The sequence below is a fragment of the Crassostrea angulata genome, chromosome 2, assembly GCF_025612915.1.
Source record: "Crassostrea angulata isolate pt1a10 chromosome 2, ASM2561291v2, whole genome shotgun sequence".
Taxonomy (NCBI): Eukaryota; Metazoa; Mollusca; class Bivalvia; order Ostreida; family Ostreidae; genus Magallana; species Magallana angulata.
This window is the reverse complement of record NC_069112.1, coordinates 58,529,613-58,585,525: the sequence shown is the minus strand read 5'-3', so window position 1 is coordinate 58,585,525 and position 55,913 is coordinate 58,529,613. Positions and strand designations below refer to the sequence as shown.

The 55,913-nt window shown below is 34.5% G+C and overlaps 2 protein-coding genes and 3 pseudogenes across 2 annotated transcripts; all 5 read right to left on the bottom strand.

The window, feature by feature from the left end:
• Positions 1 to 26,725: 26,725 nt before the first annotated feature.
• Positions 26,726 to 27,416, bottom strand: LOC128173703 (uncharacterized; annotated as a pseudogene).
• A 9,091-nt stretch (positions 27,417 to 36,507) lies between these two features.
• On the bottom strand, positions 36,508 to 38,766 carry LOC128173686 (uncharacterized; annotated as a pseudogene).
• A 2,264-nt stretch (positions 38,767 to 41,030) lies between these two features.
• On the bottom strand, positions 41,031 to 42,993 carry LOC128173687 (uncharacterized; annotated as a pseudogene).
• Positions 42,994 to 48,090: 5,097 nt separating this feature from the next.
• On the bottom strand, positions 48,091 to 53,950 carry LOC128174573 (uncharacterized). The gene is made up of 2 exons (XM_052840093.1): positions 48,531 to 53,950; positions 48,091 to 48,179 (listed from the first exon to the last, which is right to left on the bottom strand). Exon 1 carries the CDS (start codon positions 53,948 to 53,950, stop codon positions 48,731 to 48,733), a length of 5,220 nt encoding a protein of 1,739 aa, XP_052696053.1. The 3' UTR covers positions 48,091 to 48,179; positions 48,531 to 48,730.
• A 207-nt stretch (positions 53,951 to 54,157) lies between these two features.
• Positions 54,158 to 55,452, bottom strand: LOC128173698 (uncharacterized; the record flags this gene model as incomplete). Its single annotated transcript, XM_052839369.1, has 2 exons — positions 55,322 to 55,452; positions 54,158 to 54,969 (listed from the first exon to the last, which is right to left on the bottom strand). A coding segment is annotated over exon 2 (708 nt), but the record flags the coding sequence as incomplete, so codon positions are not given.
• Positions 55,453 to 55,913: the final 461 nt, after the last annotated feature.

Below are 55,913 nucleotides of genomic sequence, written 5' to 3'. Positions count from 1 at the left end.
CTATGTTGAACTCAGTTTCGATTTTAACTCGTAATACTTTTTTCGTAATGGAAATATTGATGTTGCCAGCCGTGTACCCGAAGTGTACGTACGTCTCTTGGACAACCGCCATAAAGGTGGAATAAATCAGACGCTGAAAAAAATGTAAACATACTCTATAGTGTTATCGTTGCTAAATAAAATAAATAAAAATGACAGTGTGAAAGTACAAAACAATGAATATAAATTATTTGAAAGTTTTTATTGATTGTAATTATTCACAAGTAATAAAAAGGGATCATGAAATGTGTTGATGAAGAAAAGTATTTTAAATCATAAAGCCAAATGAGAAATTAAGAACAAAAATTATATAATCAGACAGTCTTAATTTTTATAAACCTTACTACACAAAAGTTTTTGTCGTTTGGCATTCTAGGTACATTTATAAGTAGATAAATGTATATTTAAACTCAGAATACAGCTTAAAATATATTTTTTGTTATTTATTCATTTTCTTGTTTTTGTTTTTCTTGTTATTTTCATTGAAAACGCCGAAGGATAGTACTTTGGTATTTTTGCTAATGTTTATTGTTTCTAGTTGTTCGTTTACTTCAGATACAATCCCTCATCGTTCAACCTCGAAAAGCATAACGATTGACAGTGAACGGACACGCGTGTTAATCCAACCCCTGGTTACTACCCTGTTACGCACTCGAGCATTCACCCCAAGCAAAACCACAAACATCAATCTATTCCCAGTCTCGTGAACATCGTTCCATTGTCCTTTCTACTTAGGTCAGCACACACACTATTACACCCTAATACTACATAGTCTAGTATACACACTACCACCTTAACTACTCAGGTTAGTACACATCAGGCTTGGGGCGAATTACATTGTAAAGTAATGCATTACATTACCATTACTTAATGAATTTTGGCATTAAATTACCATAACCATTACTTGATTTCTTGAAGAAATGAATTACATTACCATTACATGAGTAAAGTAATGCATTACCATTACTGTTACTTTGTTTTAAAAAAGTAAAGCTAAATAAAGAGTTTTTGCAAATGTTTCAAATTTAAAACACATTAACATATCTACAGGTTCATGTTCAGTATCAGGTTCAAATGTTACGACTCATACAAGATTCATTCTTTATTTGCTCAATATATAATCATCTTATGGCATTATGAACAACATACCACATAATTAGTTAATTGATATTTATAGACATTTGACATGGTACAATGTCAGGTATGAAATAGAGACACAGAAGTACGTGTATAACAGAAAACATATTATGATATAACGTTGCTGTTATTAAAAGCTAAATAGAGGTATTTCCCTAGATTACCCAAATCTTTATAATTTTGGACACTTAATTGTATTAATTTATAAATAGAGGGTTTTTCCCAGTAATATTTCTTAATATATCTTAATCGGATTTCTTTATATTGAGGACAATTTAATATATAAGACAAAAGAATGCTGTTGCACTTTATAATCATTAAAGTTTCAAAGGGTTCAGCTTTTAACTGCATCCTGTTAGGTTTGAAAATCTTCCCAGCTATACTAAATAATCGTTCTACATGAGCAGTGGAAGCTGTGATAAACTTTTTGGCAATCTTTATTTTAGGATATATATGAAGTGCAATAATAGAAAATTACATGAATCTTGTATTTTATATCAGTGCAAACTAAAAAAAATGGAATTTTCAAGGGTATCTCTGACTCGTCCCCTCCTTCTCCTTTTCTAGATCCGTGCACAACACGGAAAAATGTTGTGCAGTGATCCGTCCGCAAGTCGTAAAATTATAGAGGTTTAACCCTCCTAGTAAAGTTCACCAATCTTCTCGTAATGGAATCATTGATATATGATAAAGGGAAAAACACATTTTTAAAAGATCACATTGACAATTTATTAACATTAAATTGTACAACAGTTGTTTCTTTTCTTCGTCCACGCAGTCCTGTGATCTGAAATATAAATTATTGTAAAAAGTCGTTACGAATACTACAAAACAATTATGAAATGAGAGACAATAAATAAAATTTAAGTGAATGAACTTACACAGGGATCTTGTTAGACTCTGAGAGGTCTCTATCGTTGCAATGAAATAAAAAAAACAAAGGGAAAGTGTTATATTAGAAACAAGAGCGAGTATTAAAAATAATATGGATTTTTCTTTCTCGATAATTTAGGTAGTGTATAAAAAAACTTAAAAAGGGAATTGCTAGAATTGCTAGAACTTCCGAACTGAGAAAAAAATAAAAATAAAATCTTAGTGAAAAACAACCCCAATTTTTTCCCTTAGTTGAATTCTTTTAGAATATGAAAATTGATAGTCTATACGAAACAAAGAAGATTAAAACCTACGACGAATTGATGATGGCGGAGTCTGCACTGTAAAACAGTATATTAATATTTAAAAGTTTTATGAAATAATTGGAATTAGTTTTTTGTTTTATTTATAATTTAAATAAAAAAGATTGTGAGCGGTAAAAAAATAAATACAAATAAAATCTAACGCAATGGGCGACAGTTCCTACTGAAGGGAACCGTCCTCTCCCCGGTTAAGTCTTCTTGGTTTACTGAGAAAAGAGAGATAACTTATAAATAGTGAAAATATTAGATATATTTACTATGAGATCAAATTACTCCTTTCCCCTTCTGAAATTATTATATTAATTAATATTACACTTACCAATTCCTTTTTGGGGCCCTAGGTGTGGTATTGGGTCTTTTAAAAAAATCTTTATTTAGTGATTTTGAAGAAAGTTTATTTTAATTATCAATGTTTTTCATATAACTGATATAAAGAATGTATGAACTTTAGGATTACCGACCCACTATTACTGCCGTTAATTGGTGTCATTAGGGCCCCGCAAGGATTTGCGGGTGCCCTATAGTAATCACTCAGTCCGTCCGTCCTTCTGTCACTCTTCCGTCCACAAATTTTCTGTTTTTTTCTAATAACTTTTTTCATGGTTGCCCAATCAAGTTCAAATTTGGTATGGTAATGGTAGTTCAGTAGGCAGAAATGCATATTTTGATGCTAAGTTTGGTTCTCTATGTCTTCTGGTTTGGAGCTGGGGTGGTGGGGTAGATTCCTTAACTATGCATAATAATGAATGGGCAAAGAGAGATAACTGCTGAGAATGTTACCATTGTATACTTGGAAGGCTGTGCAATATTTGTCCTTTGGGATTAATTAACCTTCCACAGGAAGAAAATCCTAAGCTTTATCTTTGAACTTTGTTTTGAAGTTAAAGCTGAACACCGCTCGTAAATAGGCACTGTCCGCCATATTTCTCTTTAATCACTGCTGTCCCTACAACCCTTTTATAAGGGACAGACCTCTAAACAGTTCAAAGTACTTCGCTGTAGAGGTCTCACCTGTGTGGACGTACATTTTGCCTCGCCGTGTTACCCGGTCGCGATGAAATTATCCTATTTTACGCACTTTTTGAAGCCAGGAGAATACTAACATCAAATAAATTGGTCAATGCATTATTTACGAACAGAAAATGAACATAAGATAAGAAAAAAATGCTTAAAATCTAAAGACCACGAAAGGAATACTACATGTCGGCCACGAGGTTCAGGTGTGCAATCGGGTGTGACGAAATCGAAGGGTTTATATACCAGGTATCTGTGTGACGGTGCCTATTTACGAGCGGTGTTCAGCTTTAAGGTCAATTTTGAATGATGTGTAGTATTGTGTACATTCTTTGAAATATGGATTTAAAATATATAATTTTCATACTTTATTTTGGTTAAAATACCGTACACAATGATTTATGATAATTTTATTGATTCTAAAATCAAGATATATATTAAGATATCCTTTTTCACTATTTTTTTTTTCAGTTATTAATTTATTTTTTTCTGCCTTTATGTTGTTAGTTTTAACAGGTAATCAGATAATAACCCAATTCTGTCATTTCTGAAAAAAAAGTCTTATTGTAAATTTAGAAGAAAAGGATGAGAGAGCAGAACAATTAATCCCTGGGATTAATTATCTTGACTGCTGCAGAATATTTAGAGGCTTATCTCTATCTGTCATATGAAGATTAATGAACACCTTTGTCTGCAACTGATGTTTGTTTTGAAGCTGAGGTTAACCCTGGGTGATACAATGTATTTGCATTCACTGAAGGCTTGCATTTTATAAAACACCTGTTTAAATCTTTTTTAAATACACATTTAATTTAGTTTTTTTTTTTATAAGACATGAGGTTATCCCTGTTTTATGCAGATACAAGGTTACTATTTAGAGTTTTTGGACATTCAGGAATTATCTTGAAATTTTAAAAATGCAGTTGTTACTTATAATTTTCATATATTTTTTTACCACCTTATATATATTGCAGTTCTTTACATTTTATGTCGGGCATTTATTTTTCATCATTGTTAATATAAAGAGGATGGAATTCAAAGTTTTTTTCACTTCTCTATATTAATTGTCATAGCGGGACCCTTCCTGACTGGTCAGTTTTCTAGTTCTAAATGAAACAAAAAAGGATTATTTCAATTAAATTAAACCAAAACCTAGTCATGATCGAACTGCAAAATTTAAGAAACTGTGAAATAACGATATGAAAAGATATTGAAACCGCTTCAGTCCCCCCTCGTCTACTGTGTCTTAAAAAAGGTCAACAGAAATTAAAATAAATGAACAAACTTTTTTTTTTAGAAGTACGGGAGCACTTGTAAAAAAAAATATCGATAGTTTGTTAGCGAAAAATAATTTCTATTTTTATCAAAAAATTTACTTACGGGCATGGACACTCGTCCACCAGGTGTAGAGCTCTACCAGCTCAATTTTTTTTTTGCAAATGCAGGAACTAAAACATTTTAATTAAAATTATCTTTAATCTACAGTAAACAGGAATAATATTATAGTCATAAGTAAAACGAATAAAAAATTACTGACCTTGCCATTGGGATAACTATTCCGATCAGGAAATAAGGTGAAGTTTTCCAAATCTTTCATTTTTTATATCCGGGTTTTTTTTAACGACTGAATTATGCTGTAAAATTGATTGGTTAAAAAGTATAATGAACGAAACGAACATGAATGCTGGGGAAGGGGGGAAACGATAATCAACAAAGAGAGGGATTCGGAAGATCCACCCTACACAAAAAATTAATATAGTCGTTTTATTGATTTTTATTTTGGTTGACGACACCAAAGGGTACCCCCCCCCCCCCCTCTCATCTCACGCGTTTTTTTTCTCTAAATCATAAAAGAAGTTTGTAATAGAATTATGTCTAACTTATAAAATATTGAAGTGGTATTTATTTAACGAAACAATAGTAGATTATCTAATGGTGTATTGAACCTCTGAATTTCTCTCTCTCTCTCAACTGCTAGTCAAACTGTCGGGTTGTGTTTTTTTAAGCAAAAGTCAGAGTGTCATTGATGTAAGGGTTAATAAGCTTTCTTTTTCTCTAACAATATTTAGGTCATCAAGGTACAGAAACCAATGGGGTATTGTTATCTAATTGAGTGATAGGGGCATGCGAGTAAATGTCATAAATTGAGTTTATAATATAGACATTGTGGAAAGTCAAATATCAAAGTCGAATGACACCGGTATAAAATTTGGTGGCAGACTATTCTAGCTCTACCTTTGGTTTCAATAGATCTCTACTGCGTGTAATTGCCATTAATGATGATTTTTACAATCACTGTTTTATTTCTTAGGATGAGTCTGTCTCAACACACTCCCCCGTGAGTATGTAATAACATGATGGGCATAGCGACCAGTCCTTACGTACGTGCATGTCCAGTAAAAGCACAGGTCGTCCAGATAGAGTGTCAAACCAATCAACTTGTTTTAGATTTTACGGTGAAACAATTTATGATTCATAGTGAATGTAATGACATAGAAAACTTCAAGAGACTCTGCACCGATCAAGTTGAGGAAATAATAATGCAAAGAAACGGGAAAACTTTTGATTTTTCAGGTGTTATTTTTACAAATAAATAATGGTTAAAATAGATTATCGTTTTTTTTTCGACATTAAAAAAAAAAACAAAGACACAAAAAAACACCTCAAAACACTACAATTAATAATAACATTTTCTAATTTAGTACGTGTTTTTTTTTTTTGTTTTTTTTTTTTTTGGGGGGGGGGGGTTGTTAACAATCAACCAATTACACAATGATCACATAATTTATTTGGTCACGTATACACGGCTCTGGGTTATTTGATCTGAATATCACCTGCCTGACACACAATAATGGTAATGTCTTCTGTACTTTTTGTGCAAGATTTTCTCAGAATCAAGAACGCTACGAAATATACTAAATGAGCAGGTGGTTTGCAGAGCTACTGATGTTTTTTGGTGAATATCATTACTCCGTCGTATTAATTTTTTTATTTTAATTACAAATGATTTGACTTTTTTTTTTAAAGGGGCATGGTCACGATTTTTGTCAAATAATTTTTTTTGGATTTTAATGTTTACAATGCTTCAGTAAGGCATTTTTAATAGGCAACTAAAATTTGAGTGTCATTTGATGAGTTATAAGCGAGTTACAGAGCTTACAATTCTTTGCAATGTAAACAAAGCTTTTGTTTACATTAGGAATGTTGAAATGAAAATTCCAGTTTTAGACCTAAAATGGATGTATTAATCGTGAGGAACTGTTTAATTATGCTTTAAATGAATAATAATATAGACAAACCAGCTTGAAAAAGATTTTACTGGTATATTGAACCTATGTAAACAAAAACAGGGCACGAGCCTTGTTTACATGACGAAGAATTGTGAGCCCTGTATCTTGCTTAAAACTAAACGACTGGCACCCAAATTTCATTTTATCATTAGAAATGCATTCCAAAAGTATTGCGAATAATAAAACTAGAAATATAAAATTTGACCAAAATCGTGACCATGCCCCTAAAAATTACACAATACGTATCACATTCTAAGTCAACCTTTCCTTTGTTAGAGATTTCAACTATGACTCCTTTACTTTCGACCTTGTCGCTATCTGTTATATTTCTTCTCATGAAGCGATGACAAGGCCTGAGATGAAATAATATCAGTCCAGTCATTCTCATAGAGGGAAACAAAAGTATCTGCAGTTTTAATTTTGTCATTATTTTCTTTCAATCGGTTGTACGACATGCGATTTATGTACCTTTTACAAGATGGTTAAAATCGCCGAATTGATAAAAAAAAAAACGGGGCACATCCCGCTTTGGCGATCTAGTTCCTCCAGTTAATATTCCAGCTATGTGAATCTACATATGTTCTGATCAATACTGATGATTCGTTTTTAATAATGATAATCCATCATCAATTATTACTTATATTGTACCTTAAAAAACGATATGTAACAACTTGTTGCGATGACCCCCCCCCCCCACCCACACTTTCTTTCAACAGTTGAAATATGGCAAATCTATTTTTAAATCAGGGTTACACACGTGCATGGGGAATCTCCCTTTCACCGAAAACACTTGCTCACTATTGCTTATTTTAACGCATGTTACATTTCAATCAATTGTAAATGTACAGTACCGATCAGACCCAACCGAACACCAGAGTAAACCCCAGGTTTACTTTTTTGGCTTACTTTGCGTTTACTTTTAGAAAATTTCGGGTTTACTTGGATATTGCTTTTGAGGTCAACAGTATGCACTGAAGTGTGAAGCAGACCCGTCTTTTATTTTACCATCCTACTGCCTGTAATTTCTGCCCCTTGTGTATTCCGAATACACAGTTCACATCTGTTTTAAGGGGTATAATTCTAACTAGGTTTACTCTCTGTGTCCACTCTGAGTTTATTTTGGGTTTACTCTGGGTCCACTGTAGTAAACCCGAGGTAAACCCAGAAAGTAAACCCAGGGTTTAGGTTGTGTTTACTTTCTCTTAAGTTGGGTCTGATCGGTACTGTAAATAATGACACATTAAACTTGCATCGATTTATCTTTTTTATGAAAAAATCTTGATATTGCTTGCTCTTGTTGTCGGCACTGTTTGGGAGATGGTAACTTTTAAACTTTAGATATGCCTGACGTCATGACATCAGGCAATAAAACAAGTCATTTTACTCCGAATCCTCTATTTTGTTGACAAACAGCTTATTTACTAAGTTTCCAATTTAATTGTCACGGCATCGGAAGTTTTTCTTCTTAACAATGTTGTTGAAGAAATCTTCATGTTTATCCGAGCCGCCAATTTTGTTTACTTCTACGTCATGTCCGCCCATGTCTTATTTTGGCCTTTTTGCCGCGTTATTAGAAACGTTGTCGGCCTTTCTTGTTGTATTTTGTTTTCCAACCAATTTAGAATCACTGTCATCTGCCGATTCTGCTTGCACCTAAATCAAGTTATTTATTGCGTCAAAGGATATCTTCATGGCCATCATAGCCGAATTTTGATCAACCATGAATGTTTTGAACATGGATTCGGTAACAAATTCAGTGTTTTGCACACTATTTTGTTCCCTGCACACATCGTCTTGCGTTGTTAGGTAAATAGTCGTGCCAATAATTCTTGCAAACTAATAATCTTGATTCCTTTTTTTTACCTTAAGAAGCGGTAAGTAGGGGAGGCAGTGGACCCACTTCTTTTGTAATCTAGGAAATGATTGTGTAGTTTCACTTTTCTTACTCTTTAATTCCTCTAAAGAAACGAAACCAAAGAAAAGTGTGCCAACTATATTACTACATGTACACCTGCAACAAACAGAACTGAACGTAAACACTGAATTTAAACTAACAGACTTCTATGCATACATTCTAATATTTATGTTTATATTAAATTGGTCAAATAAGTGCATTTCAATATGTTGATGCAGCTAAAAACAATAAAGAGTATTGACTACATGTAAATTACAGAAACAAAACAGAAATTTCTCACTGACCAAACAAATATTACACGTATAATCTAACGAATCGTCAAAGGGAAGGATGCATTATCTTGTCTTAACCTGTACACAAGAATACCTCAAGGCAAATTCAGGTATGGTCATTCTACCTTTCCCACAGCTGCTTATTTTGTTCAAGAGTTTAATCGGCCAAAACCCAGGATTTCAGTTTTTAACTGGATGTATGTAGAGGCAGACACAATACAATTACCACAGGAGGGCTGAAAAGGCGTAATTCTTGATGAAATGTCAATTCAACAAAGCATTGACATTGTGAGATCACGGGACAATCTCTTACCAGTAGGATTCACGGATATGGGAGATTAAACAAATTCAATTAAGACGATTAAACAAAAGAAACACCAACAAACCAACACCAACAAGCAGTCACATTTTTCAGCTTTTGTATTTGCCCTTTTTGTGAGTCAACAAGCCAGTATCAGTGATTTATACAGTGGGACGCCCTATAACATGACTACACGTGGACAAATACCCGCTGTCCAACAAGATTTACGCATGAATATGTGTCAACAATATTGTACAGATCGATATAAGGCGGTTCCATATCAGTTTTTCAAAATTCTCACAGACAGACATTTTTTGAAAGTCTACTGTTCCACTTTAAATTGTTGCGTGACTTTTACAAAGATATATATACTGTGCAACCAAACATCTGATTTCAACTTGTCAAGTTGCAGGAGATATGAAAAATACATTTTGTTAGACTGGTCAATAAAAGATGCGCCATTAGCTGCTGGTCTGTAGTTCTTCGGAGAAATCCGGGTTGACTTTTTAAATCTTGTTAGCCAACAAATTTTGTAAAAACTCTTTTAAGAAGATAATTGACCTCGGAAAGAGAATTAAGTACATAAAGTTCACGCGCTGAGTGTAAGTCCCTATATTACATGTAAGCATACATGTACGACGCTATGCAAGGAAATGAGGATAATGTAGTAAATGGTGTGATGATTGTTCTCCCTTTTATTTGCACGGTATGTATTAGGAAATAAGGTTAATATGACCAAAACTATTGCATTTGTGTGTGCCTGGATAAAAGGAGCATATTAGGAAGTAATGTATATCAAAGGTTATGGTAGTCAACTTAATTTGCGAATGTTTTTAGCCATTTCTATGAAATACCTCGTGTTTCATCCTATTAAACACAATAAACAAAATACAGATTTCATTTCATATCTTGCCTAATTTTTATGTCATTTAGAGTATTCATTTAATAGCTTTAAACAAACTTAGGTTAATTGATACATCAAACTTTGATTTGGGCACGTGGAGGGACCTCTAATTGTTCGAGAACAATTAGTCTACTAGTTATTATAGATCTCAATGCAATCTTCATTAATTACTTACTGTTTGTTAATAATATTTTTTGAAAATTTCTCTCGATAAATCTTAATTTTATCTTACTTCAGATTTAGAGATAATTATTGATTAATACAAACTACATGGTATTTAAAGTTCATTAGATGAACGTAATAGGGATTTATCTTTTCTCAGTCAGATCTTCATTTAATAAATTAGATGCTTTGTTGATGTTTAATGAGAAAGAGATTATGTACTGGCCATATTTAAAATCGGTATATAGAGACTATCAGTTAAGATTAACAGTAGTCATGGATTTAAAATCACAGACACACACACACACACACACATATAGACAAACACATAGATATAGATAGATAGATATATATATATATATATATATATATATATATATATATATATATATATATATATATAAGCAGCTTAATAAATTAATAACTTGTAGCATATAGAGTTAAGGAAAATTCATAATATATGTATAAACAATTTATTTAATTTTTGTCTTTAAAATTATTTTGGTAGCTATAAGCCATGGAGGACGTTTTAGATCTTAAAGTCACAGGGAAAGATAAGGAATTTCCTGATGAGGAGGAGGGTGATGAGATCCTTGAAAATCTGAAATATTAGACATTTCAAACGAAACCACCCTACACATGAAACACCTTCATTAATCGGAAAGTTGACGGAAAACAACAAATTCATAGATCGAGGAACCTTTAAGAAATGCAGGAAGAGGATCCACTTCGAAGAGCGTGAATGAGCTCAGCTACTTAGGAGACAAAGTTTTCCATCACAGCCTTTATTTGAATTATCAGACAACTATAACCCAAGGGACAAAAAATACCCAAAAGGTGGATTCTCTCCAAAATGAACTGCGGAATTTATTCTGTGAAATTATGTCTCAAAATATCTTTTTGTTATATTTTGATGTACAAAAATTATAATTTATGTTTTTAAGGAGAGAGGAATGTAAAAATTTTGATTTTCCCGACAATATTTTTGCTTTAATTCATCCCTAACTGCATATATATTACATATCGTTTAGTCTGTATTACCGTTTAAGTCCTATTAGCTTTATATTTCGATGTCTTGACATGATCCTGTAATGTTCCCTATTTATTTCGATTTCATCGCCATGTTGTCATTCTTCCCGAACGTATTATATTACCTGCAATTTCATTTGTTATAGAATTATTTATAGAGTTTGATTGGTCCGCTATGTATATATATATAGGGCCACCGGGCAGATTTGAGTTCACTCTGCTAGGGTCAAGAACTTAGGTTCGTTTCTTTTCTCTCTCTTCACAAGAACTTCGTGTTCGTTTCCTATATTATAGGGCATTCCTTACCAATGTAATTATTTGATAATGTAGCCTTAGTAGAGACACTTGATTGATTCAGGGTCGAATTAGATATCCCTCACATATAGATAATATGATCCAATGTTGTCTTTTGTAAAGGTCAATACGTGTTACTATTTTTATACTTGGTAATCCTTGTGCTCATTATTGACCTTTGTCCGTCTCTAAACAGTATGGCCACCCACTAGTGCAATAAATACATATTTTCATTCCTCCTTCATAACTTATTTCTATTATTAAAATTTTTTCAATATAATTTATTTTAATATTTCTAGTTATTTATTTTCATATTTATTTATTTTCATATTTCTACTAATTTATTTTGATATTACTAGTAGTTTATTTTGAGAATATTTACACTCCTCCTGTTATATTTGTGGAAAATATACTTGTTATTCGTTATCAATTATTTAAAGTCACATTTACTTTTGTTATATCAAATTATTGAAACTTTTCAAATTTTATAATTTATATAACAAGGTGTTAAACATAATCTGAAAATTAATAAAGAACCTGGGAAAATCTTTAAACAGTAGACATTTGGGCGTTATTATTATTTTTTATATAAGAATTATTGAAAACTGAATCAGTTCGTAATATTTGAACTAAAGAGAATATAAAGTTCTTTTACAGTCCCATAATCCTCTGTTTCCGGTTACAAAACAAAAAGCCAATTAGTCCAACTAAAATCACTGATGTAAAGGTAAAATGATTTTAGTATAAATGCCAGATGGTGATTTGTGAACGGACGTTACATATTCAAAAACTGGAACAGGAGAAGGGAGTAACTCATGATGGCTTTTAAAGCTGTTTTTTTTTCGTTCGTTTAAATGCCCACAGGGAGAGTTTCTGTCTGCTTTTCTATGAAAACATATACACTTAGAACCTATCCTAAAATATAATAAATATGGGGAAATTATTTTCTTTCGGAGTCTTGCACATTTTCAATATCAGGTCATGCATCTTTAATGAGCTTTTAATTTTTTGGCTAAAATTATAGGTTTAAAAGTTCTTTCTTGAAAGATTTCAGGCAGGGAGGTGGTCGTCATTACAAATTAAATTTTTTCTATACCAGAAGAAAATATGCTTCTCAGGTAACTGTTAATGCCAGAAGACAGTTCATAGCAGTTTATACCTTTAATGGACATATTGTGCGGTGGGTTCTTTTTCACAATGGTAGTTGGATTAAGTTTAAATTATGTGGCTTAATCAGACAGTCGAATATGTCTAATCCATTCACAGAGGAGATAGAGTTTGGAATTTATTCAAATGTTGAGCAGTGTCCTGTTTTAATGGACGGAAATTTGGAATTTGCAAAAATATTATGAGTATCTTAAAGAAAACATATAGTAATATGCAATTAATTCGGTCATGAAACAGGATATGTTGAACAATATCATTTTCATGTATAGTTTTACATTTAGTTTTTCTTCATGTTTAAACATGACTGTAAATTACATATTTCAGAGTTAAGAAAATATTTTTGTAGGGATATTTGACGGTGACAGTGAGTTGAAGAATCAAACATTGAATGGTAAGGTTCTGAAACATTTCTGATAAAATTGCTACTCCTTTGTCAAGTCTTTGTTATCCATGACCAATATCACTCCCATTTGGGATTTTGCAAGGTGTTACTTAGCAGTTTAATTGTGATATTGAAGATGAGATTTGTTATACCCCCGCTCCAAAGGAGAGGGGGTATACTGTTTTACCCTTGTGTGTCTGTCTGTCCGTCCGTCTGTCTGTCTGTCTGTCTGTCTGTCTGTCTGTCTGTCCGTCCGTAACAAAAATTTCTGTCGCATTTATCTCAGCAACTATTTATCGCAGATGCTTGAAATTTTAACACAGTGTTTGTTAAGGCATGCCATATCGTGGGATATATTTTTGTACCAATCGGACGTCAACTTCCTGTTAAATGATGACTTTGCTTATTTTTTAACCAAAATTTTCAAACAAATTTTCGTCAAAGATTTCTCAGCAACTGTTTATCGCAGATGCTTGAAATTTTTACACAGTATTTGTATAGGCATGCCATATCGTGGGATATATTTTTGTACCAATCAGACGTCAACTTCCTGTTAAATGACGACTTTGTTTATTTTTAGCAAAACTTTTCAAACAAATTTCCGTCAAAGAATTCTCAGCAACTGTTTACCGCAGATGCTTGAAATTTTTACACAGTATTTGTATAGGCATGCTATATCGTGGGATATATTTTTGTACCAATCAGATGTCAACTTCCTGTTTAATGACAACTTTGATTATTTTTAGCAAAACTTTTCAAACAAATTTCTGTCAAAGAATTCTCAGCAACTGTTTATCGCAGATGCTTGAAATTTTTACACAGTATTTGTATAGGCATGCTATATCATGGGATGTATTTTTGTACCAATCGGACGTCAACTTCCTGTTAAATGACGACTTTGTTTATTTTTAGCCAAAATTTTCAAACAAATTTTCATCAAAGATTTCTCAGCAGCTATTTTTGGAGATGCTTGAAATTTGTACACAGTGTTTGTTTAGGCATGCCATATTGTGGGATATATTTTTGTATCAATCAGATGTCAACTTCCTGTTGAATAATGACTTTGTTTATTTTTAGCCAAAATATTCAAACAAATTTTCGTCAAAGATTTCTCAGCAGCTATTTATCGGAGATGCTTGAAATTTTTACACAGTGTTTGTTAAGGCATGCCATATTGTGGGATATATTTTCTTACCAATCGGACGTCATCTTCCTGTTAAATGAGTACTTTGTTTATTTTAGCCAAAATTTTCAAACAAATTTTCCTCAAAGATTTCTCAGCAGCTATTTATCGCAGATGCTTGAAATTTTAACACACTATTTGTTTAGGCATGCCATATTGTGGGATATATTTCTGTACCAATCGGATGCCAGCTTTCTGTTAAATGTCAACTTTGCTTATTTTGCATATTCACATCAGAGCGGGGGTATCACTAGTGAGCATTGGCTCACAGATATCTTGTTTAAATCTGTTTAAATTCAACAGATATCAGAAGTCCTTGAAACCCCCAACTCTAAACGGAGAATCTTGACCATAGGCGACAAGTCTGGTGAGGTAGACATCAAAATATGGGGCGACAGCAAAGCGAACCTTGTGACAAGGCCTGGTACCAACATTTTGTTAGGCTGCCTGAAGGTCGACCACTATAATGGGAGTTTGCCACTGTCATTGAGTTCATGTGTGTCCACCACAGTGGAGGTATATTTTAACTTAATTTAAATAATAGTGAGACAATTAAGCGCCCATGGCAAAATAAACTGCCTATTTGAGCTGTGTATAAGCAGTTATTAAGCAGTTTTCAAATAATAGGGCAGTTTTTAGCCAGTTCATAGCAGTAATGATTTTAGTGGCAGGTCAAAACTGCCTACGTATAAGGGTAAGCAGTTATTTTAAGCAGTTTTCTTAGCAGTCTTTGCAGTAAAAGCAATTATAGGTTTATACACACCTCACAAGGGATTTCATTATTCTAGAATTTATTTTCAAAAATGTTACAAATCTGGGTCACTTGCCGCTGCCAGATAAACTGACCACTCAGAATCAAGATCAGATAAAACAGAAATGTTACAGGGTTAATTATTCATTTATTCAATATTTATTCTTATATATTGATTTATATTGTACTCATATTCATATATCATTTTCATCATCGTCTAAAAAAATAGTGAATTACAGATCACTGGAATTTACTGCGTTTCCACATTTCATTCATATTCATGGTGTTTTACCTTCATTGGTTGAGTTTGGAGTGTGAAAAGTCAAAGGTATTTGGGTTATATTAGAGTTGTATGATTGGTTGATATTTAAGAAATGTCTCTATGCTCGAGGGCCAACTTATCTGTGAGGGGGATATTTTCGATTTTATTTGTAACTTAATTTTAAAAACCAATATCGGAACACAGTTCATTTATTGCATTTCAGAGTTGAATTTTATTTTTTTTATTTAAGTGCAAAAAAATAAATTCTAAAGAGTTTTAAACATCTGAAAAATCAAGAAATAGGATTTCAATAGTTTTGCAACTAATCGATGGGGAGATAACATTATTGTCACAAGACCTCGCCGATCTCTGAATTCTTTTTGTTGTGCAATATCCTGTATGACACGTGACACCGTTATCGGTTATTCATCATGGCGTGTTCTCTTGTAAACGGACGTGTTGTTTGCCAAGGTATCGAAATTTTGCTTAATCTTGCCGATTCTTGTAGATTTTCTCTGTTATTTCATAGTTTTAAATGCATTTCGTAAATATCAAAGCAGATGAAGTGGAAAATTCAATTTTATTTTTAGATAAGACCACGGCGAGGTTTGTATGGGGGAGTACCAGTGAGAAGCGTGAGTAATCTCTTGTTCAGTCAATGTGTCTTCTTTTTAGATTGGTATCGTTTATTGATCGAATTTCTTTTAGATTTCTGTTAAATTTAGTGGGAAAAACTAACACTGTATTAAAGTTTTTATTTTTCTGCGCGTTCGAACGTTACGATTGAGCGCGCGCGCAAACTGGCGTAATCTGGGTTTTTTTCCTCAAAAGATTGAATAAGTAATAAAAACTTATGATTAACTTTTTTATGGGTGTGCTTTTTGTGCACTCCTCTGTTAATATGGAGAAGACTGCAATTGGTTAATGTCGGAATGCTTTCATCTTTATTTTTAAACAAAATGATTTTCCCCTTAAATTACAAATGTCACACTACCATCTGTAGTCACTTCCTCATTGCATGATTTTTTACATTTTACCTCAAATTTGCCGGACTCAACGACTGCTGACATACAAACTGGAATCAACACCATCGGATCGGCAAATAACGAGTCTCTCGGTACAAAACACGACAAACTGCTTTACATATTATTTTTGTACCCATTTTATTTTTAGCATGTTTTATTATATACTTGAATAAAAGAAATTTCAATCGTAGACAAAAACACATACACGTAATTCGGCACATTAGGGAATTTGAAAATGATGATGTAACGATGTTTGAAATGGCGAAGAAATAAATAATTATTTTTTAAAGTATGACTGTATGTTGTTTTGCAGTTGTTTTTCTTTTAGTTGTTCTTTTTTGTTTTATTGTTGTGTTTGTTGTTGTTGTAGTTGTTTTTTGGCATGAACTGAGCATAGGAACAAGACAAGTAAGTAATTTTATTTTTTAAAAGCTTTTCAACGTTAATTTTTTTATAATGAACTATAACGTTTGATGATGCTTTTAAAAACAGACATGAATAAAAATACATTTTTTTTATTTGTTTATTCTATTTGTGATTGAGGTCTTTGATATAGCTTTAAAAATCATACATTCTCATCACAGTGAAGTAATATATTTTATACTATTTTTATTGAACGAAGCGTTTGATATGGCGCTTTCCGCCATTATGATAGCGGCGATTGTCGCGATGGGGATTGTGCTGCGGTATCTCCTCAGGAGTTACCGCGACTTCATTTTGAAGAGAGAGAGGAGGTCTGCCCCCCAACTCGACCTCGCGGACAGTTGGAGAGACCTGCCAATCCGACAGAGACAACGCCCCTTCAGGAGCTCACTTTCAAGAAAAGTAGTTGTATATATGGTGCTCTACAACACACTTTATAGGTATATCTTAAGATCCGCCCAATTTACTATATATTCTTACCAATTATTTTTATGAGATGATAGGCTTTCTCTATATATTTATACCAAAGGCTCACAATAGTCTCCACTCACTCAGAAGGCTTTCTCTTTATATATAAATATAGGCTTATAGGAGACTCCACCCTCTCGGAAGGCTTATTCTAGACTTCCTCTATACCAAAGGCTCTTGGTAGTCTCCACCCACTTTGTAGATTTACTCTATATACATATTCCAAAGGCTCACAGTAGACCCAAACCCCTCAGGAGGTTACTACATATATTTATACCAAAGGCTCACAGTAGTATCCACCCACTTAGTATTTATTATCTATACAGCTATACAAAGGCTTGCAATAGTTTCAACTTATTATAAAAACCTATTCTGTATATTTTAGTATGAATAGAGACTAACATTTTATATATATTTGATTTACTCACAAAGGACTTCATTATTACTTACAAAGAATGATAATTCTTAACAAATTTCCAAGATTAGTTAACTCCGTCTTTCTTGATGATTTCATGGATGTGAAAAGAGAGCAACAAAATTGCAAAATAAATGAAAGATATTTTGCATATGGCTACACATTTCACAAAAATAATAATAATCTGATTAGATGCACATTATTTTTTAACTCTGGAAGTGGTCCGCATACTTTCTGAGTCTCTCACTACGAAATAAATATCAAAGTCAACAATTTAAGTCTGATTAAAGAAAGATAACTCTATACACAAATATATACAGTAGTTGATCACCAGAGGGAGAAAAAATATTCAATTACATACACAATTACATACTCCTCATCCCCATGAAATATGGATTTCATTATAATTAGGGAGAGAAGTGGCCCCCTTTTTTCGTACAAATTTTGTCACATTTTTTTTTAATCTGGAACTAGTCCATGGAAGTGTTCATCGCAAAAGGGCCCCAACTCCTCATCCCAATTCTCCTCTGAGGGTATACGAAATTCCTTATAATCAGGGAGAGAAGTGTCCCCTTTCTTTGTACAGATGTTATCCCGTTCCAACCATTCATCATACCGTCGCTTTCCTTCGCAATGTTCGTAATGCTTGCTACCGTCACCCCGGTCAAATGTTCTTAAACAAAGATTCTAATGCTTATTTTTAGAAATTTTGGAAAAATATAATTAAAATGTTTTTTTTTACTTTCAAGGACAGAATGCATCATGTTAAGAACCACGCCGGTTGTTGTCCAAGATATCCCAATACCTTTATAAGCCTTTATTTCTTTATCTGATAGTCAATACCCAGTCAAAATTCTTAAATAAAGACCTCTTTAAAATAATATTTTCACCAAGTATTACTTTCCACAATAACAACTTCTTTATTCCCCGAGTTCAGGGTACATCAAAACAGGATTGTCTCTACCAAAAGGTCTATGACCCTTATGACTTTGTGCGAATTGGCACATTTCTTTGTAAAGACTAACTAAAAATAAGTAAATCACAGAATATAAAAGTTAAATTGTTTGAAAAACAAAAAAATTGTAATGCCCAACACAATCACATAAAATATTATCATAGTACTAATCATTACTATGACAAAAGAAAATATAACATAAAGGAAAGAAAAATCAATAATATCAAAACAATTTTCATTCCTGCACTGTAATTTGTTAATTAAAAAATAATTACATATAGACTGAAATTAGAAAAAAAATGATGTAGAATTAAAGTCTGTTCAGTTTTAGACAACTTGGAAGAATTCAACTTGTAGCAGATCTAAATACTGACAAAGATTATATTTATTAATTAAAAGAAAAAATATAAAATCCACAATAGGTCAATTCAATTTAACACAAGTTCTAAAAGTTTTTATATTTTAAAAGAAAATAATTAACCATTACTTGAAAAAAGGCATAAGGCTGAAGCATTATTTATGCATACATGATTAAGAAAATTACAATGGAAAAAAAATCAAAAATTGTATCTGTTAATTAAAAGAAATCTTGATCTAAAACATGTCATGCAAATATTAATTCACTCATTCCTAAAGACAAACATAAGTCCATATATAAACTTATAAAGCCTTATTTAGGAAAACAAATTGTACAAATATGCATGATCAAAATACCGCACAATTTAACAATAGCTTCTCAAAAATTGAATCAGTTAATTAAAAAAGAAAATAACACACGATATGTCATATATATTGGCATATGTTCCAATTCTTAACATTTCAAAAAAGAACACTCATCAAAAAGCATTATCAAGCTTAAAGCATTAAGCAGGAAATATCATAAGCTTAAATAAAGCAAACCTGAGCATAGCAGACAGATTATGAGCTTATGATTGATGAACTAATCTCTAATCAAAACAATATTTTAACCATGGTTGGTATGTTATGTTATTTCACTCTTCTGGTATATGTCACAAGTATTGATTTTCTCACCAAATCCTAAATAATGTCTTTCTCTATAATGTTGTAGTTCTATTGGATCCTCAATATAGTAATTTAAATAATTAAATCTCAGATTCATTTGTTGGCGCTTAAATTTTTGTTGATAGCAATACATGAGAATGATGAAAATGACAAACACTAAAGTGGTAGCTGGAAAAAAACAACTGTGCATGATAAACTTCTTTAAGCACCCCAAATCAAAAGTTTGGTCATGGACATTATGCATTATAAAGCTTGACCACAAATCTTTTAAGTTTGAATAATATCAACCAACAGGAAATACCATATGAGGAGTCATCTACTCCTTGACACCATAAAAATAGTTTGTTTTCTATATCTAACAGGATATATTAGAGATGTAATTAAATTTTCATCCCCTTGAAATAGCTGACATTTTTTTCTCTTTTCGCTTTAACAAGTTTAATACATCAGCACCCTTGGTGTAAATATTTTGCAATGTACAAGATATATCTATTTCCTTCTAATGATTTTAACTGACCAAATTTTAACCGTCCAATATTCTCACAGGGCGAAAAACAATCTTTAGGCAAGTCCTTAAAGGTGGCGTAAAGGTGGCTTAAAGGATATACCATCTTTAAGCCACCTTAAAGTCACCTTTCAGCTGAACTTATAGGTCCTTAATGTCCAAACTTCTTTAAGTCACCTTTAAGCCATCTTTAAGCCGCCTTTAAGCATCTTTAAGGGGCATTTACGCTCCCTTTAAGTTGTCTTTAAACCATCTTTAAGTTCCCTTTAAGTCAAGTTTGATCAAGCTGAACAATAAAAACATATATTAAATGAAAAATCTCTTTTATAGTGATGGGAGGGGGTCATCCTTATGATAATATAATTTCCAAGGAAGGGGGTGGTGTTCCAGGCGGTTTTAATTGTCGCTCCATTAAACACAGATCGCTATCATCAACACCGCTCCGATGGACACAGATTGCCGTTATAAAATTCTTTATAATTTTTAGGGGGGTTTCAAAATTATTGTAGGTGTGAGCACAGTGCCGCAGTCTCTGTATCTTAATCTGTGCATGAAACTAATTAAAGTATGTTTGTTTCCTATTATAAATTAATCGGTGAAATTTCTCTCTCTCTCTCTCTCTCTCTCTCTCTCAGTTCATCTGGTTATTAAACAAAATAAAGATAATGAACCAAAAATGCAGGATTTAATTTGATAATCGGTTTAAGGTTTGTATTTTTTTTTTTAATTTTCAATATTTCTAGGTCTAACTCTAGATCTGCTAGATACAAGACTCTCAACTGCCTTTGTTATATCGGGCAGGATATTACTGCTTTGTTTGTCTAGACATAGTTTTGTTCGTTTGTGTATATCTAATTAAAGTCTATTGATTGTCCAACTTAAGAAAACCCCTGGAACTAACACAGAATATACAAGATATACACAACAGTTGTGTCGTGTGCCCAGGTGCAGGTTTGTGTATATCTAAATAAAGTATATTGTTTGTCCAACTTAAGAAAACCCCTGGAACTAACACAGAATATACAAGATATACACAACAGGTGTGTTGTGTGCCCAGGTGCACGTCAGGGTTTCTAAAGGCGTTGAATCTTAGTATGTACGAGTATACGATAAGTCTAGTGAATAAAAGTTAATTTACATTTGTAATTCATTTTCAAAGTATTATTTCCTAGCTCTGGGTTTCAAAAATGTTACGTCTACAAATTAACGATACATGTATGTAAGAGTAAAATCTTGAGGCTAATTAATTAATAACCGGTGATCATCAATAGGGGTTAATTATTTAAATATATGTATAAGGGAAAATATAATATCACATACCCGGCCTGGTACATCATACAATTGTACGTACAAGTACATCATTTGCAATTGCCACATGCAGTAAATACGTCACCAGTAATTGGTAATATTGTTTGTTATAGAATTGATAGTTTAAAAATCATGTATACAATTAAATATTTAAACATACTACATACTGGAACAGCGCCGCGATCATGAAAACCGGGAAATGGCGGGAAATTGAGCAAATACCCTAATAGTTTCAATGCATTTAATTATAAAAATGATTTCATTTTCTTTTTTACATTTTCATAGCTATAAATTAGATGAACGTATATCTACTCGGTTTAAATTTATTAACTAAGAAAGCCTACTAGTGAGCCTAACGGTTTCCATTTAGGTATAACATATTTTTGTTCACTGAAGACCAAGTTCCGTATTTCATTCTAAATACATGCATGCATGTAATTTATAAATTAGATATAATTGATTGTTACAAATTGAATGGTTTGTCAAAATCTTTTCTAGTAAATACCGGTACATTCAAAACATTAATTCAATATCGACTGAAATATAGGATATAAAAACACCCGTAAATATGTAAGTTACCGTGGCGCAGAAAAGTGATGTGATACTAGTAAACCAAGGGTCCCGTGTTCAATTCTCACCAAGGGCGTAATTTTTTTTTTAATTTATTTATATAGAACAAAAACTGTTTTAATACCTTTTCTTTCATAAAGTTAATACATTTTGTTGGTAAATAAAACACAATATTGAATTAATTTTTTATTAATGGCTTAAAGGTGGCTTAAAGGTGGCTTAAAGGTAGCTTAAAGGTGGCTTAAAGAAGTTTGGACATTAAGAACCTATAAGTTGTCCTAAAAGGTGGCTTAAAGATGGCTTAAAGATAGTCTTTAAGCTGCCTTTAAGCCATCGTTACGCTTTCTTTAAGCCACCTTTAAGCAACACATATAGCTTAAAGGTAGCTTAAAGATCGTCTTTAAGCTACCTCTAAACACCTTTAAGCTATCTTAAAGGAGAACTTAAAGATGGTCATTCATCCTGTGTCAGTAACACATGGAAGATTTCTAATATTTTTCTTTTAATGATTCTAATTTGCTGCCCGATATAGGTAAGGAAACCAAACCTAAGAAAAAAAATGATAAATTCAGTAACCTCAAAGATGTCCACTTTCTTCATCACCGATAGAATACATAGAAATATCATATAGCAGTAGAACATGCAGAAAGGACTGAAAGGATGCTATATATTAATTATAGTTTTTTGCTTTAATAAAGTTTGTGTCTAAGCATAATTTATGTTGCATGCTTAAGTAGTAACCACATTTTTGTAATTCAAAAATCTCTTGACTGTAACTCAAACTGCTCATAATACTTAGGATAAAGCACATTAGACTGTCTCTTTTTTACACTATGAAATTATGATTTTTAATGCAAGAATAAAAGCGGCAGCCAAAACTGTTGTGATAACTAGAAAAAAGAATTTACACGACTTTCTGTATGAGGTCTTAAATAACCTTCAGAGTCAAAAGAATCAAGTGAAATGTTTGATCTTGATCTAGTATATATTGGATTTCTTAAAGATTGGTTTTGATTTTTTTTTTAACCACAATCTTAAAAGAATCAATGTTAAAACTGTTGTAAATAGAGATAAACAAAATGAAGAAATGGAAAAGTATTTACTTATGAGGATGGTTAGCATTGGAACACTATTTCCGTCATCATGTGAGGAACTTTAAGTGGATCCAGTGGTACTCGTCTCGTGGTCAGTGCTCACTTCATCCGACTGTGTAAGATTGTTACAAGTGTATTATTGTACATGTATGCTATTTCATCACTTATTGAGGTTAGCGAGCACCGCTTGGAACCTATATTCACAAGTTGACTGCTCATGTGCACCATGCCGTCACCAGGGCTGCTTGCGATGTACCCCATAGCGTGATCTGGATTACTTTTGACATGCCCCATGGTCTGATTTGGACTCATTACGTGTCCCATGGCCTGATCAGGACCGCTCGTGACATGTCCCATGGTCTGACCTGGACTGCTCATGACATGTCCCATGGTCTGACCTGGACTGCTTGTGACGTGTCCCATGGCCTGATCGGGGACGGTCTCCTTGGTCAGCACGTGAGATGATGGTGAAATAATCTACATTCACATGAAATTTACATTAAATTCTAACATTCCTATATTAACAATATAAAGAGTAAAATGAGTTCAAATTTTATTACATCCCCCGAATTTTTGACATCCTGGACAAAAAATCTAACTGCTATATAACTTGTCTCATTATGTAACTTTTGATTAGCATTCTTACTTTTCAAAGTTGATACATAATCATTCAGTTATTTAAAAAGAAAAAAATCATTTAAATAAACTCTAGAATTTCTTAAATGAAACTGATTGCAAAGCACATACATTTGTTGACCATGTTTTTAAATTTGCACAAACAGTTCATAAAGATCATGGAGAGGTTGTGAACTTGTAATACAATATGAGAGCCATGATTCATAATGAAAGGTTCAACTTACACATTGAGTCTCATCATCTCCTACAAACACAATTGGTACAATTTTGGCATTTTCAATAATGGATGGTACATCATTACAGTCAAATTCCCTTTGGATGAAAATCTGTCGCACGGATGCACATGTCAGGTCAACGCTGGAGGTGGTGTCGAAATACGAGAAACGTAACACGTTTGTTTTTGTTTTGTTTTGAAAATATTTTATTGACTAAACAAAAATTTGTCAATACATCCAACAAATCTGTTGTTTTTATACCAATTGCAGCTTTCGTTATCACATTCCTCATATAAAAACACATCTTTTTTTACAACAAATTAACGTTAAAATATTAAATAACGCAAACAGGAAAAGCATGATGACGATTACCAGGTAAGCGCGCGAATAAATAATCAGATGTCGAACCCGATGTTAACCTGATATAAAATATTAAGTTGACCTTAATATTTTCGATTAAAAAAAAATAGTATCAGGCTTTGAAAATTGATGATAATTTTATTTACATGAAAACTGTCTGTATTTCATTGCTTATAAAAAAGGGTATACTGAAAATTTAACGTTGAAAATGTGTCTTTTATTGTCATGATGCCAAAATTTTAATATTGATAATAAAGAAAAGGGTTCGATAAAATATTAGCAGAGTTGTTTACAGCAATATGCTGTACTAATACCCTAGAGCAATAAAATTCTGTAAAACTTATCTGAATGAAGTTTTCAACATATGACAGAAGACTTCATATATAGAATTCATATCTTTTAAAAAAAGGGGGATGGGGGGGGGGGGTATGCAAAACAGTTATTTTTATCGATCTCAATGTTTTACACTAGATTATGTTAAAAAAAAATCACATAATGTTATTAAATCTGTTCCCACGAATTCAAGCAGAGGTTAACCTAATCTACTCTGGGTGTGTTGATATGAGTGTTCGGTGATGTTTTTTGTCCCATTGTCGATGTAAGAAAAGCAGCATTGTAGGTGTAGGTTCAAGTCATGATCGAACTAAAAATATATTGTTTACTTCAAAGTTGTTTACCTCACAAAAATGACCGAGTAAGCATTTTGTAGAGGGTGGTGAATAAAGTTTGCTGGTGGGGTGATAGTTCATGCAAAGATTTCTCTACTGTTATCCCCATTATTTTGTAAACAAATTTAAAATAATTTGTTTATATAATATAGTTCAGGGACAGTTCATGTATGTAAACTGTATAATCTCTCAATCTTTCTTTTACGATTGCATGCGTATAATTCTCACATCATCCTGGCTCAGATGTTTGAAAGGGAGAACAAGAGCAATGGAAGTGTTCAGTTTATGTTAAAGGAAAGTAGCAAATACCAAAAAGGACAGTATGCTATTCAACTTAGATATTACAAAGGCAAAGTTTATCTACATCTTCAAGGTAAGCAAATTCAGTAAATTGACAATTCAGTGGATTTTCATTAGAGAGTTAGTACATTTTGTCTGAAGTTTTCTACAAGTTATCTCTCTTTCATCACTTGTACACAACAACAATGGGCGACAAATAAGTCTCCCCGGTGAGATCTTCGACTGTCTTTATGAGCAGTATTACACAATACATAAAGCTGTTGAAGACGTGAAAAAAGAAAACCAAGGTCCCCCAAGTCCATAATTGGTACGTTGCTTATCAATACCCTATTATCTCTAACTCACAACTCACGCTTTTTTACACTTTTTATAAGTATTTTAGATTTATTTAAGATATTTTCCCTTTTTATTGTTAAAACCAATAGCTTGTGATGACTCCAGGAAAACGATCGAAACATGTTGTGGATCTAGATGGGGATGATGAATTCTAAAGATAAAGAATAAAAACGGGGACACTGATCATTATTTACAACAGTATGAATGTATGATTGTGTATTCTGTAAAATAAAACTGTTTCTATTAGAATGCTTTTATTAACAAATTGCATGTTAATAGTTTTGTTACTCCTTTTATTGTATAAAGAGAACAAAAGAAATTAAATAGTAGGAAATTACAGATATTGATTTTTCTAAATTCATAATACTCTATAGAAAAGTTTCATTATTAGCACATAAAACAATTTATGTATTCTCTATATAATATTGAGCTGTAATAGTTGGGAAAAAATAAGAATATGGTCGAGTGTAAAGAAATGTTTAGTCGAAAAATTTTCTTCACACATAGACATTAATGGGTTTAATGAGTTTTTATATCGTTGTCAAATTTGTTAAATTGTAGAACTGTAACAGTTGTGGGAAAGTAAAAATGTCATTGAGAGAATCACAAGACTTCGAAAATATTCATTTTCACGCCACCGACCTTTTCAACAAATCAGACTATTATTTTAACGAGTAGTTTATGAAATTAAAGAGCAATGTGAAAGCATGCACAACTATATAAAAAGTATAACGACAACACGTTATAGGCATTTAAGGTATACTTCAAAGTTTTTTATGTCAATGTCAATTCTGTTACATTACTTGATTTTTTTAATAAGAAAAAACCGCCAGCGTTAAGCCCCTTTGTGAAAATCAAAAAGATCCTCGTTTAATATTTTAATAAGTAAGCAACGTAATGTTTATGGTTTTAAAAGAATAAATTACTTAGCAAATTTGATTACTTTATTAGAAAAATTTAAAAATGCATATGATTATTAAGTTTCTGTAACTAAAAGTCCTTCATTTTTTTTGGAATAGGCATATATAAATTCATGTTTATACATATTATTCTGATATAATTAAATAACTACACAATGTCCTTTGTTTACAATAAAAGTATTTTGATTAGACCTTGTGTTTGTTCATCATTTGTCAATTTTATAATGTCCGTAGGAATGGCTGTCAACTCCAAATGGAGCTATCCACCATCGCTCATCATCGAAAGGTAACAATGATATTTTATTAATGGATTTGAAATATAAGATATGATTGTCACTACGGATGTTCTGCATCTTATGTCGACATCGTTGTTGTTCAAAAAGGCAGCTCTTGTAATGGAAATGGGTTAATTCCTTGGCGACGATAGCTTTGGTAATCCCCTTTGCCTTTTTTACCTGCGTTTTCTTCTCGTCGTAAATCAAAAAGGAATACATTTTAGCTCTCAACCCCACAAATTCTTTAACCGGATACCCTGCAAATATGATTACAACAGCATTAGTTCAATTGTTTAAAGTACGCAAGAACAATCAAATTTCCGCATGAATTAAATTTAATACATATACCTCCTGTTTCGTCGTTCATCTTCCCAACTACTGTCTTGTTTGTCTTGTTTGTCTTGTTTGTCTCGCTATAAAGGAAATGGTTCTTCGGTTAGTTGGTTGTACCAAAAAACTTTTTATTTCGAACCATGTCTTGATACAAATCTTCCGTTTGAAACTTGTAAGACAAGGTATCGGTGTCAGTCATCAGCAAAATTGCCCTGTCACCATACTATTTCTTGACATATCCATAATAACATTGATACATGAATAGTTTGGGGAGGTCTAAAACAGTCATTCCCGTGTAGATTGGTTTGTTAAGTAGCAATTTAACCTTGTTTTTACAATAACCAAATGTTTGTTAAAAATTGTAAAATTTTCAAAACTTGGTTTTGCTACCAATTTTTAAGCCCGTTTGGGTATTCACCAACATTTCGTATATTCTCCATTGTTTTCCTAAAAAGAAATGACAAATTAAAAATAATTTAAAATATGATTAATTACTTATTACTTTGAACGAAATTGTTTTTGTATTCAAAATTTATTTACCCGAACACTATGTTGTTGTAGTCTTTGTTCAATTTCACTTTGAAATCACTCTTGGCTTGTCGTCTTTAGTTGGTGTTGTATTCAATGTAGGGTTTAAGCCATGCCTTTTGTTTGAAGCAAATGACTCGATGAAATTGATCTAGCAAAAGTCCTCCATGAAGGTAAAGTTGTAGACTGCGATAGTGTAGCACATACTACTCTTTTTAGCAAAGAGTTGGAATTAATTTTTTGGTTGTGGGTAACCTATCATGAGATGTCAGGGGGGTAGTTGTGGGTGTTCTAAGCTCAGTGATTAGGATGTGATTACGTGTGTCCTAGCCTTAGTTGTGAGGGGGTAGTGAGGGGATGTGTTCTAGCCTGAGTTCTGAGAGGGGTGGGTGTGTGTACAGTAGACCTTGTAGTAACGGGAGTGGGAGAATGTTCACGAGACTAGGAAAAGATTGGTGACTGTGTGTTGCTAGGGATGGATGCTTGAGTATGTAACGGAGTGGTAGTTATCTTGGTGGATGTAAATTGTCGTGTCTGTTTAATGACGAACGTTGCGCCTATCGAGGTTGAATGGTGCGGAATCGTATCTACAGTAAATGAATAACTATAAAACATAACCAGGAACAAATTCCCAAAGTAACAATAAAAATAACAAGGAAACAAACATAACGAAAAAAAAGGAATCAGGACAACACAACACTAACTGAACAATCAATGACTTACAAACATTCGTTTCCCCATGCATCATAACAAATGGTGTTACGTCTGAAAAAAAATCATAAATATTTCAATAAAAATAACGTTATTATATCATTGTATTGAACACTTTCAAATAATGCAACCATTATGTACCTGATGGACAGATTGGTTCGCCGTTGATGATTTTACAAGACATTGCGGTCGCGAAATGAAATGTGAGATCACGAGTCACGCACACATTCCTTTGTAGCCAGCAGTATTTTACAAGGTAGCGGTTGGTTGAAATAATGTAAAACTGACAGGAGGGGGAGTTTTCCCACAAGACGGTACTTCTTATGTTTAGAGAAAGATAGAAAAGATAGATAGAAAGGATTAATTTATATGAGACAATCCCCACCCCATAAAAAGAAATGGAAATTGAAAAATTATTAAAATCACATTGTAAAATTATCGCAAATATGCCTCCCCCCCCCCCCCACCCCGAAAAAAAAATTCTGGATCCGCGCATGTGACAGACAGAATGATTTGTTAACAAAAGATTACCTGAACAGTGTAGGACGGGTGAATCTGTATCCAGCATCACAATTGCCCGTATGTTATTCTCCAAAAAAAAATGTACATAATTTTCAATGGAAGCACATGGACCTTGAATTAAAAGTTGTCCGATGGGTTCACTGGAAATAATTTTTTTCACATTACACTGTACAGTAACAACTTGAGTCTGTGTCGGACAAACAATTTCACCACTGCAAAGCGAACCTAAGGCACTAGGCTGACAAAAATCACACATCGCCGATATGTTTCCGATTAGAAAAGCACAAATTATAAAACAAATCATTTTGAAAGAAAAATAAAAAAAATTAGCGGTTATCTGAATGGATTGAATGTAAATGATTTGTATGTGTATGATTTTTCTAAAATATTACACATTATCTTTGTTTAACTGATTAGAGTTGACACCAATAATGCGAAAACTGCAACATTTCATTGTGTGACCCGCGTAGCTATGTAATGTGATGTTAGGTTACCCTGATCACCTTTTAAAGTGATGATGTATCGCTAAAGGTCGTTACTCATTTGATGGAAAAAATTATAATTAATTTGAATTATCTCTTTTTGACGAAAAAGTAAATGCTTCATTTCATTTTGCGTTTAAAGATATATATACTATAAGGGAATCAAATAGGGTACACGTAATGGAGGATGGGGAATGTCCTTAATTTACCAATGATATACATCCAAAAAACCACATGTTTTCGGTGTATAAAAACGATAAAAACACCCTAAAGTTGTGTATTTTACCTCCTAATATGGACAAGTATGTTTTACTTTAAGTGTTGATGTATTTTTATGTCAATACAGTCCAGTCAAATGTATTTTTATTTTTTTTTTCTTTAAAGAAGGTGCATCTGCGGTGAAATCAGACATATCATCCGGGATTTGTCCCGGCTTATATCCGTACAAGGGGATATTCTGTGTCCCAAAGTGTTTGAATTGTTTATTGAATTTGGAAATTACCTAAAACAGGTCCGATAAATATGATTTTTATTTATTCATTTTTTTTTCTTAAAGAATGGAGGAGCTTTGTGAAAAGCAGAAAGCAAGGTATGTTTGTTTTTTGTTGTTTTTTTTTTAATTTGTCCCCACTTAAAATAAGAATTTTATTTTACATTTATTACAGCACCCCTCTGACGTATTCATAAATATATATGTTTAATTTTCAGTACACCAGATAAACGCTCCCGGGGTCTAGGGTTAGTAAATAGTTATGAAACTTACAAATACATTGAATTAAAAACGAATATGTAATGTTTATTTAAAATATTATACTTTAAATGTTTTTTTTACATTTCTTTTAGACTTCCACCAAATGCGCCAAAAAGGCTAATGTTAGTATCATAATATTTACATATAACATGTTTTTTTTTTTGTTTTTTACTCAATTTTTTTCAATGAGTTAAATTTATATGATTTATTTATTCACTTTCAAGTACCCACGAAGAGGTCATCACTATAAGTGATGAGTAAGTAAAGATCTTTGACATTTCTGTTCACAATTTACTTTAACCCCCCCCCCCCCCACCCCTCCGATATCCCTTATATTAATGCATTGTATTAATTTTTCAAGTTCTACAACGTTGGATGTGGATGAGTTCGATTCAAATAAAATGTTCGTATTTTTATTTTTAACACGAATTACAATTTTTTTTCTATAAATTTTATGTACATTTTACTGTCATATAAATGAAATCCTTTGCTTTAAGAACACGAATTATATATTGGTATAAATACTGACATTATACATATATATTGCTGTAAACCTTTTTTTGTAGCCTGACCTCCACATGTTTAATGTACGTGTTTTCTTTGTTTTCGTATAAAAATTTTATTTAAATTAAATATTTAACTAGACAAGTTTGTGATAATAACTATAGGAATCCAGACAATGGGATAAAAACCTGTGTTTCATAATTGTTTTTAATGATAAAAAAACAACTAAATTTCTGGTTTTTATATTTTTAAGTATACTTGCGTGTACGCTGAGAAATATATATGAATAAAAAAATTACATTAAAAAAATGAGGTGATGTAGCATGCGCACTTGAACATTAAAAAAAGCGGGTATATTAAAAACAAGTTGGGGTAAATTTTAAAAGATAAGCGACAATTTTTTTTATCATTTTCAAAAATGTCTTCTACAACAAACGGATTGACTCCTTTATCTGCAGTAAATGGATGGGTTACTGCTTTTCCAGTTCCTGAGTATGAAGACTGGGATGGGGAAACAGCAATGGATCCCTATCCTTTTGGGAGGTTGAGGAACATTGATGGTAGACTTGTATACATGTTTGATTATCAGTACGAACAGTACTTGAAAAATCTAGAGAGGGAAGAAGTAAAAATAGAAAAAGAAAAAGGAAGAAAAGTAGCTTCTTTGAAGCTGAATATTTTCACCAACGGCCGTTATAATGCCACCAAATTTTCAAAAAGATGTCTGTAACACTTGCAGTGTGCATTGGGGATAAATTCAAATACAGTAGGTGAGAAGTTTATTTTCACCTACTATATTTGAAATGAAAAGATGTTTATTTTTTTGACAACCTTTAGCATCTTAATATTGAAAAGGAATATGAAAAAAAGGTTGTGGAGTATTTAAAAGAACAACTTTATGGGTTTTTTTATCATCGTCATAAATGTTTTTAACAACAAACGATTTAACTCATTCAGCTGCTGTAAATGGGTGGGATACTGCTTTACCAGGCACTTCGTATGAAGACTGGGATTTTGAAATGGCGATGGATCCCTCTGTCTGGGAGGTTGTGGGATATAGATGGACAATTAATATATATGTTCGATTGTTAGTAAAAATTGTTAAAAGACTGGTTAAAACAGAAAAAAAAATTAATTAAGATCTTTGAAATTTCTTCGATTTCGGTAACCATAATGCGTTATTGTATAAAACCGCTTCACTACCAATGTTATAAGGAAAGATACTGATTTTTGTATTTTAAAACAACACAAAACAACATCAATTTACTTTCTTATTCTACTATTATTTGAGATACGACTATCAGTACAGAAATTCAAATTATTGATAACATTTTATATTTAAAAGAATATATATGGAAGAAAATGTCAGCTCGACGCCTTTGTTGCCTTTACGGCTTTTGATTGATAACTTTTAGTAACTTTGAAAAAAAAATAAGTATTTAAATAATACAATTTTGGTTACATGTGGAACAAACGTTATTTATATTTTATATTAATAAAGTACTGAAGAACTGACGGGAGTAGATTTTGTCCATGTTTATTTAATTTAAAATCAATGATATGTTATTTTGCATGACAAGTACCTGTAGTTTTTAATATTTGAATTACGCACATTTTTATAATGTAAATGTTTGGACCTTTTGACAAGAAATCGAGAAATTCTCAAATGAATCATGATAAATAATATTTAAAGATAAAATAAATTCAATCAAACTATGTATCAGTAATAGAAATATTTCTCGAAAATTGTATTTGAACACTAGTCTCGTTTAACCAAACGCTCAGCTGACTCCGTAAATATCCGAACAGGATTTACGGGGACACCCAAGTGTCGAGTTGAACGATACTATATTGTCCTCTGGCGTAGGATTACATACGACTTCAAAAAATATTTAAATTGTTCGTACCATTTAAAACCTGACTATTTTCAATGTATTAATAAATAAGTTTCCTTGAAAAACAATGATTAAGAATACACTACATTACATTTATCTATTATTTTCAAGAACTATATAAGTGTTGTCCGCGGTATTGATTTGTGCTTAGATCCATACACTGTTTCACTTTCGGTTTGTCTGAGTAACTGCATAGGACAGTTGATTAAAATCAACTCTCAAAAATACACTTTTCTGACGCTAAAATATGCTTTAGTTTATCCGACATCTCAAAAAGTGTGATGACATGTATGTTTTTTTCAAACAGTTGATGAAATTTAAGTCTATTAAGTTGAAATCAGTTCGATTTTTTCAACTTTCATCATATAATTTTACGAGTATAGAGTTACAGTAAGTTTTGCAAGAATTCCAAAAGATGCCATAATCAAATGGATTTTTTGCAATGTTTAATTTGCAATCCAAACGAGTAAAATATTAAATTGTCAAAAAAACGTACATTCAGTGTGCTCAAAGCTCGTTTGTGTTCAGTTGACATTTTTATGATAATATATGAAACAAAAAATCTTTCAAATTATATGTTTTTAAACAAGGTTTTAAAAAATTCTATAAAAAAAACTTGTTTTGTCATTATTGCTGGGTTTTCAGATCAATTAACATTAATTAGGCCAGGAAAACGCCAATATGGGCGCCATTACAAAAACTGGAAATTCGTCGCCTCCAACTGGAGGCAACGTTCTCTGATCGATTTTAAATATTTACGAGATGAATAAAATGTTTCACTCACACACCCCTGCGAATGTGTTCGGAATGCTTTCATAATCGTTACTAAGTATGTAATAAATCCAGAGGTGCTCGAATGAAAGTTCACGAGACATCACCGAGAATTGTTCAGTTCCTGTAAAATTTCGAGCGGAAGTATAAGTGTTCGGATAATATACTCAAAATACGTAAGTAGTGGTCGATTTTCATATCATATTCTACTTTGATATATGTAAAAAACATCAACATCTTATAAGATGTATGTCTTATTTCACCATCTATCGGTTTTTTAAATTAAACGATGATATTCAGAACAGAGTTATCGTTCGTGTTCAACCACGTGCAGAGTTGTTGATAATATAAACATTGGGTTGCTTAATAAAATCATAGCCATGTTTGATGCTTATGGTGTGCAATATCATGGGTTTTTTTTTTAAATTAATGGGTGAATGTTTTGCATAAAAGCTTAGTGTATCGAGCCATTTTCAAGGAACATTCTGCATAAAATAGTACAGTCTGTTTCACTTTTGATGTTATTATTAAGTCTGGCGCGGATCGAAAATTAATTCTTAGAGGGGATCACTACTACGCATGTTAAATTGTCCAACAGCAGAAAAAAAACTATTTTTGTATTGTCTTGTTTATTTCTAGAACACATTTTATCCACCAATTAATGAAGATAAAGTTTAAAATCAATAAACCTCTAGAATTTATATTTGACAACAAGTACCTAGATTCTCTAAAATAGACTATAAACACGAGGCACGATTTTTTACTGCGAAACAGAAAGGGTCAAATAAAACCACGTGGTCTAAAATTTAAATGACAATAACATTCGCAGGGGTGTCACAGCTAATTAATAAAAGGATGATTTAACTGCTCACTAATATCGCTTTAACGGGTTCCATCATTCCATAAACAGACTATTGAAAACATTGTACGGATCTGTTGACATTTGTTATGAGTTTGTGCATTTTTTAAATCTCGCGAGAAAAAAGGCCAACAACACTTTTTTGATTATCAGTGTGTTTATCAAAATCTGCAGTGAAATTATATTTTAAGCTGTATTTTGAGTTTAAATATACATTTATCTATTTATAAATGTACCTTTATAAAGGTTTCCTATGAATGACCGGTTTTATTTATAAAAATTCAGACTGTCTGATTATATAATTTTTGTTTTGAATTTCTCATTTGGCTTTATGATTTAAAATACTGTTCTTTATCATCACATTTCATTATCCCTTTTTCTTACTTGTGAATAATTACAATAAAAAAAAACTTTCAAATAATTGTTTTGTACTTTCACACTGTCTTTATTATTTATTTTATTTAGCAAAGATAACACTATAGAGTATGTTTAAATTTTTTTTCAGCGTCTGATTTATCCCAGCTCTATGGCGGTTGTCCAAGAGACATACATACACTTCGGGTGCACGGCTGGTAACAGGAATAATATCCATTACGAAAAAAGTATTATGAGTTATAATCAAAACTGAGTTTAACATAGAAAAAAACCCATGGCATCGTCTGTTTCTTCAGCTTAATTGTGCATAGGAGCAAACATTTACTTCAGAACTAATGACGAATTTTAAGTTCATAGATTTCAGCTCAACACTTCTTTACAAGTAAATCGTACAACTAACCGTTTGTAATTATGCTTTTAGCATACTTTCTTTTCCATGTACAAAAAAAACTTTCCCGGAAGACAGTTATCCCAGAGTATGTAGTTAAAAGGTTCAATCTTTACTATAGTTTTACGATTTTTTTTCTACAAAATGGGTTTTCTTAACTTATAAAGAACCATGAACCCTTTTCTCTTTCGAATTGTGAAAGCCCTTATAGATATACACCCTGGTATTTGCTGTTATACAAACATGCCCAGCAAGTGATTTCGAGACTTTAAAAACTGTTTCTTAATAACAAATTTAAATACCTTATTAGATAAATATCACAATACAGTTGTCAAGATTTATTCACCTGTGAAAGAGGCGCTAGAAGGATTACTCCACCTTAAATGAATCCTTCAAACATATTATAAGCATTTAGGGGTACTAATTTTAAACTTATTGATCAATATACATCATAAGCAATGAAGAAGAAAAAACATACACAATGAATTGATGACACCTAAAAATAATTCGGAAATAAAAACGTTGACAGAAGGTTCGAAGAGTAGTTAATCATACACTGATTATTAATTCTATCCTAATTAGGTCGCTTGTTTATCTTTCACTAATAATGAAAACTCGTCAATTTTTATCTTCATTGATTTAAGACAGTGTTTAAAATGTCAAATTACTTATATGAGTATCGGTCGTATGTGTTTGATTCATTTTGTAAACGTGAACAATGTTCTAGGTATCATTTAACATTTGGCGAAGCTCTGCAAATTTGTTAACCCGTACATAATATCATTTCTCTCTGTTTTGAATAAAAGATCTCACACCAATACATTTCCAAGTTTCACTTCAAATCATGGTATAGACAAAATATTCTTAAAAATGCTTACATCTGTGTTTGTAATCTGATTTCTTAGAGTAATGTTAGCTCTATAAAAATCTGGAACATTTATTTTTATTGTAATAGAAAATCACAATTTCAACATCAAGAAAAAAAATGTCGACATCAAAAACTAGTGTATCCTAAGTAAGACACTCTCAAAGTGACTCGGGTAATAAGTATTGGGTAAATAGGAAAACTCGAGCACTTCAAGAGCATCACCTGTCAATATTATCATATGATGATTTGTTTTTTTTTTTTTTTTTTTTTTTTTTTTTTGCTCCCTCTGTATTCAATCATATTCAATATCTGCACGAGCTATGTGCATTCCGCAATATACTTCACTTCCCTTTACCAGCCAAACCACGAATGTAACAAGTTCTACTAATCTCGTCACTTCTCGCGAGATCTCATTTAAGATACTAGTGTATCCTAAGTAAGACACTCTCAAAGTGACTCGGGTAATAAGTATTGGGTAAATAGGAAAACTCTTACTTCAAGTACCCAACCTCTCATTTACGTTTGTAACTCCAAACAGTTGCATGCATGGCATCATCCACTAAGTCTCTCCCAATACTTAACTCATTACTAAATAAACAACAATAAAACATTAATACATCATTTATTGAAATAACAAATATTAATCCATACAAACAATGCATAATACAATATAAGACACAGGGATCCCAATAACCATAACTAGTTCAAATGACTCCCCCCAACCCTCTAATTAGACTCAAATGCTTGTGGAAGTCTAGAATAATCCCCAAATTTGTCAAAAATAACATCAGCGTCCCTATCTTTCAAAACTGACACCTTTGCTAACAAATCACCCACCCCAGATGTACCAACTATCCTATTGATCCTAGAATATCTCATAATCTGTTGAATGATTGCCGACTTCGCCAACCAATATGCTCCAAAATTTCTTCTGAAGAAGTTGTATTATTTGCCATCAGGGTAATACCACAACCTGCCCTAAAACTGTGTGCTGTTTCCCCTTCATAAATATTCAAAGTAAAAAGATATTTTTTTAACCTATCCGACATTGCTTAAGTTGTAACATGATTGTCTAACACTAAAGTCCTTGATGAGTCCAAAGACCGAAACAAATAACCTATCCTCAAATCAACACCCAAGTCCCTCGAGCCTTCTACATATTTCTTCAAACCTTCAACTGGACAAATAACTTGATTTTGAACCTTAGGTAGTACAAATTCATTTACATGCCCATTACCTAGGGTTTTCCCAACAGTATGGCTCAACAAATAACCCTTCTCATCTGACAGCTTCTTCACCTCCTGAGATAAACACAATGCCAAATCATTAGCACGATCACCAGAATAAAATAAAACTTTTAAGAAAGCTTGATCTCGCAAATAAACATATCTATTTCCAACAGTAAGATCCTTTTTTGACAATTGATCATTAAAATACAAACTCAACTTTTCCAATTTGTTCAGAAAAATCGGTTTGGCTTGTTTCGAAGACACATGCGACATTGCTTGTTCTAATTTTACTGCATCAACATACCTCCTTAAGGGTGTTGTTTACTCAGGGTTTGAGTTCTCGAAATAGGATTGTTATAAAGTTCAATGTCATGAGTAAAATTTTTTCTAAACACAAAAAGTATCTGTGATATGAATTATTATTGACATAACATTCGATATTTCTACTATATTATGGAATTATGCCAAAACAAAAATAGACTTTTAGCCAAACAGAGGAAATTCGGACTAAATTTTGCAGATTTTGTATTCTGCTAAAACATTTTTGGTAGTACTCTAATATTAAAAGTTAAGATTTTATATTTTAGTCTATATAATTTTGCATATTTTCTGGTAGTTTTTCCTCATTTATTCATTATAATACCCGTATGGCATGAATTTAAAAAAATATTGAAATATGCTTAAAAACGAGAAAGGACACCATATCTCAAAATTTTGATCTTTGACCTCATATAAATTATATGCCAACAGAATAAGATCAATATAAGTAGTTTAATACTATAAATATTTTTGTATTATCATCATTCAATTTTTTGTAAAATTGGATCAAAAATTGGTAGGAATTTGAAAAGTGATAGAGGAAATTCGGACTGGAATAATTATAAAAATTGTGAAGGAAAACTTAATGCTTTGTATGTATTAAGTGTCACTGCCATTCATAAATTGTATTTCATTTTCAAAAGTGTTGAGCAATTTGTATTATTTTCACAATTAAGAAAATCTCAATCATAGTGTAAAATTTTAAGTGATTTTCCTTTAATTTTCCAAAAATATACAATGGCCATTAACTCAAAAAGTAGGTCATTGACCTACTTTTTTGAAAATGAAAGATAACACTACAATAAAAGGTCTATAACACACAATAGTTGGTTTTTGATTATCATCAGTGGATTTTTTTTTCATTCTGAGTAAACGTCATCCTTAAGAGAATACTATCTGCTGGATTACATCTTTCCAAATGTCTTGCATTATCCCAAGGTTCAACTCTACCTATCTCAATAAACATTGCTTTAAATTGCGCAATGTAAGAAGAGACTGTTCCAGCTGCTAGACGCACTGGACAAGAACATGAACTAGCACTTGCAACACCAAGAAAAGGACAAGATGAATCATGAACTTGAGTCTTACCCACTCTGTCCTTTCCCAGAAGAAATAATCTTAAATCTTCTGGAGTGGCTTTGAAAAATTTTTTTCCTGTAACATTTTCAAAATCCAACTTTAACGCTAATTTTTTCTTACAGTATGCCTTAGAATCTAGTAAATTGTTCAGGTAAGCAATGCGCCTTTCTGCAGAATATTGCATCAAACATTTCTTCTTCACAACACCACTACACAAGGATTGAGAATCAACTTCACTGACCAGAACTACCTGAAAATACAATGAAATTTTTATTTACTTTGAAAGAACTAACCTGACAACAATTAAATCATACAATAACCCATGTTTTGCTTCAGAAAACCCGGATTTTGAAGGGAATAAAAGCACTCCCCTTTCTTACCAAGTACAAACCTATCCATTGCATACTGACTGACCAAAGCCCACCAAACTGGGATTGGCAATAATTTTGGAATAACCATTGTACAAGCCTCAACACCCTGGTTTTTAAGATAGATAATAAGCGGAAGAATAAGCCTAAATGGAGGAAATACATATGGATTCTTCTCCAATGTTATATCCTGAGAAAATACATTCACACCAGCAGACAATGGGGTCGGGTATGGTGTGAAATGCCTTAAAGGTTTCCCATTTACTTGGCTAATCATACAATTTGAATCAAGGGACATTAGATCAACTGAATGTGGACCAAACCTCTTTTCAATAGTCTCAAACTTCTCCCTAGTTAACATACAATCCAATGCTGACAATCTTCTAGAATGACAATCTGCTGGGTTATCTTCAGATTTCACATACAACAAATGCAAATCCATATTATTATCCACACTGAAATTCCACAAACTCTTCATAATTCTGTTCAAAGCAGGGTCTTTCCCACTCATGCTCTCCCAACCATAGACACAAACCAAATTGTCTACATAAGCGTCTACCCTGTGGTTTTTTTTTACCACATCTTTGACTGAACATAGAGCATTGAACAAAGCTTGAGCCTCTTTAACATGAATTGGCCTATCATCCTCATTCCTCCAGTAATCTGCACACACTATCTGTTGACCCTTAACATCTACTAGGGCCCCCCACTTAAACTTGGATGCATCTGAGGCTACTGTAATTTGTAAATGCTTTTCATTCCTCCAAGAAAAACAACCACTCCAATGATCTATAAATCTCCAATACAAAATTTCTTATCTCAAATCATCTGTGATATCCACAAAATCACTTCTTTTAGCTGCTAAACCTATTGCTCTGTTTACTTCCTTTGTATACAACTTAGCCCCAGGAAACGCTAACATAAAAGATACACATTTGCCAGCAAACTTTTGTAAAGTAAGTACACTTGTCTTATCACAATCTAAGATACTTTCTCTTAAGCCGATAAACTTCTGAATTTTCTCATCTGGAATAATAAATGCTAATCTCTCAGAGTCAACTAACATCCCTAAAAACTTTATACATTTCACTGGAACTAAGACTGACTTTTTAATATTGAGAAAATATCCAACTCTTATCATCACTTGACAGACAATATATAATGCCTTTTCTGCTACCTGACTGTCATCCAGGTGACTGTCATTTGGAGAAACTTCAAGGTCTTGGAAAAGAGACTGCAAAAATCCCCCAATCCATCTATCATCAATGTATTGCAAACATGGTACACCTAAAAACCTACACCAACTAGTAGCCACCATACCTACACTTTGATAAATAAACGCACTTGCTTTAAATCCAAAAGGAAGAGTATTAAATATCATAAACCATCCTCCAAACTGCAATCCAAAATATTTTTTAGACTGCTCACTCAAAAAAATATGATCATATCCCGACTTGTCATCCATACTAGACATAAACATGCCTCTCTGAACTAAGCGTGAACATCTTTTAAAGTATCTAAAGAAAAAGGGCAATCCTTCACCCAAAGATTCAAAAACCTTTCATCATGGCACAAACGTGGTTTTGCAGGTTCCACTGTAAGAGGCAAAACCAAGTGAGGTGGCTCGCAAAAACCTACCTTCCCAATCAGTGTAAGAGAACCATTTTCCAACCTTTTATACAATGTCTTAACAATATAATCTTTAAATTGTGCACAAGAGGTAGAATTTGGAAAATAAACTGAGGGTGGGACATCCGAACTGTAACTCTTACCCTTAAAGTTTCCTTTAAAAGGTTTAAAACACTTTTTAACATCAACCCCCTCCTTTAGCCATTCAAGAACATTATCTGGGGCATCTATTTTTTCCCACTCATGTAAACATGAATGCAAATTCCCAGGTATAAAATTATTAGGATCCCTGAATCTTAGATTTTCCAAATCAAATTTAACATTTTTCTTAGCAACATCTTCAGCAGTCACACAAGGTGAGGGCTGAGCATTCTCACCCCTGTAATTAACCCATTTTTCATCCTTTACTCTCTGAACAATACATTCTGGATCAAAACCAGAGTTAAATTCGCAATCAGGTATAACAGGACAAAATTTTCTCTTCTTAACCAACACCTCATTCTGAAATCAAAATGAATAAAAGAACTAGAAAGGATGCGGAATAAGTTAATACAGAGGTGGATACTCAACCCTCAACTCATGTGAAAAATCACAAAGGGCATTTGAAGGCCATGTACCCAAACATTATTCTTATTTTTTCATTTTTGGACAATCAGCTACAAAATGTCCCAAGTCTTTACAAAACAAACATCTTCCCCTACGAGGGCGAATACCCATACCTCTAACTGAAGGACGAGGGAACCCAAAACTCTGTGCAGGGTATCCAGAATATGGCACAGGATAAGGGGAAAAAGGGAAATGTAGTTGTCCCAACAATGGTACATAAGGATAAGGATTAGCTTGCATTCCCGTCAAATCTCCCAAACTTTTGTTACTATTTTGACCCACGTTCTCTTTATCCTCAACTACCCCAGACCCTTCATACTTTTTCCCCTTAAGCCAATCAGCTACCACATTTGCAATTTTTCTATCCTCAGCTGAACCAAATAGTTTCATAGTAAGCCCACATAAATCTTTAGAATTTTCATATTTTTACGATGTGTGAAAGATTTTGAATAGAAATCAGCATCTTTGTGAGAATTTCTAAATGCGACATCAACAAGTGTTTCTAAAGCAGCCAGGAGGACATGCGCCTGTGTAAGGTTAGGACGACCAGCCAATATCCTAACTTGTCTTAAACACTCCTCTACCAGATCCTCCCCCGATTTCTCTTTCATAGATTCCATCTTCCTCTCAATGTCTCTTAATCTTGTTTCCATATTCTTGTCACCTAAATATAACAAACAATTATATTTTTTTTTTTTTTTTTTTTTTTTATAAATACCCCAATGCAAAATATACACATCTCTCCTTATATAAATCCAAATAAATTATACTAAAATAGTACCTGAAGCCTGAGAGACACTAGCTGTTGACACAGATGAGCTACATGTAGTAGAAGCAGTGGCAGCTGAACAGGATGAAGCCACAGCTCCACTGTTTTGAACAGATGAAGCCGCCCTCTGGTTTACTTCAGCACTGGAAGTTTGCACTAGAACTTGACCTTTTGGTGCCCCCACCATGTTTGCCTGCTCTATGGCGAAATGCATCAATTTAACCAGACTATCAAAATCCTCTTCTCTCCCAGTTAAAAGCTAAATATCCCTCGAGCTTTCTCCCGTGAGTCCTTCAAACTCTGTCCTTAACTCATCCAGATTATATCTATAGAAAATATACCTTAATTACCTTACAGGGAAAAGAATACCAAAATTTAAATATATGTAATTAAAATATCAAAATATATGTCATAACTACATCAATACCTGGTTAATGCATGTCCTTTTTTTAGTCTGTTAAGGTCACATTCCTCTATCCTCTCTACTTGTGCTTTAAATTTTAATATTACAGGCACCAAAGACTTTCCCACTAATGAATGTTTTGGTTTTAGCACACTCATCCTATAATCAAAAAGATATATATAAATCAGAATTCTTAATTATCAACAGGGAACATAATATTACAACAAAGTGTATTAATATCAGCTATTTAACACTTAAATATATCGTGTACCTAATATGTAAGCCCCCTATGCCAAGACCCCGACAATCTAAACCCAGCTCTGAGCTCTCGCAACGCACGTGCAACCCGCTCGGACAGCTCGATCTCAAGCCTCTGGCAAAATTACAAAATTTAACAGACCAAGTACTCCGCTCATCCCGCATATAAATACTTTTTAACATTATATACAAAATCACTAAATACTCCCCAACACTTAACCAATGTTCACTATAGTATCAATAATAATAGCGTTACCCATGCATGCCTCATGCACAACTCCATTTTCCCGAGGTTACTTACATTAAAACAACTCATGCAATCCTATAGGCTAAACCTATTCCATTGCCACAATTCCCATCACTTTCCCTCGGCCACTACCGTTAAATTCTGAAAGCGTGCAATCCTATAGACCGAATATATTCCATTGCCACAAATTTAACTTTTTACTTATCATGACCACTGCCGTAAAACGTACATAAAATGTGCAATCCTATAGGCTTTACCTATTCCATTGCCATCATGAATAAATTAAAACTCACCTTCTACATGGGCCAAATACTCCTAACCTTGGACAAAAGCAAAAAGTCCGCGGTAACGACCACTCACGTCTGCAGCCAAACCACGAATGTGACAAGTTCTACTAATCTCGTCACTTCTCGCGAGATCTCACTTAAGATAAAGTGTGGACCACCTTCTGTGGTTGAGACGCTTCCTTGAGTTGAGCGACCTCTACTTATAGTGCTTTTAATACCTTTAGGATTTCACTTGCCACGGAGGTTTCATCACTCTTCACAGATGCTACTACAGAAGCGCATACTAAATCTAAAACCAACAACGATCCGCACCTTGGAATTCCTGATAATGACTTAACAATGTGAAAACTAATACTGTGAGTTGAATTGATAGACTTCTACTGGCTTGTTCGTTTCTAAATATATACATTACAAAAATACATTATCATAATATTATGTCGAATCAATGATCATTACCGATAGCTAAATACATTTCCACTATGGCGGGAAATACCAACATGTGACCCAGCTGCGTCTCGCATATAAATTTAAATTAACCGAGTATAAGCTTCTTTGCATACAAAACACAACCACAAACAAATGGCGTATGTCACCTTAAACAAAATGCAATATATGTACTACACAAATATCTAATAATATGAGACCTTATCTTTTAAGAACAGAGGAGAGTGTCGGGCTCGGCATGTTTATTTAGCAGGCACACATTCAGAATGCTTTGAATTCCATAATTCCGGAAAGCTAGAGTTACCTCCCATGAAACATTAAAAAAATATAAAGCGGTACCTGCAAACGGCCTTACTACATTATATATGGTTAACCATTGGTGTCCTTTGCAGCCATTGTAGCATTGGCAAATCTTAAATCTTCAGAATTAAATATAAAATTTCCTCTCAATCTGCATTTAAATTACACAAGAGAGGTATTGTGAGCAATCTCATATATATCACCCCAAGTAAATAGAGTACATATTTTTATCATGATGTACCATTTATCTTTCAGCGGCCTTAAACGTGCACATATGACAAAAGCTTATAACCAGGATCTTTTTAAGTCACAGGAAATGTCAGGTTTCAGCTTAGTGACTTAGGTTCTTAACATCATCTGAAGCTCTCCATTTAAAATGTAAATATTGTAAATCCTAGGACAGGAGTTCTTACTGCAAGGTGGGACCAGAGTGAGAATTGTCTTCTTAACATCATCTGAAGCTCTCCATTTAAAATGTAAATATTGTAAATCCTAGGACAGGGTTTCTTACTGCAAGGTGGGACCAGAGAGTTAGTGCAAATGTATTTAATATTTTAAAAAATTGTTACGTCGAACAAACCTTATCTTTTTAAGGTAAGTCACTAAAGCTAAGTATTTGGACTCCTGTTTTCTTATAAAACATTGATAAAATGATGCCAGTGTACAAAATTTCATTTCTCTTCCTCTTGCACAAGTTATATCTTCTTGCTGGTTTGTTGCGATCTTTCATATTCTTTTCTATAAGCATGAAAATATTTTCTATACGTACTTCAATTTAAAATTGATTTTTTTTTTGTAATTACAAATTTACATGCAATGGTTTGCTCTGTTGGAGTCGGTAATTTTATGCACTCATAAATGGCCTTATTCCCTCCTCTATATCATGTTTATACCTTTACCGGGACATTGTCAGTTAGTTTATTAAACAGTGCTAAAATTGTTCATCTGCAATTAATGTCAGAAAAATATTACATATAATTGGAGGTATATGTACCTTTCACATTATTACGATGTTTGTCAGTTGTGTATCAACCCCCATGCCTACCATAACTATACTTGGTACATGTAATAAAACCATTGGAATCTTCAAATATAAAACAATTACAAACAGTGGCTCTGTGTATCGCACCCATTCAACGATGTTGATCTTAATTAAGATATTGTTTTCCATACAAATGTTGATACAGTTCCACAAACAAGCAGTGCCGATTCCTACTCTCACTTGATTGATAATTCCCTCTTTTGAAAGAATGAATATGGATCTAGCTTACAATAAAAAATGGACAATTCCTGGTCGTAAAAGAATTCTCTCGAGAATTAGAATGCTCCAGTACAGCAAAAGATTGTGTATTGTCATGGTTCCCAGTTCGTTATTTCATCAACTGACCTTGGTATTCGTGCAATTAAAATGCAGGCTTTGTGGTTTTTAACATGTCATTTATTTGACTACCTAAATGAAATAATAAAAAATAAGTTGATTTTTTTTCCTATCGCTCCATAAATGAAAGAATTATTTACTAGTATCTAAACAAACATCATGCATTTAGTCTAAAACACAACTGTTGACATCCCAATAGTTCAAGTACATAAACCAAAACTTTCCTTCGAATCTATGAACTGTACAGTATGATATTTTTTTTTCAGACGGAAGCAGTATAACGGCCTCAGTATACAGTGATTGTCTTGCCCATGGTGTCAAAAAATGAGAGTTCCGTTGTTCAGTTTTGAAGTTTTAGTTTGGTTTAGTTTACTTGTTTCATTGTCAAGTTCAGAAGTTTCATTGTTCATTTATTTCAGCAGTGTTTAGTTCAGTAGTTTTAGTATTGTTAAGTTTAGTAATTTCATTGTTAAGTTGCAGAAGTTGATCTTTGTGGTTACCAAGTCATCTTGCATGTAGTTCAAATGAAGTTTACGATATTGAACAACAATCTGCAAAGTATATGCATGTATACGTATTTCATGAGTTTAAAAACTTCTTCAATCAGTCAAATATGTTTGGGTACCTTCTGCTGAAGTTCTAACTGAGGTTGTTACTTTGTTGACCATTTAAAGTACATCCTTCGTGCATTCTGGACAGAAAGTACTGGTAATTAATTAAGATATTATATGAATGTATCTAAAATAGTTCTTTTTGGAAATAATAACAGCAAGTGAAATGCAACGAACACATTCCTATATTATTATATATACCTAACATCGTTAGCAACAAGGTATCTGATAATCAGATAAATCGAACATCATTAAAATCAAGTATCTGATAATCAAATAAATCTAATATCTTTAGAATCAAGGTATCTGATAAATCGAACATCATTAGAATAAAGAATCTGAAAATCAGATTAATCGAACATCATTAGAATCGAGGTATCTGATCACACTCTTTAAAATGTTTGGCCGTTTTATCTTATCTTCCTTTGGTAGAAGAATGGCATTTTCATCAGCACACGTATTTGAATCAGCTATTATCAAGAGTTATCCGGAGAATCCGAAAGATTATCCTGGTATTGACACTCATCATCACATGATCATCTGCTATAGATGGATTATACTGATTCAAGATATTGTCCGTGACATAAATTTTTGTTGATGATTACTCTGTTCACTTTATTGCTGCTACAAGTTCCTGTTTCATCATGAGCACTAAGAAGTTCATCAATATGCATACACCCCTTTTTCTAAGTATAATCCTGTGCTACATCATTATCATCATCTTGTAATTAAGACACATTTCATTAAAAAAATATAAACCTACTGCAATTTAAAATTAAAATTAATGTAATTTATAAATAAATCAAGATACCAGGTAATAACAAAGCACAAAAAAAAGTTTAGCCTGTGGAATAGGTCGAACAATTTATGCACTGCCAAATTCCCCATGGAATTGCTTCAACTGGATGTACTCCCTACTGATAAGCAATGGATATTTAGAAAACATATTGATTGGTCTTGGGAAGTATATCTATAAACGTTAAAATTTCATCATTATTAAATAGAAAATGCAGGTATCAAAAATTCAAATAACAAGCTCCCTCGTCTATTTTTATGCCAATAAAATGATATTTTAAAAAAAGGTATCCCTTCTGCATCTGTTTCACAAAATATTGGCCTGAGAACTAGAGAAAAAAATTATGTAGCCTTACATTCATTTCTTATAAAGATCAGTATTCATTACAAATCAAACATTAATGTTCAATAATTTAACATTAATTGAACAACATTAATGCAACAATCAACACAGACCTTGTATTTAACACATTTTCAGCAATCAAATAAAATACTATGCTTAAAATTAAAAGGAAAGGAAAACAGTTTATGGCGTGAACAGGAATCATAGGACACTGGCTTCTACATCACTATATAGTCAACTAATCTAAGCAATATATGATGTATAAAGGCTGAGAGTCATGGTTCAAATAGCCGAAACTACTACAATGATTCAAATCAGAGGAATTTAAATTATTCACCACTTGTTTTCATTGAACTACTGAAAACCAAAAGTAAACTTCTCTTCTCAACACTTATTTAATAAATGTTCTTTAAAGTACAAGTTATCTCCTAACCTAAGTCTAATTAAATTTTAGGACATTGTCATTTTCTATTCATAGAAATTCTGATAAAGAAAAAAAATCAGTAGGAACGAAGAACGGCATAGAGAAAACATATGGATGGACCATGAATCTAACCCATAACTTTTTACAAAGTTGATATATATTTAACAATTAATTCAAAGGTTTACTGACCTTGAGTACAAAACTTGCTGAATTTAAGTTCAATTTCCTCCTTTGATCTTCCTCTCCCTGTTCCCACTAAGAACAGTATTATTTTCTGCCAATAAGGCAAAATTGAGCAAACCCATAATTTCCAACATCTTGCTCTTCAAATATAAATCAATTAACATTCAAAGACTTTATAAGAGAGAAACCAATTAAATGTTATGAAAAAAGCATTATTTTCTGTCCTGAGATTTCTGGAAAACTTTTATATTTCAAATAGATCAATGGATATCTCAAAACAAATTTGGCTATGACTTATTTGTCAATATGACAGTTTTTATAATAAACTATCAGAATTGATGAAATGTGAGATATCTAATTATTGTTTCCAGTTTGGGGGTATGAAGAAGTACAAAGTTCTTGCATCAATCGAAAATTATTAATTTCTTTTATCTACAGGAATTTTATAATTATTATATGATTTTTGGTGTTGCTTGATACTTGCTATTACTGATTGTTTGCTTTTGTTAAAGACTAGCTTTTTTGGTGACTTAGTACACAAAAAATAATTACTTCATTACAAGATAGCATTTAGGAATACAGGTATATATTTGCTTCCTAATTTTCTAACAGTCAAAAATTTACATAATTTATGACTGTTCTGCCCCAATAAAAGTCGGACTCACAAGTGTCGGTGAAATCAGTTTATTTGGGAGACAGATAACCGTCTCAGACGACGGTAAAAAGCTGTAACAAAAAAATGTAACAATCAATGACTGGTACAGGTTTCCATACAAAAAATATTAGGACAGAGTTTGCAATTAGATTATGAAACCTTACACATATGATTTAAACAGTTGAATTCAGTCTATTCATATGATAAACAGCAAGTTAAAGTAAATTAATCAACTGCAACTCGAAATTAAATGACCAGAAATATGATGGACAAAATGGCGCCCCATACACCGAGCACATGGTAAACATAAAATACAAGATTTCAAGAATATGCATCGCTTAGCATTACTGACATGAAACATACAGATAATTCACATAAAAATATGTTGAAATAACCTAGTTTACAAATGTCAAAAGACTTACACTGTGGATTACAAGCCTCGATACAGAGAATCAGAGTTGTGCATACATCGAGTATGGCGCGGTTTTCCAACATAAAAAATTAAGTCGTACGACAAATCTTTCGTAACAAAAAATAAAATGTACACGAAACATGACACTCCCCGTCTGATATATAAAATTATATCACACAAGATTTGAATACAATTTAGTACAGAAAACATTCAGTTCTCCAATAATAAAATGAGTTCCGTCACTGGTCTGACGTAAGAGGTGGTCTTGCCGTCCTTGCTGACACGTACTTCAACCTTGCGAACCAAGTTGTCCTTGCCAGGAAACGTTGCAGTAATGCGTCCAAGCGGCCAGTTGTTGCGATGGGTTTCGACATCCTTTAACAACACTATGTCACCAACACTAATGTTACGTTGACCATGATGCCACTTCTTACGCGCTTGCAAGGTATGCAGGTATTCCTTCTTCCATTTGTCCCAGAACATCTTGGCGAGGTGCTGTACTCTCTTCCACTGTACCTTGAAGAGGTCCTTAGCAGTTGTGTCGCATACAGCTTCGGTCGGTACATCCGTCTTCTGAGTAAGCAAAATGCTTGGGGTAAGGACAAAAGGCGAGTCTGGATCTGACGAAACGGCGGTAAGTGGGCGAGAATTTATGATCGCACTTGCCTCGGCCAGAAAGGTGGTAAGTACCTCGTGCGTAAGACCCTGTGCTGAATGATCCTTCAACATGTTGTCCAATATGCGCCGTGTCAACCCTATCATGCGCTCCCAAGCTCCACCCATATGGGATGCATGGGGCGGGTTGAAAATCCAGGTTGTTCCCCGAGAGTGCAGGAAATCCTTGACCTGACGATCTTCCACGTTGATTGCGTCGATCTGTAGAGGGTCGGTAGCGCCAACAAAGTTGGTTCCTCTGTCGGAACGGTACTCCTTTGCCTGTCCTCGTATGGCTGTAAAGCGCTTCAGGGCGTTGATGAAGGATGATGCGGACATCTCCTCTACTACCTCGACATGGACTGCGCGTGTCACCAGACATGTGAACAGTGCTGCCCATCGTTTGCCGTTGGCTGGAACTCCCCGAGTGCGACGAGTCACGACGTCCCAGGGCCCAAAGATATCTACTCCCACCGAAGTGAACGGTGGCTCTCCTGGCAGTATGCGGTCTGTAGGCAAGTCAGACATCTTCTGGGTTGCGAAGCTCCCACGTTGTCGCCGACAAGTAACACACTTGTGAATGAGGGACGAAACAAGGCGCTTGCAGCCGGTGACCCAGAACCCACAGGACCTGACCTTTCCCTCCGTAAAGTGGCGCCCTTGGTGTTGCACCAGTTGATGGTACTTGCGTACAAGTAAGGTCGCAATGTGATGCTTCCCCGGTATCAGTATAGGGTTCTTGCAGACAGTCGCATCGTTGAGATGTCTTAAGCGTCCACCAACTCTAACAATACCATCGTCGTCGAGGAACGGACTCAATGCAAGAATGCTGCTATTCTTCGGCAATGGTTGTTTGGATCTCAGACAGTAAATCTCCTCACAATAGACTTCTCTTTGCACTGTCTTGATAATGTAGTTTTCTGCTCTTTGAGAGTAGTCTATGGACTTCGGTAAAATCTGTGATTTACCTCCCTTTCTGCTTATGATGAATCGCTGGAGCAGGGCGATACCCTCGACCAATCTGTCCCAGCTGGAAAATCTCTCATATCTCTGAGTTCCAAGCATAGGTTCACACTCAGTCTTCAAACATACAGGTCTGACTTCTCTGTCTGACAGAGGTTCCTGTAGGGGAAACCCTTCTGCCTTGGTTTCGTCGTCAATGCGCTGCAGGTGAGTAGTTCCTCTAAGCCAAGCACACTCTCCAATGTCCTTAGGAACTACGCCTCTAGTGCCCTCGTCAGCAGGGTTGAGGTGTGTCGGCACAAAGTTCCACTGCGACGGCTCACTAAGGCTTCTGATTTTCTCGACCCTGTTGGAGACGTAAATAAAAAATCGTCTCTTATCATTGTGGATATACCCCAATACCACACGACTGTCGGAAAAATACTTCACCGAGTCGAACATTATGTCCATGTGATCCATGACTATCTGCGATATCTCAATGGCTAGAACAGCTGCACAAAGCTCTAAACGGGGTATGGTATGGCCTGATACTGGTGCCACTTTAGACTTCCCTAGTAGAAATCCAGTCATCGCAGAGCCATCTTCGTAGTACACCTTCATGTAAGAAACGGCAGCTATGGCTTTCTCTGACGCGTCCGCATATGTCCACAGTTCCTTTCTTACTGCCTTGCTAAGATGTACCACGGTTGTTCTGGGTATGTGGATCTTCTCCAACTCCTTCAGAGATGAACTCCACTCTTCCCAGCTTGCCAGAATATGGTCCGGCAGCGGCTCATCCCAGTCTGAGGTACAGGTCACTACGTCTCTAAGAATGAGTTTCCCGCTGATGATAACAGGTGAGAGAAAGCCTAATGGATCGAAGAGGCTGTTCACTGTCGACAGTACACCTCTGCGTGTTGTGGGCTTGTCATCAGTAGAGATGCGGAACTCGAACATATCACTCGACAAGTTCCATCGCATACCAAGACTCCGTTGCACGAGCTGGTCCTCATCAAGGTTCAGGTCGTAGATGTCCTGTGCTAAGTCTCGTGGCTCAAACGCCTTCATGACATCCGCGCTGTTTGATGCGAACTTGTGGAGCCTTAGGTTCCCGTATTGCTTCAATGCGTCCTGGGTTCTGCACATCAGGTCTACTGCTTCTTGGCTTGTTGAGCATGATGTCAGACCATCATCAACGTAGAAGTTCCTCTTGATGAACTCCTTGACATCAGGTCCATGGCTTTCCTCAGATAGTTCTGAGATCTTCCTGAGGCCCAGTGTCGCTATGGCCGGAGAAGGACTATTACCAAAAACGTGGACCTTCATTCGGAATTCTGTTAGTTCCGTTCCGATCTCGTTGTCCTTGTACCAAAGGAAGCTGAGAAAGTCTCTGTGCTCTTCTCTGACGGTGAAGCAGTGAAACATGTGCTGCACGTCTGCTACGACAGCAATCATCTCCTTCCTGAAACGAAGCAACACTCCAAGCAAGCTGTTGGTGAGGTTCGGGCCAGACAGCAGTTGGTCGTTCAAAGAGGTTCCCTTGAACTTCGCAGAGGAATCAAATACGCCCCGGATCTGGTGAGGTTTCTGAGGGTGGTAGACCCCGAAGAGAGGAAGAAACCACTGCTCCTGCGTTGACTTGGAAGTGGGTGCTTTCTCAGCATGATCGTTGTCGAACAGCTTTGTCATAAAGGTCGCAAAGTGTTCCTTCTTTACTGGATCTCTCTTGAGGCTTGCGTCCAAGGCTCGTGCACGTCTCAATGCAACCTCATAGTTGTTTGGTAGTCGTAATCTTGGTTGGCGGAAGGGTAGGGGAGCTACCCACTTTCCATCCTCACCTATCAATAGTTCTTTGTTCATGATGTCCATAAACATCCTATCTTCCACTGATGATCCCACTTTGTTATCATCTGGTGTGCGTCTGACTAAGTGTTCATCAGATGAAGTGTCAGATACCCGTAATCTGTTTGTCACATCTCTGGTTGGAAGCTTCTCTCTCACGGATAAGTACTGGGCACATGGTTCAAGAATAGTTCCACGTCCGCTGTCCGTGATGAAGGTCTTGTACACATTCGCAGCTCTTGGTCTGTGTTGTCCAGACAAGCATGTGTCGCCGATGATCGTCCAACCAAGGGGTGACCTCTGTGCAAATGGTTCGTGGTCACGTCCTATGCGCTGCTCAAGAACATGGTGGACTTGAGGAAGGTCTCTTCCTATCAGCAACAGAATTTTTCTTGAAGCGTCAATGGGTAGGATGTCGCCGGCTATATCCCGCATGTGCTTGTGCTGAAGAGCAACGTCAGGTGTAGGGATCTCTTGGTAGTTGTTCGGTATTTCATCACACTCTAACGTGCACGGCAAGGGTAGTCTGGTCTCACCCCTGGCTGATTCAATATAGAGTCCTGAGGCAGTTCTCCCGAAGGTTGTCACTTGTCCAGAACATGACGTCATCAGGTAAGGTATTGTCTCTGTATTGATGTTCAGCAAGTCAAACAATTCCTTCTTAGCCAAGGTCTTGTTACTCTGGTCGTCAAGCATAGCATACAGAGAGACAGCTCTTCCATCATAGGTGACAGTCGCGGGAACAATTCTTGCACAAGATTTTCCCTTAAATTCCTTCCCTACTTCTGTGCAGTTGCTGTTTATGGTTGTGACGTGCTGTTCTTTTGTTACTTGCTGACGCCTAGGAGCCTCCTCCCCGCCATGAACTGATGAGGCCCTTCCAGTGGTAGGAGCTGGTGACGAATCAACATGGAGAGACGTAGTGTGGAACTCACTTCCGCATTCCTTGCACATGATGGCCTCTTTACAGTCTTGTTTCCTATGACTTGCGGAACAACACCGAAAACAGAGTCTGTGTTCACGGAGCAACTTCATACGTTCTTCAATAGGCTTGGCCTTAAACACTCGACAGTTATTGACACTGTGTTTAACACCCGGACCGGTGTGAATTATACACACATCAAGCTTCGGCTCGCTCAGATTTCCGGATCCTGTTGGTTGATACACTGTGGTTTTCTTCGTGTTCACTCTTCCCCTTGGAACGTTCATAGGCTGCTTTTCGTTGTGGTTAGCGTCAGTGTGATACGCAAAACTTGGGTCGTTTTTCACTCTGCTCATCTCCTTCATGAAGTCAACAAACACACCAAAGGGTGGAAACACAGTCTGATGTTCAAGCTTGTACTTCATGGCTCTGTTGGTCCATTTCTCCTGCAGGCCATACGGAAGTTTTGAAATGATGGGTCTAATCCCTGAGGATGAGTCTAGATAGGCCAACATTGCACTGTACTTCGGATCCTCCTTCAAAAACTTCATCTCCATAAGAATGTCTGACAGATCGTAAAGTTTTTGATGATCTCTGTTGCCAAGCTTTGGGAAACTCAACAGTTTGGCTCTTACGGATGCTTCCACATGTTCTGGTGCACCATAGCGCTCATCCAACCTTTCCCAAAGTCTTCTTAGTCCTCTTGAGATGTCGAAGATGTTGGATGTCCTCATGCTTGTTGCGTGCTTCTTAGATTCCGGACCTAAGTACTTGATAAGAAGGTCCATCTGCTCGGAGTCCAAGACTTGAAGCTCATTCACTACACACATAAAGCTGTGTTTCCAGGCACTGTATGATTCTGGTCTATCGTCAAAGTGAGTAAGTCTGGAGAATAGCAAGTCCTTCCTCAGGAGGAATCGGGTAACATCAGTTACTTGTGGTCCCTGATCAGTCACAAGTGGTGATAAGGGGTGTGAGGCAGCCACATACGGTTGTGCGACAGGCACGTGAGGGTGTGCGGTAGGCACGTGAGGGTGTGCGGCAGGCACATGAGGCTGCGCGGCAGGCATGGATGGCTGTGCGGCAGGCACGTGAGGTTGTGCGGCAGGCACGTGAGGTTGTGCGGCAGGCACGTGAGGTTGTGCGGCAGGCACGTAAGGTTGTGCGGCAGGCACGTGAGGTTGTGCGGCAGGCATGTGAGGTTGTGCAGCAGGCACGTAAGGCTGTGCGGCAGGCACATGAGGCTGTGCGGCAGGCACGTGAGGTTGTGCGGCAGGCACGTGAGGTTGTGCGGCAGGCACATAAGGCTGTGCGGCAGGCACGTTGGGCTGTGGGGCAGGCACATAAGGCTGTGCAGTAGGCACGTACGGCTGTGCGGCACGCACATAAGGCTGTGCAGTAGGCACGTACGGTTGTGCGACAGGCACGGACGGCTGTGTGTCAGGAACCAAAGGCTGTGCTGCAGGTACATAGGGTTGTGCATCCGGGTCAAGTTGAGTCGGATCGGAAGTACCGGTCAGTAGTCCTGGCGATGCAGAAGGTTGACGTGGAGTGGATTGATCCTGTCCTGGTTTAAAGTTGCTGACTTCGCCTAAGGAACTCGTTCGTCTCTTCATAGGTGACATCTGTATCATGGTCGATTCAAAGGCTTGACAATCAGCTTCAGCTTCTGCAGCCTCTCTCTCGAGATGTAGCATTTCCATTGCAGCATCGAGTTCCACTCGTTGTTTCCTGAGCTCCAATTCTCTGGCGGTGTATGCCATCCTAGCCTTTGCTCGGCTTACATCAGCCCTCTTCTTCGCTAAGATGTCGGCAAAGGAGTCCTCATCCTGATAGTACTCTTCCTGATACTCCTCTTCATCTTGTGTGACGTACTGCCTCTTGCCATCAGTCGTCTGTGATTCCCGGGCATCCTCTGTAGGGTCAGGAGTGACCTGGGTGCCCTCTGTTGAGTCGGGAGTGATCTGCTCTGCTGAGGTAGACATCCTAGTCTTTTTACTGTTCTGCCCCAATAAAAGTCGGACTCACAAGTGTCGGTGAAATCAGTTTATTTGGGAGACAGATAACCGTCTCAGACGACGGTAAAAAGCTGTAGCAAAAAAAATGTAACAATCAATGACTGGTACAGGTTTCCATACAAAAAATATTAGGACAGAGTTTGCAATTAGATTATGAAACCTTACACATATGATTTAAACAGTTGAATTCAGTCTATTCATATGATAAACAGCAAGTTAAAGTAAATTAATCAACTGCAACTCGAAATTAAATGACCAGAAATATGATGGACAAAATGGCGCCCCATACACCGAGCACATGGTAAACATAAAATACAAGATTTCAAGAATATGCATCGCTTAGCATTACTGACATGAAACATACAGATAATTCACATAAAAATATGTTGAAATAACCTAGTTTACAAATGTCAAAAGACTTACACTGTGGATTACAAGCCTCGATACAGAGAATCAGAGTTGTGCATACATCGAGTATGGCGCGGTTTTCCAACATAAAAAATTAAGTCGTACGACAAATCTTTCGTAACAAAAAATAAAATGTACACGAAACATGACAATGACATATACATAATTATAATGGGTTTTAATGATAGTTAATTGATGCCCTGTCAACTGAATTATACTTAGCATTTTCAATTATATAAGTCTAAAAAAGGCCCTATAAGTAAACCTTCTCCTTTAACAATATTTTGGGACCAGTTAATCCATGAAAATTACTCCCTCATTAACAAAGATGATCCTATAGTAGAAGATTTATCACCAAAATGGCAAGGTTACGTTAACATGAAGAAAAACCATCTTAATCGTATAACAAATAAAATACAAGCTATTTACAGTCGATTCTAGTTGCTTCAAGAGGGTTCTTGTGGTCTTCCTCTGACTTGAAGGATCATCTGCTAAAGCACCTCCTCCATACTCTGCCATTTCCCTTGCCATGTTAGCATACCCCTTCTATTTCCTTCTCTCCTGCAGAATGACACTCAATTTTCCATTGTTTTAATTTTGACAACCA

Bases quoted from the DNA above. Each gene is read 5' to 3' on its own strand.
- LOC128174573 (XM_052840093.1), bottom strand. From the start codon at position 53,950: ATGCCTGCCGCGCAGCCTCATGTGCCTGCCGCACACCCTCACGTGCCT.